The sequence below is a fragment of the Thermobia domestica genome, chromosome 1 (genome assembly GCF_964235325.1).
Source record: "Thermobia domestica chromosome 1, izTheDome1.hap1.1, whole genome shotgun sequence".
Lineage (NCBI taxonomy): Eukaryota > Metazoa > Arthropoda > Insecta > Zygentoma > Lepismatidae > Thermobia > Thermobia domestica.
In genome coordinates this window covers 313,686,985-313,759,073 of record NC_137454.1, presented here as the reverse complement: position 1 = coordinate 313,759,073, position 72,089 = coordinate 313,686,985, and the positions used below count along the sequence as shown (strand labels likewise).

General features: G+C 35.5%; 1 protein-coding gene across 3 annotated transcripts; it reads right to left on the bottom strand.

Moving 5' to 3' along the window:
* Positions 1-14,789: 14,789 nt before the first annotated feature.
* LOC145662347 (pyruvate dehydrogenase E1 component subunit alpha, mitochondrial-like) lies at positions 14,790-53,393 on the bottom strand. Of its 3 annotated transcripts, none has more exons than XM_081727854.1 (8): positions 53,222-53,393; positions 36,305-36,376; positions 32,181-32,249; positions 26,958-27,131; positions 25,353-25,571; positions 21,796-22,044; positions 18,083-18,331; positions 14,790-15,747 (listed from the first exon to the last, which is right to left on the bottom strand). In XM_081727854.1, exons 1-8 carry the CDS (start codon positions 53,273-53,275, stop codon positions 15,559-15,561), a joined length of 1,275 nt encoding a protein of 424 aa, XP_081583980.1. In that variant the 5' UTR covers positions 53,276-53,393; the 3' UTR covers positions 14,790-15,558. The 3 variants fall into 3 exon arrangements, with proteins under 3 accessions (XP_081583980.1, XP_081583989.1, XP_081583997.1); XM_081727863.1 differs by having other exon boundaries at positions 36,359-36,376; XM_081727871.1 differs by lacking the exon at positions 36,305-36,376.
* Positions 53,394-72,089: the final 18,696 nt, after the last annotated feature.

Here is a 72,089-nt window from a genome sequence, read left to right as displayed (position 1 = left end):
GAAGATATCATTACTGCTTTTGAATTTGGCGGAAATTTGATGTAATTAAAAATTACCAATAAATTTCTTATGGGAGTTTCGTGACATGTAATTGTCCATAACTACCCTAATATTGAAGTACTAACGAAACTGTTAGTATTTTCTAGAAGCACTAACGATTGCACTAGAAGAGATCATTAGTGCTCTTGAATTTGACGGAAATTTGATGCAATGTAAAATTTCCCATAAATTTATTATGTGAGTTTCGTAACGTGTAATTAGCCATAACTAAAGTAATAGTGAAGTACTAACTAAACTGTTAGTGTTTTCTAGAAGCCTAACAATGCACTAACGAATGGCACTAAGTTTTTAGTTAGTGCTTGAAGTGGGGGCGCTAAGTTCACTCTGGCCTCAAAATGTATTTTAATTGTAGCACCTATACTAATGAAGCACTAACCTTAGGTGTAGATGCACTAAGAAGCACTAACAATGGAGTAACGATTGCTCTAGAAGAAATCATTAGTGATTTTGAATTTGGCGGAAATTCGGTTCAATAAAAAAATTTGCCATAAATTTCTTGTGAGCCTAGTGATATGTAATTGGCCATAACTACACTAATGAAATTGTTAGTGCTTTATAGAAGCACTAACGAATGGCACTATTTTTCCGTTAGTGCTTAAGTGTGGGTGCGAAATTCACGCTGACTTCCCCAAAGATTTTTTTTACTTGTAACACCTACACTAATGAAGCACTAACGTTAGGTGTTTGTGCTCTAAGAAGCACTTACGATGCACTAACAATTGCACTAACAGAGGTAATTAGTGCTTTTGAATGCGATGGGAATTTGATGCAATGAATAATTCCCCATGTGTTTCTTATGGGAGTTTTGTGACTTATAATTGGCCGTATCCACCCTAATGGTGAAACACTATCGAAACTACTTGTATCTTCTAACGATACTAACAATGCACTAACGAATAAAACTAATGTATTCGTTAGTTCTTGTAGTAGGGGCTAAGTTCCCGCTAATTTCGAAAGTTTTCTTTGCTTGTAACATTAGTGCTTCCTATTGCACCAACACCTAAGTTTAGTGCCTCATTAGTGTAGGTGCTACAAGTAAAAAACCTTTGTGGACTTGGTTCCCACTTCTAGCACTAACGAAAAACAGGTCCATTCGTTAATGTATCGTTAGTGCTTCTGCAAAACACCCATAGTTCCGTTAATGCTTAACTCTTGATGTAGATATGGCCAATTATATGCCACAAAAATCCCATAAGAAATTCATGGGGTATTTTTCGTTGCGTCAAATTTCCGCCAAAATCAAAACCACTAATGACCTCTTCTACTGAAATCGTTAGTGCTTCATAGTGCACTAACACCTAACGTTAGTTCCTCATTAATGTAGGTCCTACAAGTAAAAAAAAAAAACCTTTGGAAGCCTTCATGAACTTGGCGCCCCCACTTCAACCAACAACGAAAAATTAAAGCGTTCGTTAGTGCATAGTTCGTGGTTCTAAAAATACTTTCAGTTTCGTTAGTGCTTCACTATTAGTGTAGTTATGACCAGTTACATCTCAGGAAACTCACATAAGAAATTTAAGGAGAGTTTTTCACTGTAATTTCTTCCAAATTAAAAAGCACTAATGATAACTTCTAGTACAATCCTCAGTGCATCGTTAGTGCTTCTTCGTGCACCAACCCCTAACGTTAGTGCTTAATTAGTGTAGGTGCTACAAGTAAAATATCTTTGGTGGTCAGCGTGAATTTGCGCCCACTTCAAGTACTAAAAAAAAAATTAGTGCATTCGTTAGTGCTTCCTGAAAATAGTGACACATTGTATGGAACTTGATATTTCTGAAGTTGGCCGCCCACCAAATATCTTGAATAAATTCCAAAATATGGTAGCATTAACGTTAGTGCTTAGTGCGTTTAAGTGCACTAACGATGTACTAACGATTGCCGTTAACCCTATGTTCCTATCTCTATTAGATAGAATTTAATATTACTGAAATTGCCCACCCCACCGAAAATCTAGAATAAATTCCAAAATATGGTAGCACTAACGATAGTGCTTAGTACGTATAAGTGCACTAACGATGCACTAACGATTGCCGTTAACTCTATGTTTCTACCTCTATTTGAATAGAATTTGATATTTCTGAAGTTGGCCCCCCACCAAAAATCTTGAATAAATCACAAAATATGGTAGCACTAACATTAGTGCTTAGTGCGTTTAGGTGCAATAACGATGCACTAACGATTGCCGTTAACCCTATGTTCCTATCTCTTTGATATTACTGAAGTTGCCCACCCCACCGAAAATCTAGAATAAATTACAAAATATCGTAGCACTAACGATAGTGCTTAGTACGTTAAGTGCACTAACGATGCAATAACGATTGCCGCTAACTCTATGTTTCTACCTCTATTTGTATAGAATTTGATATTTCTGAAGTTGGCCCCCCACCAAAAGTCTTGAATAAATCCCAAAATACGGTAGCACTAATGTTAGTGCTTAGTGCGTTTAGGTGCACTAACGATGCATTAACGATTGCCGTTAGCTCTATGTTTCTACCTCTATTTGAATAGAATTTGATATTTCTGAAGTTGGCCCCCGCACCAAAAATCTTGAATAAATCACAAAATATGGTAGCACTAACATTAGTGCTTAGTGCCTTTAAGTGCACTAACGATTGCCGTTAGCTCTATGTTTCTACCTCTATTTGAATAGAATTTGGTATTTCTGAAGTTGGCCCCCCCCACCAAAAATCTTGAATAAATCCCAAAATATGGTAGCACTAACGTTAGTGCTTAGTGTGTTTAAGTGCACTAACGATGCACTAACGATTGCCGCTAACCTCGTGTTTCTACCTCTATTTGTATAGAATTTGATATTTCTGAAGTTGGCCCCCCACCAAAAATCTTGAATAAATCCCAAAATATGATAGCACTAACGGTAGTGCTAAGTGTGTTTAAGTGTACTAACGATGCGCAAAGTTTTGTGAAAATATGTCTGCATAAAGATGGGTGGGGGGGCTAACTTCATATGAAGTTGGCCCCCCCACCAAAAATCTTCAATATTTCGTAAACGCTGATAGCACTAACGTTAGTTCTGAGTGCACTAACGTGCACTAACGATGTGCAATGTTTGGCGTAATTTGGGAGAGGTGGGGGGGCCAACTTCAGGCACGTCAAATTTTAGATACTTTAATTGAAAAAACTTGTATTGCTTTGATATGAGCAAATTCCTTTATCACATTCGCGTAGTCCAATATTTCAGCTAATTCGTGTTCCATTGATATCATCACTAGACCACTTAAGTGTGTTTCAGATATGGAAGAACGTAGACAGTTTTTAATAAGCTTAGAGTAAGTTTCGAAAAACTTCTTTCTCTACTTACCACTGTTACTGGTAAGGTACACAAAATCGTAAGTGCAACACTGGCATTGGGAGCAAAGTCATATTCCTTAATTAATTTTAGTCTCTTCTGTTGAACTTTTAGGCTTAATTATAGCCGATAATAGTTTCAGTTCGTATTTCAAATCACTGGGGTTAATATCTTTCGATTCTTCGAGTATTAAAATGCAGGCACTTTTCAGACAAAGTTTGGGTGGCATATCTTTCAGATTACTTATATCGTAAATAAAATCGAAATACTCGCTATGATGTTTAAGTTGCCCAAACCTTTCTCTTAGAGCTAACACAATGACGTCTAGAATTTTGTTATAAAAATCGATCTTGTATCTTGTTTGTGGATCTTTAATAGCTTCATCCTCTGCCTCGTACGAAACTCTCTTTTCTTCTTTCGACTTCGAGCTTGCACTGTATTACTTATCCGTGAATGATCCATATGTAATGCTGATGCCAACTCCATCGCATCAACTAAGTAAGGTTGAAACTTTGCATAATTTCTGCTTCTCTCAAAGTATTTAGATATATTTTGAAGAAACCCGACTGCATCCGAAATATGAGAATCAATGCTTTGGAGATTTTTGTTTACTATGTTTATGTGGAGTGAAAAGTCATACCAGATAACAGTGTTTCTTTCACATATGTTTTTTGGGGGCACTCCCCACCCCGGAGCTCTGAGAGTGCCCCCGGACGAAATAAAAATAATACGTCTATAATATAATAATACATAAAATAGTACCAGCAGTGTCCCCCGGGAACACTTTTTCTGAAAGAACGACTGCCAGATAATGAGTGAGTAAAGAAAGTAAAGCCACGCAGCTGGTTTGCTATACATAAAGAATCGCAGGCGACCATTCTGTCTGTTCTATTGTCATTACTTATTTGAAATAAGGCATCATAAACCTCTAATATTTGATATCTAAGTGGAGTTAGAGCATCAATTTGGCTCTCCCACCGTGTAGTGCTGAATATTTTTAAAGTGAGACTGCTAATATGTTCCGTTAGTATGGTCCAACGTTGAACTGACGCAGAAAAGAAGTCAAACTTCTTTTTTTAACTATACAAAAAAAAAAAAAAAAAAAAAAAAAGAAACGGAGGATTGAGGTGTTCTGGTTGTATCTTTAACGACAAAGTTTAGTAAAGGAACATAAAAGGTTTCAGAATTTACTTCTAATATTCTCTTCTGAATACCTGAATGTTTGTTTTTCATATTGGAACCATTGTCATATCTTTGGCCCTTCTTGTCTTCGATAGGAAGTTCATTTCCTTTAGCTGTTTAATTATTACTTCTGTCAGTCCTAGACCAGTGGTGTCTTGTCTGTTACTGTTACGAAACCAAGTGTTCGCAAATTTTTACAAGGCATTCTTCATTACTGTATGTAATTTGTACAAAATGATTATCATTTGCTCTGTACCAGAAATATCTGGTGTACAGTTTAGTATTATACTATAATATGTTGCAACTCTCAACATCTCAACAAAGACAGTATTTTACTTTCAATTTAATTACTAAGAATTGGAATAATTTCATTTTGGACATCTTTTCCTTAGTACCGTAATGGTGGCATTTATTTTGTCCTCCCATGGTTCTTTTAATGTGTTCGGCCATGACGCTGTCAAACTTATATTGCTTAAATATAAAAACAATTATATATAACGTGTTCTCTATAATATATATTGTTGATAAAATATGAACAATTTGTAAATTGGTTAAAAACTCGCTGCTAGAACCTAAATGTCTCTAGGTGTTGTAGGCTAGAACCGCCTGTCTCAAGTGGGATTGTACCTTTTGCATACTTGAAGTGGAGCGTTAGAATATTGCTGAATAGAAAAAAATATAAAAGACACTTGATGATCTTATCCGCCCTAGTTGAAAATATTATCTACGCCGCTGCAACGGAAATCTTGAACGAGATACCTGTGGCTAGTAGTTTGATCATTGAAAATGAGGGGAATGCTCTGAATTTCCTGAGTGAGTATTTTTCTAAATGTGAGTGAATTAAGTTTAATTACATTCTCAGGTGAACACAATTTTATTTTTCCATGTGGGCCTATTACGAACCATTATATTTTGATACTATTCTTTTCTTTTCCAAACTTTGCCGCCCACTAGACGTGCCGCCCTGAGCGGTGGCACGGCACGACTTCCCCCCTTGCGCCGGCCCTGAGAAGTATAATGTAAGACTTTTGTTATACGAGTATATGGCAGATTCGACAGTTCCCATGTTTAACTTACTTTAATACGTTTCTGTATCAGAAACATCAAATGAGTGAGCACTGTCACCATCATCAGATTCTGTAGGTGTAGAAGTGTCTGTTTCTTCTTCACACGTTGGGTCTATTCGTCCTTGAATCTGCTTTTTCCTTTTCTTCACTGAATATCCACTTGCTCCTGCTGTAGGCTCACTTTGGTTACGACTCAGACTCGGTCGACTCCTCTTACAAAGGGAAGATGGTTTTTCATCTCCAACATCTCTCTTTTTAAATAGTGATATGTACTTCAGGTTATGCTTGACAAAAGTCAGTTTAGCAGCACGTTCATTTGTAAAACGGTTGCGTTTCTTCATGTGGATGTTTCCATGTATGCTAAAGATCCATTCACAAGGAGCAGATGTGGCAGGAAGGTCAAGGACTTTCCTTGCAACTTTTGTGAGCTCACAAGAAGGGCATAGTTCATTCCACCAGTTAGAGGAGACACCTTTGATACAGTAAACCACAGATATTCTTTGGACCAGACATTTTATTTCATTCTGTATTGTGCAAATTGGGCCAGAACTTCTGTCTTATCAACATCTGAATAAAGCCTTGAAATCTGACTCAGATATTCTAGAGCGTCCGATTGTTCTTCGGTGGTCAAGTTCTTGCCTCTGTAACCTGTATCTAAAACATTCGATAACAAATGTACAGAACGCAGACAGATTTGCTTACGGCCCTTGAAGAACTGCATTATGTTTTGCTCTTCCTTTTTATGACCAGGAGCGCTTGAAACTGTGTTGTGGACTTTCTCCCATAGGTTGGAAAATATTTCATACACTTTGCTTCCTGAGGTTTTTTGATTTTAGTGATCTAGTCTGCTATTGGAACAATTAAACTATGAAAATTACTTATTTTGTCCTAGAAGACATCTTGGAGAATGAGGGTCTTGGTTGTTTTCGATAGTAGCTTTTCTGACTTTTTATCGATACACAGCCTTCTTAGTGCTGATTTGTTATGCAACAGACTGACCAAAAATAAATTTCTTGCAAACCCCATTGACTCTCAGCTGGTAGTTTCAGTGTAATTTTCTTCCTCATTTGTTTCTCCCTGAACATTGCATTCACTACTGCACTGTCATTGATTTCGTTTATCACACTTTTTGTTTGGCCAGTAAGGTGCTTCAGGTTGTCTATTTTCACAATGTCACGGATAAGCAAGTTCAGACCATGTGCCACACAACCATAAGTTGTGACATGTGAATACTTTTCTTCCACTTTACTGCATGCTGCTTTCATATTTGCTGCGTTATCAGTTACTATATGCCAATGCACTTTTCTGGCCCGACTTGTTCAATCACTTCAGTTATGGTTTTAGCAACGTATGGAGCACCATGTTTCACAATTTTAGTTGGAAGGGACTTATAGAAAACTTGCTCGGGTGTGGTTACAAGTTAATGGTACTTTTTCTCCTCATGTTTGTCTACCTATCAGACAGTCGAAGTGATGAAGCGCTTTCTATCTTACAAGTAAAGAGTCCAAATGGATGAATCGAGTTGCGGGATGAGACATAGTGCGCCTGATAGAGGATGTGAAAATGTGTGTATGTGCAAAGTTATAGTGGCTGAGTGCCATAAGAAACGGAGGGGGAGGGGTTCAAAGTTGGTGGGACAAGGGCTATGCTATGTTGTTGAAATACATCAAATAAACTGTTGAATCGTGAAAATAGTGAAAAATGGACAACGCAAAAGGGGGTCGTTTCACATATTGGTAAAAGAAGAATGGGCAGAGTAGATCACGAACCTCCACCGCCATCTTAAAATTCGCCAGTTTGAAATTATATTATATATATATATATATATATATATATATATTTGAAATGGAAAGGTAGTCATGTGATATATCAATTAGGGCCAGCATGTTCTCAAAAAGTCAATTATGAACTTTTGGACGATTTAGACCATCTTCATAGTTATTTACGAAAAGCTAGGAGACTGATACCTGTATGTTGAAAGTTTTCGATCCAACAATGAAATTTGATAATAATAATAATAATAATAATAATAATAATAATAATAATAATAATGTAAAAATATGCAAGTTGGATATCAAATTTCACTGTTAGTTTTCGTGGCTTGTGGATATGCTTAACTTACATGTGTTTTCGTGATAATCCAAACTTTTAACATACGGGTATCAGTCTCCTAGATTTTCGTAAATAACTATAAAGAATTAAATCTTCCAAGTAAGTATAAATAACGATTACTAAAGTTCATAATCGACTTTTCGAGAACATGCTGGCCCTAATTGGTATATCACATGACTACCTTTCTATTTTAAAAAAAATCACAATTTCAAAATTACGGATTTCAAGATGGCGGCGGAGGTTCGTGATATACTCTGCTCATTCTTCTTTTACCAATATGTAAAACGACCACCGTTTGCATTGTCTATTTTTCACTATTTTCACGATTCAACAGTTTTTATTTGATGTATTCCAATAACATAGCATAGCCTTTCTCCCACCAACTTTGATCCCCTCCCCTCAGTTTCTTATGGCGCTCAGCCGCTATAACTTTGCACATACACATATTTTCACACCCTCTATCTGGCGCACTATTCTCATCTCGCAACTTGATTTATCCATTTGGACTTCACTTGTTAGAATCACACTGTGACTTTATTAGATTATCCAGGAGTGAATTGACAGTGAAAATCGACTGGATATTTTTCATGTCGGTCGCAATTTTTGAAATATTTTATTTTGAAATTTTCAAAGTCTTGAATTATTTCATTTGAAATGTTTCAAATTGAAATATTTTATGCTCACAACTCAACCTACAAGTATACCAGGACACTTGTAGCACTCTTACAGCAAGTTTACAATGAAAGCCGGTATTAGTCGCAAGTGTGTTACACGTTCGATGCAAGTAATCACCAAATCCACAGTATGTTAATTTACTACTAAGTGGCGCATTTTGAGGTTCTTAGTACACATCAAACAACAGGTAATAGAATATCGTGTCAGTGGCGCTCTTGAAGGAGGAAACATCGGTAAAAATATTTTTTATTGCTACCAGCTAAGGTAAGAAAATTTAAGATACGTATTAGTACGTACAGTGAAATACACACTTCCGGGAAACTTGTATACAAAAATTGCTATACATTTTAAGCTTCCTTTGTTTGTTGCAATAAAACTTATACATATATTTACCAATGTGAGTGCTCTGAAGATCTGTTACTGTGAAATTATCCTTGTTGATAACATAGGTGCCTTCCATTTCAATTTAGGCAGAGCATGTACCATCACCATCTCAGATATTGTTGAAACTTTTTTTTTATAGCAACTAGACATGTTTTTAAGAGACCCATATTTTTTTGTTTTGTCGAAAAAAAATTTCCCGCCAAGTAATGGGCCATCAAAGTCGGGGAGTACAATTTATGAATTGTAGAAGACATGGAAAATGGTCAACTTTGGAGCCTCACCATTCGGCTATGGAGACAGGTAGAGTTATAATTCTTGTTGTGGTATGTACATAGGGATATAAATAAACTATATTTTATTATAGTTTGGTTTGCGCATGCGTATCTTTTTGTACATAAATTAACAAATGAACGTCAATTTATCTGAAAAGTCGAAGTTTGCGAATTTTTTCGAGCACTTCCGGTTCGAATTTTAAAATCAGCGGTTGGTAAGACCTGGTTACCAGCTTTCCGGAAAAAAAAAAAAAATGTATCGCTTGTGTGTGCAACCGTTTTTCGCAAAAAAATCGAGAAATTGTAAAATTTTCAAAAATCGCCATTTTTGGGCGCCATTTTCTCGAAAACACCATCTTTTAAAATTCTGAAATTTTGTCAGATGGTTCAACTTTACATGAATAATAAACACACAAAATACCATTCTCGACCAATGCTTCATGAATTGACTGCAGCCTTTTAAAGTTAGCGAAGTTTCGTTAACTTTGATGTCACAGTTAGCAACACTGGGAACAATAAAAGTGCAATGATTTGATGATGTTTGTGGTTCACATTCATTAAATGAAGAAAAAAAGGTTTTCTTGACTTTTTTTTATTATTTTGATCAAGAAGGCTCTCAAATAGTAAAATGAGCCTCCCCCTACTCCTCCGTTTTCTTAAATCGAAATAATGTGAGGTGGAAATTACGATTACGAAACACACAAATTTTAAGTTTACTTGAAATGGCCATCCAATAAATTCTGATGATCTACAAAAAGCCTGAACTATTACCTCAGTGATGATTTGGAATGCTCCAGACAAAGTCTCAATTAAGTGCGATGTCATTACAGTGATCGAAAAAGGACAAAAAGTTATATATATATAAAACCGAAACGTTTTCTTACGCGTTCCAAAGAAATTTACTGACTTTTTAAACAGAACAATCCCAACATAAGAATGGGTCACTCGGAATTTTACAGTATTCGACTAAAGTGGGTCAGTCCGCAACCTGCGAGGGAAGTGTGTGTGTATTGTGCAAATTTTAAGTTAGCTGCTACTGCGTTGCTACTACTGTCTTTTCAAGAATGTGGTGAATGTCCTGGAGTGGAAGGAATAAGCGTTGAGTCTTTAATTATTGATCCTGATGAAAATGAAAGTGTTACGTATGTCATATGGGAAAACAATAATCTCGTTAAAAAACTGTGCCACTTTCTGTTTTCGTATCGTACATTGCTGGTTTAACTGTAAGAATTGTAATTCATGACTACATGAAGAAAATCCAAAGAGAATTAATTGCTACCGAAAAGCACCGTATAAAATTTTAAGATACAAATTCTATTTTACTTCATGTGGACTTCGCTGAAAACTGGACTGTTATTCTGCAAAGTGAAATTCAGAGTTATCACCGGAATATGAAACAACTGACAGCTTTGTTGTAATATACGACGATAAAACACACGATTCGGCTCATGTACTCATAGCCATAGACAAGATTCTAAAAATACTCGAAGAAAAGCGAAAATATATTTTATAGAAAAAGGTTTGAATACGTGAAAATTAGTGTCTATAATTTCCCAAACCGTGTCAGTGATTTCTGATGGTGTTGCATCCCACTTTAAAAATCGCTTTCAGATGTTCGAGATGCAGACAGGTCCGATAAAGCAGTGGTTTTGCAGTGAAACTGGCCATGAAACCGGTTTCTGCGACGGTATTGAGGGGGGAGGTGTAAAGAATGTGGCAACGCGGCATAACCTTAAGCAAAAACAGATACACAGTATTAAAACCGCAGAAGAAGAAAAATGAAATGAAATCTAAGTTTTACGTCCCACGCTTATGCCGGTTAGGCTAAAGAAGACTGTGATTATGAGAAGTGAATGAAATGGTGGAATGCAGAAAGTGGGAGGAAACGGATAACCCCGAGAAAACCCACGAGCACAGTGTTTGTCCACCACAAAGCCACCGCGTCCCCACTAAAACCGCAGAAGAATTCGTGAGTATAGTGCAAGTACAAACTCCGGGTATTACTCTCGTTTTGTTGCCTGGAATTGAATTTGACAACTTTCGGAATAAAAAAAGGGAAAGTATGCGACCGGTAACTGGTATTCAACGAAGTCATCTTTGGCTTTCGGAAAATGGCGAAGTTTTTATGGCAGTAACGGGTCACCATGAACTAACTTCATGCTTCCCCCAAAATCGAACTTCTGCAATTCAAAATGTAGATTTAAGAAATCTGCAAAAAGGAACTTTTGTTACATACATATATGTATGATAACCAGTGGTGCGTAGCAGAAATATTATGAATAAATCATGAATTACGTGAAGTTGAAGTGCTGTTTATGATTCTACATGGACCTTCAGCATTTGTGACTATCGACAATGTGCTACGCAGGAGCGGATCCAGGACGGACTTCTGGAATGGGGGGGGGGGGTAATACTGCTACTTAGAGGTACTTTTAAGAGCTCCAAACTCTGAAATCGGTTTTATTTATATATAAAATAAAAAAAAGTTTCTTCCCTCTAGATCCACTCCTGGACAAGTTGTGAGTGAGCCAACACCTATTGGAGCACCTGGACGGTTACATGCTATTAGCGAAGACACCAACCAAGCAAATGATTGGTCCATGTAAAATAATAATAATAATAATAATAATAATAATAAAATCAGAGAAATTTTGTTTCCGAAGACCATTTTAAGTAAGTGAACTTGAAATTTGTGCGTTTCGTAATCGTAATTTCCACCTCACATTATTTCGGTTTAAGAAAACGAAGGAGTAGGGGGAGGCTCATTTTACTATTTCAGAGAGCATTCTTGATCAAAATAATAAAAAAAAAACAGTCAAGAAAACCTTTTATTCTTCATTTAATGAATGTGAACCACAAACATCATCAAATCATTGCACTTTTATTGTTCCCAGTGTTGCTAACTGTGACATCAAAGTTAACGAAACTTCGCTAACTTTAAAAGGCTGCAGTCAATTCATGAAGCATTGGTCGAGAATGGTATTTTGTGTGTTTATTATTCATGTAAAGTTGAACCATCTGACAAAATTTCAGAATTTTAAAAGATGGTGTTTTCGAGAAAATGGCGCCCAAAAATGGCGATTTTTGAAAATTTTACAATTTCTCGATTTTTTTTTGCGAAAAACGGTTGCACACACAAGCGATACAATTTTTTTTTTTTCGGAAAGCTGGTAACCAGGTCTTACCAACCGCTGATTTTAAAATTCGAACCGGAAGTGCTCGAAAAAAATTCGCAAACTTCGACTTTTCAGATAAATTGACGTTCATTTGTTAATTTATGTACAAAAAGATACGCATGCGCAAACCAAACTATAATAAAATATAGTTTATTTATATCCCTATGTACATACCACAACAAGAATTATAACTCTACCTGTCTCCATAGCCGAATGGTGAGGCTCCAAAGTTGACCATTTTCCATGTCTTCTACAATTCATAAATTGTACTCCCCGACTTTGATGGCCCATTACTTGGCGGGAAATTTTTTTTCGACAAAACAAAAAAATATGGGTCTCTTAAAAACATGTCTAGTTGCTATAAAAAAGTTTCAACAATATCTGAGATGGTGATGGTACAATTTTATATTTTTTTTGCCTGAGTTGAAATGGAAGGCACCCATATTAAAAATCAACCCATATACCTGGTAATGGTAAGCATCGTCAAGCGAGGATTTGATTGGACAACCGGACAAGACAAATACAAACGATCGCGAGAAAGGTTTCTACATATGGTGAAATACGTTTTATGGAAGCTCTGCCTCTAGAATTTATCTAAAATTATGAGACGACGGGAGACCGAGGTGAGGTTTGGCATAACCAAAGGCCATCTTCGACAAGATTCTGTCATCCGATAAAGGTGCAGTTCAAAAAAAGAAACAAAGAAAGTGACAAAAGAATATGAACTTATGCAGAACCAAATACGTGCTCTAACTTTTAGTCAATTCAACACCGAATTAAATACATTCGAGAGTACTTCACAATGGTGGACCGCAAAGTCTGTAACTCCGATACCCACACACCAAATCAGCACAGAACAGATATGTGTGATGCAACTCTAAAAGAGATCAATAAAAAGAGATCGATAGGAGAGGAAATAGCAGAGTTCCAAACCAGAAAATATTTTCACGATTGGTTTTGGAATGTCTGCTCTTTGCTTAATAGAATAGCTGCTTCATGTGGCATATCGACTGAATTTTTGTAAATGGCAGGTGCGAAAAGAAAAGCTAGTCGTCCTGAAGAGGAAAGAAAAACTACAACGGTCCATGAATGTCCAGTTTGGTCCCATCATAGATAAACCAAAGCAAGACGGCAGCGGTACCTCGAATGAAGGCAACACAACTCGACACTTCCTTCAGAATCCACATGCAGTTGCTGTAATAACAGGTCTCAATGACTAATTAATAGTAAAATGTGCCGTGGTACTACAGATCTTGTCTTGTGGGTTTCACATTAGTTCAGACAAATTACAAGCATATGAAAATAGCATCCTTTACCTATACCTCAAACATTATTCATGGTTCTACATACCTGCGTTCGTGCATAAAGTTCTGTTTCATGGGTCCTTAATTATCGGCCATTGTATTGGACAAATGTCGGAAGAAACCTAGGGGCGCAGTACAAACACATCAAGCAGTATCGGGAACACCATTCTAGAAAGTGTTCTATATAGAGATGAGACGATGACGGATCGTCACTAGAAATCAAAAAATCTCAATACAGAAAGCAGATGGCCCAAAAACAAAAAACGTCGTTTACATGTGTATTTCAGCTTCTAAAAGCGATAACTAAACTTGAGCCACAGTCTTATGCAGATATGTCAGGCTAATGTCTTAGAAACTGCTGACGTTCAGACACGTTCTCATCTATGATGTACATACATTTTTATAATTAAATTTCATTATTGATTCATTCCGTCTTTTTCTTTCCGTGGTTCGTGACAACGTTGAAGGTGTCAATACTGCTATTCCAACTTTTTTCCAGAGTGTCTATGTCGAAATGTAACTCCTACGCCTGTCTTCCTATGAATCTTGAAAATTTTTTATCATCTCCAGTTTATCAATGTTGTTTCCTTACCTTAGTCTTGACATTACTAAGCTTAGGCTTGACACAGCTGTCAGCAAAAACTCGACGTTTAACATGTCCATTTGAACTTAACTACAGGATACAGAAGAGTATCTTTTGACTTACTGATATACGTATTAGTCTGAAATCGTTATTGCTATTCTTGTTTCTTTAGAAGTATTTTCAATATAGTCTTTTACAGCGATATCATTCTCAGTAGAAAAAGACAGTAATTAATAAATATTAAGTAAACTTTATAAACGTGGAAAAGTTGAAGGACCTTTTTAAATATTAATATCACGATATAGAACGTATTTTCCAGACTTAAACGCTCCTACTATATTCTCATTTCTAAAGTTTGTGCGTACACATTTTTCCTTAAAGATCACAGCACTAGAAACACAAAATAAATTATCTTATAGCATAACTAATTTCATATCACATTAATTACAAACTACTTTTTGACTTAATACAAATTATTAACACAAGGCTTACTTTCAACTATTTCTCAGCAGAGAACTGCATTCTCGACCAGAAATTTGAAGGGCATATTCACGAAATAAGAACAAATGCATTAACATATTTGATGGAAACGGAACATAACCTTCTTAACATCAAACTCTTCAATTTATGGATACCGGCTGAAACACAGCAATAATTTACTACAATATATTTTTTCTTAACCCGCCTATTTATTTTTCAGTTTACACTGCAGTGTACATTTTGCTATTGTCACGCAATTGAATGCATTGCAAAACTGAAAAATTACTCCTTTGAGCAATCACTACATGATCACACATTCAACATGGTTGGTTCTCTCCTAAGAAAATTAAATTACATTAAATTATCATTTATTTCAACTTTGTAAATGCGTTTGAAGCCACTTTTAATTGGTACGAAGCCAATGCCTGTGTTAACTTTTCCAATCACTTAAGCAAATAATTTGTAATACTCACTCAATTACATTGTTATGAATTATAAAAAGTACGTAATCTCGAGTACTTCCTTCAGTTATGTTCTGATTTCAAATGACAGAACTGGTAAGAGTAGAGGGATTAATAATAATAATAATAATAATAATAATAATAATAATAATAATAATAATAATAATAATAATAATCACTGTAGAAGTTCTTCCAATCTAAATTCTATAGCAAATACGATGGATGAAATGACACTATTAAACAATTACTACCACATTTGGCTGAAACAAAATGAATAATGAAAACACTGTAGTCATATCAATTTTTATATAATCCATAGCAACTGAATTACGTAAGTATTATTAGTTATCTTCCAATCAACTTAGGAGATAAATTTTGACTCCTTAGAACAAGGCAACATATCCTTTTCTTTAGTTCAAAAATCATCCACAAAGAAAGAGAGACGGAGACCACATCGTTGAACACATGTTACAAGTCTTGCGTTCGAATTGTCTTTCACTTTAAGTTGACTGCCTCACCAAGTCGCTTGTGTTCTACAAAATCCCATGGGGTCACACCTCGAATAAGAGTTTCTAATGGCTGTGCATATACATCTGCTCCAAGTTCATCCAATGGCAACTCTTTATCTGCTTTTGATTTCTTTACAGCTTCATCTACTGTTTGGCGAATTTCTTGATCAATTTTCTAAAACGATACAAGAAATTACAATTGCATAGCACATTTTATACTAAAAAAGTCACAAGTTTTTCTTTTCTGATTACAATAGAAATAATGTATTAACATAACACTCAGTCCTAGAAGAAAGAAAAAGACTTTGCTTCTTGTGTTTGTTAATTCTTTAGCCTTTGTTTCTTTTACTTACGAATATTCCTGTACATTTCGCGGAAGGAGTCAAAGACCTCAGAACTGACATTCAATGACATCCTAAAGGTGTTGAGTTGGGTTAGGATCGTGCTTATTACAGCAATTGAAATTCACCACTGCGCTCCTCGAACAACTGCTGCACTTGTGACAAGGAGCGCTGTCCTGCTGAAAGATGCCAATCCCAGCTGGAAAAATGGCCGATCAGCAATGACCTCCCGATAGCTAGGAGTCATCAATTGTGCCTTCCATACGCTGATGGATGACCATTTAAAGGTCTCCCAAATTATACTAAAGCTACCACCGGTCTGTCGTTATCGTACTGTGCACGTTTCGGGCAGTTATCATCTTGGAAGACGATGGATTCTGACCCGACCATCGATGTGATGACAGCGGTATAGTGATTCATAAGACCATGCCACGGTTCGCCATTGTTCTACGGTCCAATGACGATGGAGACATGTCTATTCCAATCGTTATTGATAATATGAACAGCCGACAAGTCGTACTATTTTCGAGATGTTTGTTCCCAGCCATCTAGTCATCACAATCTAGCCCCTATCAAGCTCTGAGTTGAGTTGATTTTGAGTTTAACGTTCCTTTCAGCAGCGAGGCTATATGAGACGGGACCTACTGATTAACGTGGAACCCAAACCACACGAGCTCCCGCCGGTTATCGAACCCGGGTCTCCCACGCCAAAGGCGCGTGCGCTAACCGTTTACCCACGAAGGAGCTCCTTATCAAGCTCTGATATATCGCCATCTTTCCCCATTCTACGCCCAAGCACCACACTGACTAATCGTGTGAGATTCTTCTGTCACTGTCTGGCGAGCAGTTGTGCTGTGCCCCGTGTCCCTTTCATCAGTCCAACGACTTCGTTCAAAAAGTAGTGGTGGCCATAATAATAATAATAATAATAATAATAATAATAATAATAATAATAATAATAATAATAATAAAAACATAAAATATAGTTGAACGTGGATGTGAAACAAATATACTTCAATTGAAAATTAAACTGTGATACAATTATATAAAAAACATTCATCTTTCTTCTAAAACACATTTATTTAGTCAGATGTGCACGTTCATATGCCAACTTTTGCTACGATCCTACCAAGTACAAGGGCGCAGAGCTTCTAAGAGACGTGATACTTTCAAAAATATGACTACATGAGGTTGTATCAATGAAAGATGTCTGGATAAATACATGAATAGCTGTTGTTCAACTGTAGCACACAAGCATTAAACATGACACATTTTAAACATTGAACGGTCATTAAATGTTTCGTGAAGAAGGGTATGAAGGCAACAGATGTGCACACTGATATAACAAATACTCTCGAGGACTCGATTCATTATCACCGTCTCACCGTTACGATGAAACATAGGCACACTACTTCACTCCAGAAACAAAACTGCAGTCAAACTAATGGGAATATCATGAATTGTCAACCTCCAAAGGACACATGTATTAAGTCACGGTTTGTTTTTTCTTTTTTTTAAATGCAAAGATAGCTTTTTAATTAACTATCTTCGACCTGATATAAACCATAACTGTTGAATACTGTGCTACGTTTTTGGAACAACTACAAGAATAATGCCCGAAAAAAGCTTGGTCTCTCAAAGAAGAAACCCATTTTCCATCAGGGCAATGGTCGCCCCATATTGATGTCGTCGCAATGCCCAAAATAAATGAATTGGGGTTAAATTTGCTGCCACATTCACCTTATTCACTAGATTTGGCTTCACGAAACTTTTTCGTGAAAGCTGGAAAAAATAACTTGATCAATTTCATCAGCAATAGTAAAGAATTTTTTGCAAACCTAGAGGAATCCGGTTTCAACGAGGGCATGAAAACTTTAGAACACTGCTGGAGCAAGTGTGTTAGTGTCAACGTAGAATGTGTCGAAAAATAAATAATCCTTTTAAGAAGTACATCAACATTTTGTACATTATTTTGAAAGCATTCAAATAATAATAATAAAGGAATGATGCCAATTGTACAGGTAATTTGTCCTGATATAAAAATTTATTGTTTGGCATTTTTAAGAGCTTGTTTGCTTTTGAAAACACTTCAAACTCTCATCTTATTACCCAGAATCTTAAAATATCAACATCTGCTTTCATTATTAATTGTTTACTTTGCGTACTTACCTTTAATTCATCGGCAGTGGCCAGTTCGGCACTGAGGATACGCTCACGGAAAGATGTGATAGGGTCTCTCGTTTGCCTTACTTCTTGAATTTCTTCGCGTGTACGGTAACTCGTTCCAGGATCAGACATTGAATGTCCATGATATCGGTAAGTTTGCGTCTCCAAAACCAATGGTCCCTTTCCTGATGCACAATAGTCAACTGCAAATTTCGAGGCTTCACGTACAGCAAGTACATCCATTCCGTCAATCTGCAGAATATAAATGATTGCTTTGTATCATTAAAATATATAAAAGTTAAAGAACGTTAAATGGAATGGAACTTCTACTTAAAGATTCATAACTCTTATTACTCTTTATTAATGATTAAAGACTCTTTAACAATGCTCAAGCTCTTATGACTAGTCTAGTGCTAGAGCCTACGTCTTTGGTGAACGTGGTCTCACATTCTATCCCAGTGAAACAGCATTCAACACATTACGGGGAGTCGGACTCCATCTTAAATTGTAATATCTTAAAGTGGATGTATTGTATAGTGTCGGCAAGTTTGACGTGTAAAATGTTAATAAAATATCAGTCATGAAGGTAATTTCAATTCACACATGACAGGTTCCTAATATGGACCTATGGATAACTAGCACTGAAACTATTCTTGTAGTTCCTGAACAAGAATTTTAAGGATTAAAAACAAAAAGGCAAAAGATTGTGATCTTGGCCCATAATTAGTTTTTGGATCAAGGCCCACAAAAGTTTTGAACAGTCCCTAAATCGAGTTTTCGTATCGTTTATGGAATAAGCACATCATACTGAGTTAAGTGATAGTTTGAGTTTGGCTACAATATACGTAGTTTTACAGATACAAGGCGTACAAGAAAATTTTTGACTGAAATATATTGGATCTTCTGATGCATTTTTGGATCAGGGACCACAAAATTTTTGAACAGCCTTTAAATCGAGTTTTTGTATTTTTTACGGAATAAGCACATCATACTAAGTGATAGTTTGGGTTTGGCTATACAATATGTAGTTTTACAGACACAAGGCGTACAAGAACATTTTTGCCTGAAATATGTTGGATCTTTTGATTTAAAAAAGGGGAAAAAGCTCCGTTAAATTTATCTAGCCTCTTTCTAACCACATAATTAATCACCTTCATTGATGTGAACTTCAAATTTCAGAACGGATATCTCAGGAGTGATATATGCATGTCAAAGCTACCAACAATATGCTACACCTCCACTTCAAGGGCACCCATATCTCACAGCACTTTATAATCAGGATATCCCTTTCAACTTCATTTGCAAACAATTCTACCTTTAAAAATTAAAAACTCTATTTTCCAAATATGTTCACTCATTAGTGATTCCATATTCATCAAAAAAAGTGTTCCCGATGCGACTCAAAAATGTGTTTGCCGAAGGTTTTTCAAACCTCAAACCGGTCCTTGATATACCGAGGACACTCAATGAACAAATGTCGGAAACCTAAATATAAAATTTGTCTTACAATTAATATCAGCTTCCTTCTTAAACATCCTATCACAAAAGTGACACACACACTCCACTATTCCTGCACATGAGATTTATCCAACCTTACTTATACTTAAATGCACCCACTATCCAGCCTTGTACGTTGGTGAAACCCTTAACTACACTTCTGGTCCGCATTAAGAATCACTGATATTCCTGTGGCATCAAAATACTCTATCTACCTGTGCAATAACACACAATAAAAACAGCACATTCGACCACACCTTCTGCGTAAGCACACTCAAAATCCGTTCTTTAGACTCCTCCATATCTCCCAAAAAGAGATAGGATGACAGTTACATTCACTCTCCTATCCAGCTCCCCCCTCCCCTTTCTATTTAAACCCTGATCTTAAAAGTCTATAATATTCACCTCATTTCAGTCAAATCTGTTTTTAACAAATCTTTACCAATTTCGTTTTTTGCTTTCATTTAAGATGCTTTCTCTCTCAATATTTCTTTCATTTTTGTCATAAATGTTTCCTTGTTATATTTTATCCTTTCCAATTTAAAAAAAAAAAAAAAAAATACACCCACCACATATATATATTTCTTTCCTCATTAAAATTATTCTCTCTTTTCAGTACGTCTTATCGACCATTCTCTCCGACGAGTTTTTTTTTATCTTATTGACCTGAAACATTTTATTTTTAACTGTTGCCCTATGGGCACTTTGCAGCCTTTCCCGCTGGTCTAGTGGCTAGTGCGTATGCCTACATCCGTTGTTCTTCAGTCTAAAGGCCATAACCATGGGACATTAATAAAAAACACTTTAGAGATTTTGTTTATATTTATTTCCTTCCTTACCTGATGAGGTGCTTAGCGAAAGCTTATAGTCTTTCTTATTGTTTTCAATATGTTTTGGTAAGCAGAACTTTGTACTGAAAAGCCGCACACATCAAGGAAATGTATTATTATAAACTGAATTGCAGTTGTAATAAGTTTATCCTTTATCGCTAGACGACATTATAAGACTGCTAACAACGAGCATACACACCAGCATTGCTCGAAGCATGTGGTTTTCTTAAGAGCAAACCATTTTTATTGTTGTTCATTATTTTGTTCGTGTGTTATAGATGACTTCAGGTAGAGACAGCCCGCTGCGGTAGTGCCTGACAATTCGACAATATCAAAATTAATCGCTCATTTTCGGGAATAAGGTTCAATCACACACAAAAGAAGATCTAGGAAATAGAATAATTTGGCTGAGGAGCAACTGGCAGAAGTTAAGGGAAAGATGCAGCATTCGCCTTCAAAAAGCCTAAAGAGACTATCAGCACATAGAAAAATGTCATAAGCGCTCAGAAAGTGACGAAGTTACGCCTTCGTTCATACCATGCTTGCTGTGCAACAACTGGAACTGGTTAAAGAAAAACTCTTACCGTGCAGTACATCGTTCCAGTCATTTTGTTGACAATCATGGAACCGCAGAGTTTGATCAAGTTTTCTTTACTGATAAAGCGTAGTTCCACTTTAGTGACTACATAAACAGTTGGGTTTAGTTATCTGAAAATCAATGTGTGTTACGTGAAATATCCTGTATTGTCAGAAAATAAAGAGTGTGGTGTGTTAAATAATGGTCCCCAATTTCTTTGAAAGTACAATAAAGTGTACCAAGAGATCATTACACAGTTTAGTCTTCCTGAAATCCATGAACGTGACTGTTGGTTTCATATGTCACATGTAAAAAGTAAGAATTAACCCTTGCCCGGGTTCTATATTTAACACAACTCTTGCCCGGGTTTTTCAGTAACAGCAACATTTCGAAAGAATACTTCCCCCTCCCGTTCATAGTGTTTGTCGCGCAGAGCTTTTTCTTTGGAGGCGCCTGAAAGGAAAGGTCAATACAAAGAATCCGCATATGATGGAGGACCTGAAAAAGACATTACAACCGACCAAGGTTAACAATATCGGTGGTGTACAGGTGCTCCACAAAGTAGCCTCAAACATGATTACAAAACTCGTTAATGAATTACTGAACAGGACAGCCATTTCGAGCTTATGTTGTAAATACATTCTGCATTTCTACTTACTATATAACATACTAAACATTATTAAGACATAATGTACGTCTTGTAATTTGTGCTTAATTTAGTTGTTTGCTTTGATGTGTGCGACTTTTTGACCACTCTATACACAATGACGACTTTCATTGATTGACGACTTGCGGCTGAAAAGGGAACTTACCCAAATTCCTGGAATAAAATCTCCTCTCGTATAGTAAGAAGTACTTGCTGCAGCTCTTTCTACACTTGTGCCCATTCCATAACAGTTATTTTCACAAACAAATATACAAGGGACGTCCCATAATTTTGCCATATTGTAGGCTTCGAATATTTGTCCCTGATTAGCCGCGCCGTCTCCGTACAAAGTGAAACATACTCCATCTCCACCGGAGTACTTGGCTGCAAAGGCGATGCCAGCTCCTAACGGAACCTGAAAAAGGGGGAAATAATTTACGTCTTGTAGTATTTATGGAGAACACAATTAATTCTTTTATACGCGATGGCTGTATGACAAAAATGATAAGTATTCATTATTCTGAAAAAAAAAAATGAAAAAAAAAAAAAACTACTAAATTCTAACTTACATATCGGAAAAACATATACGACGTAAATTACATATGTCAGCATTTGTGAGGACAACTTTTATTAATAAGAATGTTCTATGGACCATTGCTCTTCCCCTCTTAAAAAAAAAATAATAAATAAATAAATCTTTCAAGAATATGTAAACTAATTAATACCTTATACGAGGGGCGTTCAAGTCACCATAAGACTTTTTTCTTTTACAGTTTAAAATCGAATCCCGGGGTGGAGGTAATGTATGTAGTAAGAACTGGCAATTGCGTCTTGTTACTGGTAGGTGCCACTCATTTCGCGTGCTAGTCCGGAGAACGTTGTTCACAGTGGCAGACAACAGTTTGAACGTGTACATGGAACAGCGTGTGGTGATGGAAGTTTCTTCGTGAAAGAAGGCATAAAACCAACTGAAATTTAATACAGTGAGAAGACAGTCACAGTAAGACATTTAGATGGTGCAAGCGCTTCAAAAATGACCGTACATTTGTCATTGACGATCTAATCTGCACTGAATTGAAGAACCGTTATGACCTTCCTTGTACTACGTGATTTCCATCTGTTTGGACCCCTAAAAGAATTATTCGGTCAAAATTTCCACAGTGATAACAAAGTGAAGCAGGCTGACCCAGAATGGTATTAATGTATTTTTCTATGCCAGAGCCTTCCAGATATTAGTTAAAGGTTCAGAAAAATGTGTAACTGTGGAAAGGGATTAAGTAGAAAAATAAATGAAATGTTCTTGAATTCTTCTTGAATTTTGTTTTCTTCAACAAAAGGTCTCAGATTGACTTAAACATCTTACGGTTCTATAAGAATATATATATATATATATATATATATATATATATATATATATATATAAGAATTCTGTACGAATTAATAAGGATATATATATATATATATATATATATATATATATATATATATATATATATATATATATATATATATATATATATATATATATATATTAATATTTGAAGGATATCAAAAATATTTTATAGAGCAGATTGGGTAATAAATTTAATAGAATTCTACTCTACAGAAGAAAGTGAAAGATGCTTGCTCATGTTATTTCTCCACCTCAGTTTTCAACTATAGTGTGTGTGAGACGAAATTAATTTGAACTTTCATTTTTTGACTATTACTATTCAATCTACGAGGATCATAAAAGTAGACCTCGATGACCACTTGTGGTCCACTGACCTAGTTTGAGAAACACTGACATATACTACATAATTAAGTTGCTTATTGCTGAAGAAGCTCGTCTTTCACTTATTTTTAAAGTAATTTTTTAACACAAGTACACATTGCATTTACGACATAGCTAATCAGTCTTTTCATCATTTAGTTTACTGAAATTAGCATTTAATAATATTTTGTTCCACATACTTTTGTCCTAATAACAAGAACTTTGCAATCCAAACCCCAGCTTAGATTACCCACAGCTCAGGAATAAAGAGCTGCACCCCCAAGGTCTACCCTCATGCCAAATTTGGTCAATATCAGATGAGTTTCATCGACCACCTACGATATTCAAATGAAAGAGGAAAACACAATATATATATATATATATATATATATATATATATATATATATATATATATATATATATATATATATAAACAAACAGAAAAAAATTACTCTCGTTTTCTTTTGAAATCTGGGCAGTGTGCTTCTTCATAAGAAAATGTGTGACACACACAAGCACTTTTGTTTTTTGCTTATTTTAAGACTTTATTAAATCTGTACGAGGATAGCAAAATTGATATGTCGCTTATAGATCATTTTTTTTTTTTTTTTTTTATTTTCGCTCTGATACTTGGTCAGGGAAATCTCCTCAGGTTGCAGGTTTTTAGCTGCGGACTGTACATTTGAACAAACAAATTACAGCCTTATGAATTAAATTTACAATACTTTTTGATAGTTCTTCGAACTGAAAAATAATTTCAGCCCATAGTTCTTGCTTTAGTTGGGCAAATATATATATATATATATATATATATAAAAGACATTTCATGTCTTCATTCCTTTCTAGGAATGCTTACTTATTTAGCAGTGCTTAATACGGCATCGAGTAATTTAAACACACTCACTCTATATTTATGACTTGAATACTTACTAAGAAGAGAAGCTTATTGAGGAATATTTGCTAATGAACGATATCTGATACACATCTGTAACTGGATAACAGGAACTCACCTTGATCCAAAATAATTATTTTTTATTTATACCATTTCGACCCTCTCTGGGACCTTCCAAAAATAACGTAACCTATATCTGTTCCCCTTTTCTTACATATTCATCCTGATATTTGAAGCCAGGATCATCCGGAAACCCATTAAATTTTTATGGATCACTTGTAGGTCCTCACACTTCCTTACTTACAGATTTTCTTATTTGAAAATTGAATTTTTAAATGCCACTGGCAGGATTTAGAAAAATATTTACAAATGTCTGAACAAATAGGTTTTCTCGTCCCAGCGACGCGTCACGAGAATTTCTATTTACAAAATGCAAACACTTTTTCACCTTTCCACATTTATCTTGTCGAACTGAGCAATAAAACAACTTCTTTTCCTATGGAATTGCTAGTAAATTTTACGTTGTTAATTTCGAAAATTGAAATCTTTACTTATTTTCTTGATTAAAATAATGAATGCCAATTATTCTGTTTTATTTCCGTAGCCTGTGCTATGAAAAGAAAAGCAGCCCGTTGCTTCCCGAATCAATTCAACTTTGAGCAGAATGAACGAACAGAATTTATATACTAGAATTGAAAAATATTACAAAATTTAAAATAGAATTAAAACAATCTCTGAGCAAAATACGATTTACTAAAATAATTAATGTAACAGTTTCGCAACTATCTATAAATATTGACTTCAACAGACACAGTCTTACAAAATTTAATGGTTTTTACGTAACCCTGGCTTCTTTAGATATATGAAGAATATTCTCTTCGAGGATGACTGTGTAACGAAAGAAGAACAGGCAGAGGTAACGTTAATTAGGAAGGCCAAAATAATATAAAGAAGAAATAATTTTGGATACGAATTGAATGCCTGCTGTTTAACTATTTCAGAGTACCAGTACAACATTCCTAAAACGACGCCTTAATAAATAATATCCCTTCATATTTAAATGAAAGTAAAACTTACCTGCGCTCCAACAATTCCATTTCCACCATAAAAGTTTTTACAGTACATATGCATGGAACCTCCTTTTCCTTTCGCACAGCCTGATTGTCTGCCTGTTAACTCTGCAAGTACACCTACGTGAGAAACTCCCATCAGCCATGTCCACCCATGAACACGATATGCAGAAATTATACTGTCCTGAGGACGCATTGCAGCATTCATTCCAACTGCACACGCTTCCTGTGAGAAACAAGGAACTCATAAACCTTACGAAGTAATCAAATTCAGTGCAACTTAATATGCAAGGAAGTGCAATAGAATCTCGACTATTCGGCCTAGTTAAGAAACACCTCCGTAATAAAATTAGGAATACCCTTTCTTGAATTATTTAATCGACTTTTAACTCCTTCAGAAAGACGTGGTTTTGCGAAGGAAATAGAGAACGTCTTCAAACACTAAAAGCCTAGCTTTTGACTTTTTTCTCAGGCCTATTTTTTCACACTTGTATAATTATCAATGAATAGTAAAATTTTTAATTTTCAAAAATTTACTTTAAGAATTAAGCCTACATCTTATATTAATGTTTTGTTTATTTTAGAATTGTATGTATATCATTTTGTCTCCTGTAATTAAGTTACACTTTAATCTTGGAATGTGTACAATATTTTTATTTAATCTTGTACTTCTTTTTTTGGTTTTTAAAACGTACAGTTACAGAACATAACAAATGTTTACAAATTAAATAAAGGTAAAATGGGAAAAACCTTGTCCGGTAAGCTTCCAATATTAAAACGACCACTATTAAAATACTTCATATCAAGTCTGATGATTTCCCACATAGTCATGTATATTTTTCTCTGGGAAACATAAAAAAGAGCTTAAAAGCAGATTTTAAAAAAAAAGCGCTGAAAAAGTACTATTATCAACTAAAAAAAAGTCTTTGCCAAGTCAAACAAAATAATGCCTAACTTAGGTTAATAAAAAGGAATATAATGTTATAACTGATTATTGAGTGTATAAAACACATTATATTAGTAACTAAAAGTAATCTGAATAATATTCCTTTCACGTGGTTTTTAGCCTGTATTTCAAGTGCTTCCCGCGGGCACTCTTCATCGCAAAGTCTAAACCCCGACAAACAGTGTCCACGGGAAGCACTTGAAATATAGGCTAAAAAACACATGAAAGAAACATTATTCAGGTTAGTTTCATCTATGAATATAATCTTCTTTGTGATCGGATAATGACCGAATGGCTAAACCAATTGACGTGAAATTCTGAAGATAGTGCCAGTAATGGTATTCAAACTGCAGAATCGCCAAACTTCGAAGTTAAGGTACAACTCATATTTTTGTTCAACAACTTGATTCTTTTCAGAAATTGTGTGACTCGCCAAGTCTATCGCGTCAATATAAAACCGACGTTGTTACTTACCAGAAAATAGTGAAGAAAATTATGTGGAGTAAGAACTCTTTCGCTAAAAAGTTTATTAGATAGGAAGGGGAAAAGTACAGAGGAAAGAAAAATCAAAGAACAGAAAAAACCTGAGAAGTGCTCAGCTGGACCTTTGTATCTTTCTCTCTATACGCACAATGCCTTGATTGAAAAAAAAAATGAAACTTTTACCTGTCCTGAGTAAAGATGGCAGAATCCTCTAATTATTTTTTCCTTATATAAGTTACCAGACGCAGTTTCCATTCTTCTGATGGTCTGCATTTTGGTGTATAAATCCAGGGCATCATCTCGGGTGACTGTGGTTTGTTCAGATGGCCCTTGCTCTAATCTGTGAAGTTTAAATGGCTGAAAATGAGATGGAGTCATATGCATTAGTCAAAATGAAAGGCTTAACACGTTAGCAAGTCACATTGTTACAAATTAAATTGAATTAATCGAATTATCCTTGTACTTAACACGTATGTACAGTATTTCTGCGAACAATGTTGTTTCGAATCTACATTTCGTTGGAGAAAGAGGAACCTAAGTTCAAAGGAAAATCAGAATGAATTTGATCCATGTAATTGTAATTCTACTCAAGTAAACTGCCTCATAAATTTCGTGCTCTTACTGCTTATTTGGAACTGCGACATTACTTGACTTCAAAGTTGATAGCATGCCTCTTATATTCCGAAAACATTCGGGATGAGTGCTGCCAACTCTGAAGGCTGATATCATCATAAAATAAACTGCTACAAGACTACGGCACACGCACAATACTTTTTCTTTTTTAATTCCTTCCTAAAAATGAATGGGACACAAGTCAACGGCGTTTTTTCATATCTCGCAAGTACACAATTTATGGGTGTTGGAGAATTAAGTTGTGAGTTTAGGTTGGCGGACGAGTACCTAAGTTTTGGGGCCATAAGCTTGAATACTAAAAAAATAGTTATATCCCACATCTGAATGATCTGAATTTAAGCCATCTCTCACGCCAATTTCCACGAGTTGAGAAAACTTTATGATAAAATATTGATACTGTTTATTCTGGAATGAAGCTCCCAATTCAAGACATCTTAGTGAAATTAGTTTTCCCTGATTAAACGCCAACTATCACGAATAGAAAAAAAGTTTCCAATAAAACTTACTTATTTCTTTCCGTAGAATCCGATTTTAATTCTAAAGGCGGTCCCCTTTTAAGATTTCAAATTTGTCCCCACCCAAGAAGAGGAAGCAAGTGGGCTAATTTAATATAAGTGAATTTACCCCTCCAAAATATTAATTTTTCATTTCAGACATTTTTTTTCGTCCGATGCTTATTTCTCCAGATATTTTGCAGTCTCAAATTACGAAAACTCACCCTATATACAACGATTTTGGGAGCCTGTAAATCGTTCATCAGTGCAAATCACAAAATGAAATCTACATTTTCTATTCAGAACTGTCTAAGTATCTACGGACAAAATTACCGATTTTCGAAAATTGGCACGTAGAACTTTCAAATCCAGCTATATATATATTTTTTTTTTCATTTCTGAAAACTCTTCTAAACATTGTTCTTGAGCAGAAAATCTCATCCTGTAGGTTCAACTACTTTTCATTAATAGGCTTCCGAAATTGGCAAAATTTTGTAATTTTGATAGTTGTATTCGAGATCTTGAAAATTCCTTTTACCAAAACAACCTGACTTTATATGTCTTTCATGAAAGAGCAATATTCCTGCTTTAAGGTAGTACACCCCGCAACTTTTTATCTTTCGTAGTAACCGTGCAGCAGCCTATTTTCCACGCCACTACAAACCCTTATTTGCACGCGTGGCAGTGAAGAAATGTGAGTAAATTTAAGACGGCAGCAGATGAAAATATTTGGTAATCTTTCTCTGCACGTCATTAGTAAGATTTGGTGAAAATATCAGAAAAGTACCTGATGTTCGAGCAACTCCTCATTGGTGATTTGACATAGAATGACCTACTTTTTAATTGTAGTAGTAGTAATCCATATCACATTAATGGGTAAATTTACCGCTCACTTTTGACTTATTTTAATCCTAAGCACAGAATATTACAGAAAAAGAGTCAAAGAAAATATACGTAACATTTTATCCAAACCAAATGAGTTTTTAATAATATAATTTATCACGGAACTCTAATAAATAATAATAATAAAACAAAAAAAATCGGAGGGAGGGAGGAAGGTTAATACCACTAATTTATTTTTCACTGATTTCAACTCCAGCTCTATAAATTATTTAATCCTTGTAGCCCTACAGGAAGTGTCCAATAATTTTGGGGTGTAAAAGGTGTTCCATATAAATAATATGGGAAAGATTTTTCAGTCCTCATTTTTATTTTTACTTATTTATTTAGGTAATGCTAACAAAAACGTACAAGCATACGAATTTCAAGTTTTTATTCTAATTCCAAGTACCTAAAAACATGAGATTATATGTAAAAACTATTTAAATAACATGGGGAAATTCTTCTTCTCCCCTTTAGACCCCCTTAAACTTAAAAATATTCACTTTTGGTAATTTTCCTGTCGGTTAGTCCTGGAAAGCTACAATCATGTCAAATTTCAACTTTCTACGTCAACCAGAAGCGCCTCTTTAATTTATGTCAGTTCATGTAGTTTTATATATAGTTAGGATTGTGAAGCTTTAAAGAAAATGCACGACATATACCAAAATTTAACAGTTGTAACTGAAATTATTGTGCAACATATTTTTTTATATTGGGGATGGGGAGTAATCCATACCATATGAGAGGGATGAATTCTCTGCTCATTCTTGATTGCTTTTAATCCCAAGCACTTGGTATGACGGGAAACAGTAAGAGAAAATCTGCTTTATCAAACCCGAATGAATTTTTTTTTTTTTTCTTAAATAATGTGCAGCTCTAGAATAAACTGAGAAAGCGGGAAGACGGGGAATAAGAGAACAAATCCACTCCTTTGTTCTTTACTGATTCTAACTCTCAGCAGAGGGGATGATTGAAAGCCTCAAAGAACATGTGCTACATGTTAAAATAAAATCGATTTTTTAAAAAACGAAAATTATCATGGAACTTATTTTGAAATTGAAGAAAGGTGAGGATAAATTCACACTTACATTCTTGGGAGATTTTAACTGTAAAATCTAGAGATATTCCTAATATCACACAGAAAATTTACATTAAGTTTTGTCATAATCGATTTTTTTTTTCAATTTTAGATTTAAACAATAAAATTTTCTAAAATTAACTCGGTTTTGACATAATATAACGTAAATCTTCTTTTACTCTCCTCCGTAATCTCCAGTGCTGGGGATTAAAATCAATCAAGAATGAGTGTGAATTCAGTCCTCTCATATGGTATGGATTACTCCCCCCTCCCCAATTGGTATCAAAACGAGTGAATATGTTATTGGAAACGGGAGTCAATCATGATACAAGTATCTCAAAAGAAACAAACTAAATTTACAAGATTTGTAAAAATTTCTGAATTAGTCTCTCACTAGGTTTATACAAAGAAATAGGGTCATACACTGATTAAAATTTTGCTTCTAAACGTATCCTGGAATAACATTATGCAACGACCATTTCAAGGGTTAACCTACTTTCTTCTTCACATCAATATGCAGAGACAGAGCTGTCCTTACAGCTTAACATACACTATAATTGTGGAAGAAAATTTCTAGGAATTATTAATTAACACTGATGAAAATGGTAGCAACTAAACGGTATACACACATTTCAGTTTGAATTAACAGCGACTTCGTGTGCACAATTTTCTAAATAGTTTTAAATGCAATCCAAGTGAAATATGAAGTGGAAACGTCTATCTTTGCATTCATATTTATCAGAAGAAAAGGACAGGGTAGCCCATGAAATGAATGTTGCACATCTGCACTATACGGACGGAATTAAAGATGAGGTTTTAGTAAATATAATGTATCTACTGAACTCTATTTCTAAAGTCAAATACAGAGTTTGTATGGCATGGCAGGTGGACAGCTAGTTCGTTGTACACGTCAGCTACGGCACTGAGATACACATTATGACGCTTATATACCTAAATCCTTAAAGGGACTAAAATTAAAAAATAAAATTAATAGTTATAATCAAGAAGGAACTAACAATCATAATACGGAACACGGACTTGTTTAATAAATATTTCAGATATGAAAAACTACCTTTAATTAATTTAAACACAAGCCTTACTTCAATTGTATCACCTGTTAAAAAAGGAGTTATTATTTTTCTTTCTTTAATAAATAAGATATATTCAATAGATTGAGAAAAGCAATAATAAATGTTGTTTTCCTTTCATTTGGTTTTGAGCTTAACGTCCTTTTCAGGACCAAGGCTGAGACGTGGCCCTACAACTTAATGTGAAATCAAAACCACATGAGATTCCGTCGGGAAAAGAACCCTGGTCTCCCGTAACGAGAGCCATTCAACCACAAAAGAGCTCGTCTTCACACTGAAAGAACTCGTCTCATCCTGTAACAGCTTATCCGGATCCAAAGTCATGTAAAGGCAGAAGACAAAAAATAAATCCTTCTCCGAAGAAATCTACATCAAAGTCTCTACGACAAATTCAACTTTAAAGGTGAAAATAATGTTATGTTATACCCGGAAGCCTGTGAAGTGCTTGTTTTAGCGGAGTTCGTATGCCGCTAGAGGTATCGACGAAGTAAAGAATTGTTAATTAGATGTGTATCCAGTAAAAAAGACATTAATCGAGAGTTATAACAATATGTTGAAAAAATTTACGGGGAAAAAGCGTTGATTTTGTATGTTATAGATAAGAACATGTTAAATCAGATTGTAAACCATTCACATTAATTTTGTCGCAGACTGTGTAAGTTCTCGCTACACTGGCAGAAGCTTTAAGCCTAGTAGCCCATATTTAGAAAATGAATACTCACAAACCTTTTTTAATAATACACTGAACATCTGTTGTTAATGCATTGATTTTGGTGTTTATTGTCGAAAGAATTTGATCTTTGATCGCGATTCCTCTAAGTTTAATGGAGCAACTTACTCCAGACGGTGTTGATGCACTATTTCAGAGGAGTGATATTATGTATTCTCACTACACAATAATACAGCAGAGATATCATCAAATGAATGGTATTTTGCATTATCTATATTAATTTATATAGCACGATCTTGGACAGTCAAGTTACATAAAATGCAATTTATGATCGAAATTACAAACATTAGACATGTAAAGATTTATTATTATTATTATTATTATTATTAATAATAATAATAATAATAATAATAATAATAATAATAATAATAATAATAATAATAATAATAATAATAATAATAAAAGGTACAACCTACTATCACTTTCTGCAAAACATTTTCTTTCCAAGTTAAGATAAGGAATGAACTAGTAACTTTTTCTCTAGTGAAAAATATCTTATACCTTTGTTTCAAAACTTGCTTCTGTTGCGTACCCACTTTTGGCTGAAGTGAAGAACGAGGAAAGCGCTTTCTGCAATGAAAAGAAATGTATATTAATAAATAACTTATTACTGTTACTACTGAATTACTCAACTTAACTTCTTACTACACCAATTCGTAACTAAAAATTCCATTAATTAAAAGAATTCAAGAGACAGAAAAATAACCATTTTTAAAAGAATTCATAGATAAACATTACTCTCCTTGATTTGGTGCCTATTACAAATCCTTATTCATTAAATCTTGTCGAATAGTGAATTGGATAGAAAAAAAACTCATGCACAGTGTCACACTACGCACAGATTGCTTCACTTCCATCTGTACAATTTTGAAATACACATCGCGGCAGAAGTAGATCACAGAATGATATCATTAGTGGTGTTTAATACACCGAAGGCAAATAAATTCTGGCAAGTTCACTGCGTCATGCAACGTTTTATTATTTCAGCATAGTCTAACAGCGCCAAAAGCACGGATATCATTTCAGATGGTGCAAACAGAAAGAAACTGTGAGACGATATGTTTGGAAAGCCTGCACCTATTCTACAACAGCAACCAGAAACCGAAAGGCCCTCCAGTGAAACTAATGAAACTCGTGTTCAATGGAATCAGCTGACTACTTTTGAGAATCCACTGCTATAACAAGCTCTGACCAAATGGTTCAATGTGTCTCAATAAACTATCAACAGTTTCATTTACAAGAAGTTATATGTGCAGGTGTTACACAAAACAATGTTCACGCTTTAAAAGCAGTCGTGACATTTAACGGAAAACAACTGAAGGGCTGTATACAGGCACCGGGAGGGAAATAGGCAGAAATTTATGGATACAATAGGTAAAACTTGGATTTACCTAATTGACTGTGCAAAGGTTCGGGCTATAACATACAAAAGTGAGATGACATAAAAGGTAGTAACAATGTCACGTGCCAACGCATTTGAAAGTTTTGTGATTGGTGCGGAATTTTGTACAGCGAGAAATTAAAGATACATCGTATAGGAAGAAACGTTGCATTCCTGCAATATTATCAGAAATATGTATTGACAGATATTTACCTGAAAGAAATTTCTATAGTGAATGGATAAGATACTAAACATCAAGACAAAGATACGTGCAATTAACAGCTAAAACAACACCTGAAAAGATGGAGTTCCTTTCAATGAACTCATTCAAGAGTCACGAAGCCAGTCCAATTAACTACTGTTTTTCTTCATGTGAATTGTGTACCCTAACCGGCCTTTGGAAAGTATGCCAACGGGAAGGGAATACAATTCCCTTGGTATAGCTGGAAAGAAGTTTTCTACAATGGTAAGTGATGTCTGGCATTAATCTAGAGTGATATTAAATACAACTGATGGATGGAGGTGGATCTAGTTAGTCGTAATTTACTCATAGCGAACCCAGAAATACACCAATTTTATGGAATTCTAAATGCTAGCTAAGCTTTCTTTCACGTAGTTTATTTAATGTTTTAGAAGTAATCAAACATATGAGAGACAAATATATGCTAGGTTAGCATAGTACGAGACAAGAATTCTTACAATACATATTACCTACTATTAAATATCGAAAATTCACGGCTAGGATTAGACTGAAGACAACATAACTTCCTGGTTATCTAAGAAACGTTTTGCAGTGTTGTGAAGTGATGACATGCTAATAAATTCTGCCAGTTAAGAGATGTCACACCCACAAATACAATTTCACTTTATACAAAGAGCACAGGAAAGTATAGGACCAAATAATATAAAAGAAACCAAGAAAGTTCTGTCGCTTTTTCACCCGTCGCCTTCGAATATCGATATGTCACCTAAGATGTACCTGGAAGACCATCAGCCTCGACGACCTTCTGCCAACGTTCTCGAAGGATATGGATTCCATCACGGTAGAATTTGGTGGGCCGTGAAGCGAGGGCGGTATCAAGTGCATTCTGCACTTCTACTAGGTATTTGCACTGGCGTCTTCTAAGGTGATTGTCCAAGGAATGGAACAGGTAATAATCGGACAGTGCAATGTTCGGGGAGTATGGCAGATGCAATAGTATTTCCCATCCAAGGTGTAGAATGGTGTCCCGGATTATCCTAGTCACGTGGGGCTTAACGTTGTCCTGTAACAGGAGGACCCCTTTACAGGACAGATTCAGAAGTGCTGACTCCAGAGTTTTGAGTTTTTCTTGAACACGACCAACTGCTGACAGTACACAGCTGCATTGATGCTCTGATCAGCTGGGGGCAGTTCTCGATACACGATGCTGCGTGCAGTCCACCAAACACACAGGTTAACCTTCTGGTGCAGTGCTGGTTTCGGCTCTTTTGGAACCGGTTCATGGGATGGTAATCAACGATGACGGAGCCGTGGATATTCGTACAGGATCCACTTCTCATCACATGTCAACACCCTCTCCAGAAATAGCTCCTTCCTCAGACGAAATAGCAAAGAAACACAGGTGTCTGCTGGCTTTGCCTTCTGGCCTGAAGTCAAATCTGTGGGACCCATGGACCCAACTTGTAGTGCTTCCCAAGTTGATGAAGGTGCTGCCAAATGGTTTCTCCACTCACACTGAATTGTAGTTCCAGTTCTTCACATGTCTGGCCACTGTTCGCATCTTCATTTTGCACGCATTGGTCTTCCAGCACGTGGTGCGTCTTTGAGTGTTTCGTCACCGTCCTTAAACTTGTTAACCGCCGCTGCACTGTCCGCGTAGTCACGACGCCCTCACCAAAGGCCTGGCATATCTTCCGCCTCGCTGCAGTAGCGTTTGACCCCAGTTTGAAATGAAATGATATCGTTGAGTTTTACGTCCCACGTTTATGCCGGCAAGGCTAAAGGAGACGGTGATGGTGAGAAATGAATGAAATGGTGGAATAAAGAAAGTGGGAGAACCCCGAGAAAACCCACGCACACGGTGTTTGTCCACCACGAAGTTTACTTGGCGAGAGCAGGGTTTGAACCCGGAACCCCATGCACAAGAGGTGAACGCTCTACCACTGAGCCATTGACCCCAGTTTGAACTCTTACAGCATACACGCGCTTATGACGCTGTGTCGAAGTCCCATGTTCACTCTGTCCTTACGCAAGTTCATGGTGTAACTAAACTGCTACAACCAGGTAGTATGTTAGATATACCCACACCAACAACTGACCTAAGCTTTATCTCCATTCGCATTCAACTCATGGTGTGAAGGCCAATTGAACACAGACCTCCACAAAAAGCGACTGAACTTTCTTGATTACCTTTATAACTTACAGTGAAGGATTAAGTTCACCTAAATTTTGTTTTCTCCACAATACCCCCTCATGAACTCTCGCATAGCTGTATGGCTACGTGCCTTCCGCGCGGGATACCAGAGTTTGACTTCCGATGGGAGCTCATTTGGTTCGGATTCTACTTTAAGCTATAGGTCTAGGTCTCACATAACTTCGGTGCCGAACGGGATGCTAAACTCCAGATCATCTAACCAATACTTTCTCACTCTGCCTCGTTTCAGTCTTTGGTAGCATAATCAAACAATATTCTAAGGGAGCTCATTTGTTTCCCAACAGTTATATTATTATTATTATTATTTTCAAATAACAATTTTGTGTGGTAGTTCAATTTCAGCGTTAGAAAAACGACACTATTCGGAATCTGAAAGTTATTTCATGAATCACTTTTCAATAACTGCTTATTTCCTTTACTTGAATAGAATTTTTATGACTATGGAAACTGTAATTCTACTTGTGCTGGTAAAATATCATCGAGTAATTTTTCTTCCGTTATTCGAATATACGAACATTAGAACAATTGTTCGAATAAATATTCATTATCCGAATATTATTCGAATTTTAATAGCACTAAATTGTACACAATAAGTGATAAAATACATTCAATAAATTGCCGAAATAATCTAGGGAATAGTTCACAAAAACAATTATAAGTAAACTAAACTAAATAAGTACAGTAGGAAGCAAGAAGCGATATTTCAATTCCTGCTCATTTTTTTCTTCTCTCATTCCTATGTAACGAACAGCCACAACCATGCTTCACATAAGCATACACACAAAATAAAAGGTTCAGATTACTGTTGGATTGTGCTTTCTAATTACCATTGAAATATCTATAAAGTCAGGAAACATCTTAGTTGCTACATCTTTACTCACGTGGTACCAAGTTGCGAGCTGTTTGCAATGAAAGAGAAAAACACAATACGTAAGTCACTGTCATTACACTAACTACCAAAGATGAAGTTTCTATAATTTAGGCCGACGAAAAGAAAACTAATAGCTGACGCTACCCTTACACTAGTGTCATACTAAGGTGTATAACAAAGTAGGTTTTCAAATCTTTGAAAACAGCTCAACACCAAAACAAGTGTGTCTACATATTTAATGGCTAATAGCAACGAAGCAGTATTAGAAAATGAAATTTGCAGTATTAGAAAAAAAAAAAAAAAAAAAAAAAAAAAAGAAGTGAGTTTTTGTTTCACATTGTGATACTAATACTTCCATACTATAGGAAATCCCTATTGAAACTGGAATATCAACTATCTATGGATACAATAGTGGGATATGGACGATTGACCAACTAGTGTTCTAATGGAGTCTCTTATACCTTGTACATGTACCTTATATTATAAAAAGAAATAGGCATCGAAGGACTACATATACTTGGTTGTTTATAATAGATTATTATACATTTAATGCTTCGTTAAATGATTCACTTACGAAGCTCAGTGGATGACCATTCTATGAACTGACACCACAATACTAAACATACGACTTATTAATGAATCATTTTAGGGTACAAGCACTGGATGCAGAATAATTCCACCGAATTTAAACATCGTTTGGAGATTTATATTTTTTGTGGAATATACACGCAGAATGTATAAGAATTGTAGTGCTGGAAATCGATGTTCATTAAAAAATGCATTTTGTCAATAAAACCAACTGCCAACCAACTGTAAATTTCCCCACCGAAATTAAAATGTAAGTAACTTTTCACTCTCAATAAAAAGGTTCTCCTTTTACCTCGAAGGATATTTTTCTTCCATTACAAAGGATCTACATTTAAACTAAATAATCGAATTCACAGTTCAATATTTTTAACTTTACGGTCAGAGAATTTACGAAAACAACCTTTATTATCCGCACAATGACAATAAAATCCACCCGATGTGAGACTGAAGCGTGGGAGGGACCCAAGGCGCGGAACGGCAGTCGGTACGTTGCCGCAACAAGTTCTTTGCTGATAAGATTTTTCTATTAATTCGAAAATTTTCGACATTTTCAAGGTCCGATGAAATTCACGGTTTATTCAGTTTTTACGAATGGATAGGCACCCTGTTGCAATGTCAATACTTGTCATTTTTAACACTGCATAGATTGGAGTGGACAACTCGATTAGACAGAAGCTGTAACTAACTACAAATACTCATAAAGAAATAATTGGCAACATATAATCAGGTAAGAATGCTGCAATTATATTCTTTGAAATATTTGATTACTAATTTTTTTTTATTATTTTTTTTTTATCTTGTGGGAGCTCATATGGGTCAAATTCCAGGTTAATTTGAGTGTAGTTTTCTTCATACGTAAAGCTAACCCTAACTTCCGGTTCGACATCTGTCTACTAATGCTTTTCTGTAGGTATATTTGGTAATTGTTTTTTCATATTGGTTCACAAAGCCTCGGTGCTGACAGGGATGTTAAATTACAAATGAACTAGCATTTCTTAGCTACTGGAAATAACAGAAACAGGTCATAAAGCGATAACTAGCTGGTACAATCAGCGACAAAAGTTCTCTCCGTTTGGTAAAATTTATTTTGGAAATAACAGTGGTATGGTTGGAACGTACAGAAAATTACATTCATTTTGTTATGGATAAATTCAGTGTGTAGCTGTAAACATTATATATACAGCGTTAAAAGAAAAAAAGAAGAAACAGTTCCTTTTGTGCAGTGCACTTTGCATGTTTTGTAAAGATCTACTCAAAATACAATACGTTATTTAAAATCTATTTTAAGTGTTTTTCAAGTGCTCGAAACCCATTTAGCATACATAATTTTGGGTATATATATATATATAAACATGGTAGCCGTCACTGATTAGGAAGTCTTGTAATATATGCGGGAACGCTTTCTTGAAGGGGACTTGGGATTAGAACACATCAGTGGGAAAGAACAGGTAGCCGATCTCTTAACTAAAGTTCTGGAAAAACCTCAATTTGAGGCAATGTTCGAAGTGGAAAAAAAAGTAGAGGTGGTATGTTTTATTACGATTTTGACTCGACACAACGGCTATCTAAATGTTGAAATACAGCGATGATATGTTGCCTAAGAGATTGCACTCTAATTTACATAATGACTGAAAACCACTGAAAGCCTCTCTTTAGTTACGGAGCATGAAGACGCTTTGATTTCTCGCCAACAACTTTCTGGAAAAAAATTAAAAATATCCCGTTGTCGTATTATAGAGAATTATACACGAAAATGCTCAAAAACTGAGTTTTTATATTAACAATTTCCTGCGGGAAAGCTCCCGGATGCTCCACTCGACTGAGGGATATTCCAAACCCCCGGAAGAATCGTCCCCATAGCAGACAACCTCTAAATCGGCTCGTGATCAAAACACGACATTCATATGAATTAAGACAAAAAGACACGCAGATATATACGAAAGAAACAATTCAATATGGCACATCAAAATATAAACTAGATGAACTTCTTTGAAGACATCTCATTTTAAAAACAAAAGGCAGGAAAAAGATAAAAAATGTCGGGGTTTTCAACTTAGAAATTTTTCTACTAAGAAATAAAACCTTTTTACTTGCAAATCTATTCGTCAATTACTGTGTATAAAAATGGATAAAGGTATTTAGCATTTACTCTCTCGTGATGGTATGTCTTGATCACTAAAAAATCAGAGGCGGTATGCCTTCATCAATGAAAAACCATAGGTGGTATGGCATACCACCGCATTCCGTCTCACTTGGATCACTAATTTGAGATCCTGAGAAATTAACTTCGTGTTAGTGTTGAAACACATCGAGTTTAGGAGGAAGTGTTGTGAATAAACTCAGTGTAGCCAGCCGTCAACACTAAAAAGATATAGACAGCGCCAAAAGGAGGAAGAAGAAATCGTTCCTTTTGTGTAGTGCACTTTGCATGTTTGTAAAGATCTACTCAAAATATAATACGTCACTTAAAATCTATTATAAATGTTTTTCAAGTGCTCGAAACCCATTTAGCATACGTAATTTTGGTTTTGAAAATAATAATAATAATAATAATAATAATAATAATAATAATAATAATAATAATAATAATAATAATAATAATAATAATAATAATAATGAAAATTGTACTCAAATTGTCTTTCCATTTTGAATTTATTTACGAAACTAATTTCATCATACGGAAAGAACTTTTGTCGCTGACTATACAATGAGAAGCATATGTATTAACAGTAAATAAAAAATTCTCACGGATTAGAACATCCAAAAGCACAAAATGTGAGAATGATTTAGAGGCACTCTTCACCTCCTCAGAGTATCTAAAGATTTTTTTTCTTTATAGAATCTTATAGGATAAAAGTGATGAGACAAGTTTGTAATTCGATTGTAAAGGATGACCAAGCAGAGAATTTTGTGTATCATGTCTTTCATGTGTTAAGAAATTTTCTTCAGATTCACTGAGGAAGAAGAGTAGAGTACCTCAAAATCGTTCTTAGAATTTGTGCTTTTGGATATTTTAACGTTTGCGAATTATTTACTGTTAGGTTAAAGTGATTTTCTAACATTCTGAAGTTTAATATATATTGTATTACAATTTCGAATTATTTTTTCTGAAGTTTAATATATATTGTATTAAAATTTCGAATTACTTTTAATACTACGATATATAATTAATTGCTTCGTAAAATTTCATACAAAATTCATTTTAAATCTATGATACCACTACCACTAAGAAAAGACTTCTTAGTATATACCACTAAGAAAAGACTTCTTGCAATACCAAAGACGGAACTCTCGTTGCAGTTTCTATAATACAAACAAAACAAAACAAAAAGATGGTGTACTTAATATATTGAACACATGAGACTATTAGTCATAGCCTCCGGTTGATCCAGTACAAAAACTTGGTGGTTTCTATCGGCGGCTAAGATTCAGATAGCAAACTTTCTGTATCCAAAGAAATACACTACACGTAAGTAAAACAACTGAGCCATTCCATTTTAAATCAACACAATTTTAGAACAAATTCTACATTACCTCTCTAGATTTAGATGAAATTTGGCACAGTTCTTGATACTACTGGAAAATAACGAACCATGAAATTTCAGGTTGATGTGTGAACTGATTTCGAAATTACAGGTTCTCGAAGTTATCAGAACTTACCAAATATTAATAGCGTGAGTGACATTTATTCGATTGGTATTTGCGGTTGACCTAGGGGATCTAAGATTTTGGTTAAAGCGTCATTTTAAAGCGTATGTAAAGCGTATTTTGTCATTAAGACGAAATATAACATACAGAATTCTTATACTTTTTTATAATTTCAATAATAATAATAATAATAATCGGACTGTTAACAATGTATCCTAAAGTTTTATTTGCTACAAGAGTTTCCACTTCCAAACGCGAAGCTGAAAATTGCGTTAATTAAAAAAACAGATTCTTCATAAAAAGATAACATGAAAGTAATACGAATATATTAAAATCAAATTAACAACATACCACAGTGTCAAAAAAGAAAAGAAAAATTACTGACCAGGGTTTTGTCCACATTTGGAAATCCCCCCCCCCCTTCTTTTTTTTTTCTGGATACTGCTTACAACTTAGCTTGAACTGGATTTCATAGGCTTTTTCGGTTATGATTACATCCTTGTCAGGTAAGGTCTCTAGTCATCCTGTTGGGGTCACAAGGTTGACCTTACACAGAACATCCATTTAGAGTGACCATAAAATTTTCAGGTGAAAACGGGACAGGTTCCGGCTTTTCAAAAATCATGAGAAATGAGAAACAAGTGAGTGCATAAATTAGTTTCTGTTTACCTAAATAAACAAACAAACAAGCAACTGCTAAAACCTCTGCTGCCTTTCGACCAGTACTGCAAACTATAGATCATGTTTAATGTAGGGAATTTCAGTTCAATTCTTGCCTCTTTGTTATTATTAATACCTTTACAAGGAATAAGGGGTTTGTTATTTACTTTTTCATTTGCATAAAACGGGACATATACTATTTTTTCCATCTATTGACGGGATAGTCGGGACACGCCCCTAAAACGGGACGTATGGTTGACCTACATCCACTGCACGAATCCAGAGGAACATCTGGCTTTCCAGAGCTTGTTGTTCACTATGAGTTTTCAGACAACTACTCATTAATGGTAAAGGATAAAGCACAAAGCTATTCATTCATTTGTAGTGCACTATAAAGGGAAAACAAGACCGGAGCATGTCTGTTTGATTTGTAAATTTGAAGTGTCTCAAACACAACACTATGACTATGTGATATTTCGAACAGAAACTTATTGTGGCTACTAAACTGCGCTCATGTAGTTACTCAAAATCTCACCTTAGAGGCTGTGGTGGCTCAGTGGTAAAACGTTCACCTCTGGTACATGGGGTCCCTAGTTTGATCCTAGCTCGCGCCAAGTGAACTTTGTGGTGGACAAACATCGTGTGCATGGATTTCCTCGGGGTTCTTCCGTTTCCTCCCACTTTCTTCATTCCATCATTTCCTTCATTTCTCATCATCACCGTCTCCTTTAGCCTAGCCGCACAGTCGTGGGACGTAAAACTTAAAGATTTCATTTCATTTCAAAATCTCACATTCTATTCCTAACTCCTATTAGGGAAGTTAGAGGTAAAAGCTAAGGTTTTGAGTTAGAAATTCATCATGTTCTGGAGAAAACAGTTTAGACCGAAAAAGATATACTTTTCTGATGGATCTTGTGTTCAGGACAAGAACAGAAAGACATAAAACTGATTTTGGCATTAAGGCTCAATGGCATTTTGCTATAACAGCCTTGTGATAGGGTTGGTGGCGCAACCAAGAGGTTGGCAGCCAGAACAAGTCTGCAGCATCCATTTGATAATACAGTTCTTGCACCTCGACAGCTTTCCGACTCGGCAGTGGCAAACGCTACCGGAATGCTTTTACATTTGTCAGTCAAAAAAGGTTCACCGAATCAACACATTTCTACAAGATCACTTTAACAAAGCACAAATAATCCTTTGGATACAGAAATTTCACACGTTCATTCCTGCAGCTTCAAATACTCTTAACTTTTTGTTTTGTATTTCCAGAGTCCACTGGAACAGACATTCACCAAATTCGACGACAAGCTGGTCGTGTTAGACATAGGTGGCTATATAACTGCAATTTATAACAGGAAGTGGTTGGGATGTTTTGGGGAAAGATTAAGTGAAAGTGACGTTTCTCTATCCAGTTAATCAACATCTATTTTTGCATATTCTGAGAAGCCAGATGTTCCCTAAATTCGTGCAGTGGATGTACCATGTAAGGTGAACTATGTGACCAACCTGATAAGAGGAAGTCGTAAGAGTTCACTCAAAAACTAAATTGTAAGAACAGTATTCAAAGAAGAAAAACATCCAACATGGACAAAAACTAAGTCAATGATTTTTATTTTTTTGATACTATAGTAAGTTATTAATTTGATTTGATTGCACACATTATATAAACCTAAATTTAAGTAATTTTCAACTGTATGTTTGGAAGCGAAAACTTCCGTAACAAATGATTTCATGCTGATACCAAAACAAAAGTTTGGGGATACATTCATAACAATCCGATTATTTTATGAAAATTTTCAAAATGTGACCTTTTGAGAAAACCACATTGAATTTTTTTTTCAGAAAAAAAGTAAAAAAAGAAAAAAATCTACCATAACTAACGTCTCAGGTCCTTTAGATCGGCCGGAAATGCCAATCGAGCAAATGTCACACACATACTTTTTGTTAAATTTTGAGCACCTGCAATTTGGAAACCAGTTCACAAATCGACTTAGAGTTTTCCACTTGTTCTACACATTTTCGATAGTGGTCAGAATATAAAATCTCCCTACAATCTGTAAGGAGTGATCTGAAATCTTGTGTTGATTTCACGTGGAATGGCTTCAATTTTAAATAGCCAACAACAAATAATGAATCACATATATTCCGTAAGTAATTTGGTTCTATGAGTATATATTGATTTTGACTGACCATTTTGCTAATAATGTGCGTTATGAGTAACTGTGAAATAGAAAGATACTTACGTAGTAATCTCAGGATAAAGGAAAAAAGAATTTCGAAATTAAGCAAGTACCACTTCTTTTCAAGAAATAAATACAGTTTGTAAGAAAACAAGCTAAAAAAAAAAAAAAAAAAAAAAAAAAAAAAAAAACTAACAAGGAAAAAAAGGAAGTCTACTTTGTTGTAAGAAATTTACTACATCTTTTTCAAATAATGAGACGTTTCTATAATTCGTTAATTATATTCAATACTTTTTTCTCCCAAACCAATGACAAAGAACAGCACATTTAGCACATACTTTTCAGAGGTAAAATGAAACGACAGAGTCCGTTTAGTGAAAATCAAAGAAGTGTATCGATTTTAAATTAAACTGTTGTTGCTCTCAGTACTCTTGTGACAAGTATGGAACTGAACAGTAAACATAAGCAACATCTGAGATTAACTAAATGATGTAACTACCTAAAGTGCCAAGATATTTATTCCAGAAATATGATTTCGAGAGCCGTTCCTGCTTTCTTCCTTAGTTGCCAGTTGTACAAAGAACAACAGAATCATGGTTATTGAGTGTATGGAACACATTGTAATAACAATTAAAACTAACCTGAATAATGTTCCTTTTTCATGTGATATTTTTAGTCTATATTTCAAATGCTTTTTGCATGTAATCTTCGTCGGGGCTTAGGCTTATGACTTTGTTTTATGTAGTTCTTTATATAATATTTTTCTAGCAACAGTGGTGTGTGTGTGTATACAATTTGTTTTTGCAATATAGTATAATTTTGTCAGTGCACTAACACCTAAATCAAATCTGACTCTATATTTTTTGAAACCTAGTCTGCATTTGTCTTCCTGTATGTATAATGTTGCAAAATTAAATACTGTTGCCAATTAACGTCCAAATTCAACCCTTAGTCTGTACTTATTTTGTATGGCCTAAAGTATGTATAATGAAGAATTAACAGTCTTAAATTTTGTTTTTATTAGTGTAGTTGGTAATGACCATGTTACAGTTCTTCTCAAAGTTTCCTTTTTCAGTATTCAAATGCGGATTTTTTGTGCTAATATAATAAGCTTGAAATACGTTCCTTTCAATATTAGTAATTTATTTGGCAGTTGATTAGACAATAAGCATACATTCAGGAGTAGATTGACTTTCTAATGTATAGTTGGTACCGAAACAAGCATCACAAAAAGCATAAGATAGGGAAGGAAAAGAAATTTCATTCCGATCATTAGTTTTGTTCAGTTTTATTATACTCATTTATTTATTTTAGGTTTTTGGCATCGGATTTTCAGAATCACTATCTTCTTCATTATTAATAACACCCATATTAACTTTTAAACAGATTGGTGTTAGCTTCGTTTTGAATTCGGATTGCATTGCAGGTTCTATTTTTGTACAGGGGGTAGAAATGTTGGAATAGAAAAGGGGCACAAAGTGCTCGTAAAATGGATACTGGCTGTTGCTTTTTTTCAAAGTAGGTGATATTATGTGCAAACATCACGGAAGATAAGATTTAGTAGTGACAGATGGATTGGATTTCTATTTCTAGATTTGGATTTGAGTTGCACATGCAGAGATTGAGACTTTATTGTGATTTGATAAGTAATGATTAACGGATTTTATATTTTAAGGAGTGAAGTGAATTGTAACAGTGTATATAAAGAATAAAGTGGCTAAATAAGATACACGGTTTTTTGGTGTTAAGAAGTACTGGGTTACCCTTGGTTTAGGATCCTTGAGAAAAGGGTAACAATTTGTAGTGGACCAATGTAACACTACTACCTTTTGAAGTCAATTTTTGTAGTTTGCAAATATTTTGACAATCTTGAGACAGCTTCTTTATCTTCGCGAGACTCTCCTCAAATGTGTTCCTTTCACCTACTGATAATGTTTCCTTTGGTCATTCCAATATACGAAAGGTCATAAGAGCAGAAAACCTAATATATGCCACTTAGGTTACTTTTATGCACGAAATAATTTTTATAATGACCTATAAAATAATTTTTATAAGTTCTTTCCATGTTTCTATGGGGTTTGAAATTACCTTAAAGGTTGTCTCTCTTATCTGAAAGCCTTAATAAACACGTTAATCCACTATATTGGTCCTTCTCTGGCAAGAGAGTCATGAAGTTCTCTTTAGAAAATATCATTTACTAAAGGTTTTCTGCATATTTTGGATTAAAATTTATTGAACTTCTGTAAAATGTAACGTCAAAAAATTTATGGAGTTGTTGCTTTTCTCTTCGATCGAAAACTATAATTGTATCAATATTCTCTAATTTCCTAGAAGAAAATTTAACTTTGACACACCACAAGTGTATCATCTGCGAAACGAAAATACTTCATGTATTTTAATTTAGGGTTATCTAAAGTGTGCTTCGAGACGGTTTAACACTATATTGGCCAATACCGGCGATAAGGGACTTCCCATGACAAGGGCATCGTTTTGCCAATAGATTAAACCCTCAAATAAAAAATAATTTAAAAAAAAGTAAACATACATCCAGCATTGTTGCTAACTCAAAAATCTCTAAGTCATTCAGTTTATTCATTCACTTTATTAAATCTAAGTCATTTTCGAAAACAACGGTAACTAAATTTATAGGTATGGATATAAGTATCAACAATGCTTCTTGATGCTAGTTTTAATTAATCCGCATTGACTACAGAACATACTTCATTCTTAACCTCTAAACTATTATTAACTACATATTTGAATTTTGCTTTATTTTGTAACAAATATTGGCCTGTGCATTGAGCCAGTTTGTATGCTGGATGAAACCCTTCTGAGATGATGAGCTGTATGGGTATATCCTTTTTTGTATAACTTACACATTTTATAAATAAATGGTAAATATTTTTTTTTTTTTTTTGGACATGTTGTCGTCTAAAGGCCATCAGAAATCGTGTTATTGACGTTCCTAATTGCGTCTGGTAAAGGATCGGCACTCAGTTTAATATAATTTTTATTGTTTGTGTAATGTGAGAACTACTTGAAATACAGGCTAAGAAAAAACACATGAAAAAGAAACATTATTCAGCTTAGTTTTAATTATTATTGTTTAGAACATTATATGTGGCTTTTATTTTGCTAATAGCGGTTTGGATGTTCCCACCCGGCACATAAGGAAAGGTTAATTAGTGCTTGTTAACAAATATGTGCCAGACTCAGAAGTGAGTTATTCATTATAGGCACAAAAGGAATAATGAGAAGTTTAAAATTACTGTACACAGGCCCGTATTTATATATTGTGCGCCCCTATACTCTAAATAATTTGCTTTCCCACTGAAAACGACCAATATTAGAGTTGAATTCATAGTTTTTGGGGTCATTGAGATGAATAGGGGCAGTTTTAATCCAATTCAACTTGAAGGTGATACTCCACTTCACAGGGAGGAGGAAGGGGGTGGGGGGAGAGGACGAATTTTAAAAAATAATCAGATAAGCTAGTTAACTACAGTGAAACCTGTCTATGTTGGCCACCATCGGTTCCATTGAAAAGTGGCTAACTTACAGAAAATAAGTGTGACTGATGTATTTTTAGAATAGGATTTCTAGTATTACTTGATTGTAAAATTTTCATAAGCAATGGTATGACAGCTACTTTTAAATAATGTATATAGAATAATCATAACAAATTTAATCATGGTGGTTCATTCTAGACCTATTTCTTGTATTCTTTTTGGAACATATGCACAGTCTAATTTTGTAGTTAACTACTACCTCTTGTTAATGAGCTACAAGTATTTTCCTTGGAGCAAAAGATGTTTTAAGAAAATCTTAAGAGAATTCATATCTGAAAACCTCCGCTACTTTTCAAAAAGCCGTCAGGTGACAATAGTTAACAATTGAGATGGTTAGCTTTAATCTTGAGAATTTTCCGGAATTACTAAAGCAACCCCACTGATTAAAAAAGCCGATATAGCTAATAGTTTTACCAAAACAGACAGGGTTAACAAATACGTACAACCATTTCCTGAATTCCTGTACCTGCTTTTCTTATTCACATCTTCCTTCACCACGCCTTAATCAGGGTATTTCTGGCCATTGACCACCAAGAACAAATCCTGGGAATTCACGCTTCTTTGTCTCCAGTCACAAATACGGAACATCTGCCTTTCATATGGAAATACGAAAGAGTTAAAAAAAATAACAAAACGGTATTTTGCGTGGCCAGGTACGTAGGTAAATTTATCATTATTATCATAGGATAAACATTGCTTCAATGCGGCCAACTTCCAAGATAGACAGGTGGCCAACTAACAGAGTAATAAGCAACGCATGTCTTAAGGAAAAACGCAGCTTCAAGACGAACCAGAAAAAGATGAGCAGGTGGCAAAGTTGACAGGTTTTACTGTAGTAACTATTGTAATTAGAGCAAATTAAACACATTAACTTATCTTCTCGCGCTTGCGCGATACTCTAAAGGTGCTAATTTTAAATATTATTTATTGTAAATCTTAAAAAGGATTCCAAAATTAACGGCGCCTAAATTCTGCCGTCCTCTGCTCGAGCACAGAATAGCACTTACCTAAATACGAGCCTGATTATACAGATGTCTAAGAGGAAATGTTGTTTCAACTGTATCTGAAATGAGGGAAACAACTGATCTTTCCGAAACCTATTTTGAGATTTCCATATATCAGAAGGTTTCCATGAAACTACTGAACATCATTGAATACATTAATTACGTAGTATTGTTGGTGTGCCTTGTGCATACACAAATGTAAAAAAAAAAAAAAAAAATAAATAAATAAAATAAAAAAAAAAAATAAAATAAAAATTCAATGTAATTTTCTTTTTTAATATGTTCTGGCTAACTGTTGTCCAGTGTTTAGATTTCTCGGCAATGTCATCATAGTACACTAGCTTATGAACGAATGAAATATCTTGTTAATTGATCTTCACGCTACAGGGACGGATGATTATGAAATAACTGGCGGAATGAGAATGAGGAAGGAAAAGGACTCTGAAAAGACTTACGGACACAATGCTATCCACCACACTGACATGAATAGAAATCGAACCAGGAATCCCTCGTACTAGACGACACACGCGCTCTACCATTGAGCCAGCGTGTCTCCATAAAGTGAAACTTGTAGTTTTACGTTTCACGATTATGCTCTACGGGCTGAAGAAGACAGATTACAGGTTAATGAAAAGAAATGGTTGATAAAGAACTGGTAGAATGAGAAAACGGACCCCCGAGAAAACCACGGACACGATATTGTTCACCAAAAACTCACACGACCAAGAATTGAACCAGGATTCCTCGTATCATAGATCAGCACTCCACCATTGAGCACCGTGCCCCTTCCCCCTCCAGCTTATATAAAACTACAAACTAACAGTAAATATTGTAAATTTAAAATGGTATCTAGCCTTGATCACCTTTGATTGGTAATTAAAGTATGTCTATGCTAGGCCATCTGTTTGAGTTATAATGATATATTTAAAAATCCTGCAACAAAGCGACTGGATTCCATGTACTGACCACATACTTCTCATATTAAAACTGCAGATTGGCAGGCTTAAGTCTTTTTAAGTTTAATGACAGGGATCATAACTTAATCACAATTACATTTGCATAAAAACATTATCCATGGCTTTGGATTGGATTTTGTAGAATGTGTCTGATGAAGGATATTGTAGATACCCGAAACTGTAACACATTGTAGTTTAAAATACAGTGTGTGTTTGAAGCTTTGGTCAGTATTTCTTTTGTTACACTTACATGAGCTACAGATATCATTGAAGGAATTGTGAAGTTTAAAATTGAGTAAATTGCATACAATGAATAAATAGGCAAGTTCTTACTTTGGTCATTTCTTGATTATTATGCGATTCAGTGATTTGATTCTTTTGGTTTTGGCTTAGAGAATGTATCTGTTCTACTAAGTTAGTTACCGTTATGTCTATAGATGTGCAGTCACACGCTGTCATACTGCTGTAATAGTGTTCTCTACACGTCTGGACTTGATGCTGCTGATGCTTTTCGCGCAGATTGTTTTCCACTCTGTTTTCCTGGCAGCACATGTCTAATTAGGTGTATTTACTTTTGAATTTATAGTCATGAACATTAAGTGTGTGACCATGAACTGTAATAGATTTTACTGTTGGTATCGGTTTATGGGAACGTATATGAAAACAAGTTGCAATGTATGTGAAAATATGTGTAAGTTATGTGCAGTCGGAAGTGATCGTGTATAACACAAAATGTTTAACATACTTATTCTTAAAGCGATTATCCGTTACGAATGGAAACTTCGTCAGCAAACACAGAATGCAGATATGAGAAATTATTCAGTTCTGTTGTATGACAATATATGAAAACATTTTCACGTGTTACTCAGTGCTTCATGATGTCAAACTATGTTCATCAAATTAAAATTTTATTAATTTTCTTTCCCATTTTTTTCTCTTGATTTTAAGCTATATAATAGCTAGGAAGGGGGCTTGTGCCTTCAAGTATGAACTACTCAAATTGGAAGTTTCATGTAGTTTTAAAAATTTGTTCGGGGAAGGACTTGCTTCCCCTCCCTCTCACGTGTATAATTCAGGGTTGGCAAAACCATGGTTTTTATTAAAAAAACCAAAAAAAAACCGGGTTTTTTGGTTTAAACCAGGTTTTTTTGGTTCAAACCAGGTTTTTATGGTTTAAATAATTTGCTCTATATATTCATATCATATATGGACAGAAATAAGTTTGTTTCGCCTTAATGTTATTATGCAACAACTGGGTTATGCTGGAAGGGGTCACATAAGCTTAAAGCGGAATAAAAACCGCTTCTCGAGTTACATCCGAGAAAAATTGTCCTCCATTTGAACTCGAACCAGGACTAATTGGTCACAAATGCGATACGTCTGCCAACTAACTCACGAAGGAATCCTGATAAAAATACGTTGTACTGATCTTTACATGCTTTTTAATATAACTGTCAAGAGTCATTTCAGAAGGACAAAAAGATAAACATTTGCACAAGTGAAACTATTACACAGAATTACATATGAACAATTTCAAAGTACTACGGAGTACAGAAGAACTAATTTAGTTTAAGTTAGTTAACAACGACTTTTATTGGTCCAAATTAAAGAAATACACCGACTTAATCTGCATATCAATAAGAAAAGTGAATAAAGATAGGAATTATTTGAGTTCACTTTGGCTCAGACTCATTTATACATAAATATAGATACCAAAGATACTTATTTCACTAAATGCCTCTCGTGGGGTCTGTATGACCCCCCCCACACACACACACAAAAAGTACGGCATTTTCGATGTATTTTATCAATAGTAAACATTGAAACGAAACAATATTTAGAATTTTTCTTCGATTGCAATTACATAACAATAATAACTACAAAAAATCACAAAATAAACATTTATAAACTTTTTTTAAAAAAGTTGCTTTTGTAGTATAATCTTTTTGAGTAATGAATGGGGAATTTAGGTCTGAATATAATACGAATAATATACGGAAGTGAAACGTGATAACCCACAAATGTGTGTTCATCAAGATTTTACAAACACTTACACTTTTGTGAACATTTTTTGTTTTTTGGTTTAAACCAGTTGTTTTTTTTTTTTTTGAAAAAAACAGCTGGTTTAAACCATGGTTTAAACCACCTTGGTTTAAACCAGCCAACCCTGGTATAATTTAAAGTGATTTCGATTTTTCATTTGTTATCTTTCGTGTGTTTCTCTACTTTGGCCTTAATAAGTTGCTTCTATTTTCTTATTGTTAGTGTGTGCCTTTTTTCAGTCGGGAAATGTAGTGGTTCTTGCTGTATATTTTTCTAATGTATTTTATACATTGCATATTTGAACTTTAGAGAAATTTAGAACTGTGTTACGATAGATTCTAAATTCACCAACATCTGAAATATACGATGCTTAAAATAATTATAGAAACATTACAGTAGTACCATGATTTCTAAGCGATTCGACTCCTGTGGAGCTAACTTGTGCTGATATTTAATGTACTGTTCCGAGAAACCAGTTCCTTAGGAATCGATTCATTAAATGGAATGACTAAAACAAAACCTTGCCTTATAATAAATACAGTCCTAAAAAAAGGCTATTAACTCCTTCAACTGTGTTTCAACAAAGCAAAACACTTAAGAAATAACGGGAAAGGAAAAAATGAAATGAAATCTTGGAAATTTACGTCCCACGATTATGCCGGTTAGGCTAAAGGGGACGATGATTATGAGAATTGAATGAAATGGTGGAATGAAGAAAGTGGGAGAACTCCGAGCACGGTGTTTGTCCACCACAAAGTCTACAGCTGAGATGAACGCTCTACCAGAGCTACCGCTCCCCCGTATAACGGGAAAGAAATTTTCAAAACGCCTCATTTAATACGGGTACAAACATACTACTCTAGGCACTGGTGTAGTTTTGGCACACCACATTTTGGAAGATTTAAGGTAAAATTCAATACTTTGCCAAAAATGGGACAAATTTCCGCACCTGAGAGAATTAAACACATATACATCTTTATTTTCGGTTTACAAGTAGGGTTATTAGTGTAAAATCATTACAAGTGCTTTAAGACTGATCAAATAAGTGAGTGAATATGAAAGATGTCCTATTAGATGCTATTTTACACAGGTGGTATATTTCTACATAGTGTACAGAACCTGCATTATATGTTCACAAGTGGAGCGTTACTGGTATGAAAACATGACAAGTGCTATTGAAACTCGTATCAATGCCAAAAGCCACTTCTTCTCACTACCCTAGCTTACATGCGTACCCACCAGCTTCGTCATGTCCTGTCAGATAGCATTAGTGCTTTCTAGTAGTCACCTAACACAGGTTGGTTTGTGTTTTTGTACTGCGGTTTTTATGTCACACATTCGGAAGCCGTATATATACGCAAATCGTAAAAGAACTATATATTTTCAACAATCCTTCTGGTGGCCCTCTTAAATTCTATTTATGCCAAGTGATATAATTTGATGTTATCCAGTGGAAACCTTTCAGGGAACAATAAGAAGGGAATCAGTGAAAGAATTATAATGTTTCAACTATTCCTTCTCGGGGTTTGCCAAAACTAAACCACTACGCTATCCTTTGCATAAAATCGATTAACCATATCCCTGAATACTTTAATTTTACTGGCGACCTTCTATCTTTACTACCATACCGGCTAATAAAAAATGCCGGTTATCAGCATATAATGAATACAAATGGACTCCAGCCCGTTAAGGTTAATGACTTAGAAAAAGCTTCTCATATTTACATTGTGTGTCTTCACGGGGTGGGGATCACTGATCTTTTTCTTATTCCACTACGGACTGTAGGAGACGTAGTCAGCGGAGGCTCTCGAATGGCAGTATACATTACAGCACCGTGGAGCAATGTCTTGTGATATTTGCCGACAATGTCACTCACACTACAGTACATTGGCGAAAGTAACCTGTTCAAATGTGTATAACATACGTCGTATTACTCTCACAAATAAGATAGTAATAGTTACATTATATAGATTGTTAGCCATTTCTGATTTACATAGTATTCGTTGAATAAATAAACTCCTGAAACGTCTTTCTCCGTGAAGTACCAACTTTTATAAATCCCGAAAAAATGTACATCTATTCTCAATTTCCCGAATGGAAATCAATAGTAGGCTCTCGTCGATTACTTTAATCATAGACACTGCAATATATTATACAATCAAAAGTCAAGCATCTGGGTAAGTGCAAGTACCCATACACTCCATTCTTTACCACAGAAAACTTACCTTTCGTTGAGAAGATTGTCGTGGGAAAATATGCTTTATCGTATTCGCAAACATTTTTATGTGATTTGAATAAATAACTATTAAAGAGAAAATTATTCGAAGGACTTCGTGGTCTACTGTAGAGTAGACACCACAGCAGACATAATTCGTCCTCTGAAGGACCTTCCTTATCACATTTGCCAGGTAATGTGATTTAAAAAATTTTCATTTCAAATTATACTTTCTAGGGATATGGCAAGTGCTTACGCTTCCCACAACTTTAATTGTTAATTGATTATTCTGTAGATGATTAGCTACTTGCCAATAAATTTAATTCAGCTCCGCCCAGTAGTTATCCAAAAATAAAATACCACATACAAGCCAAGCCACCTGTTTTTGGCCGAGTTCGGCTACTAAATGTAACTATCTTTATTTCAGATGATGGGCTACTTGTCCACAAAATTTCATTTAGATAGGGCAATAATTACGGAGAAGTAGTGAAACGAATTCTTCCGCTGAAAGGTGAAATTACGGAGTCACCCAAACGCAGAAGTGTCACGAACCCAGGCCCTCTCTCGTAAGGGCCTGTTCGGAGTAGTTTCTTCTAAGCTTCAATTACCTCGGGGGAAATAAGCTCCGACTGTTAGAATCATACTATGAGACATGTGTTAGATATGATAAAGTTTATTACATGAATGTAGTGAACAAAAACAAAAAAAATACAGTATAATAACATGAGAATTGTGTAACAGGTAGAGAAAACACTATACAAGAAAAATATTAGATATTACCATATAAAGAGATTTAGTTCCTTTTTTTTTTGGTTTAGTACAAAGATTTGCAAACAATGTTTGAATTCGAAATAACACTTGAAAGCAATTGTCTATGCAATCTATGCAACACATTTATTTAACTTTAAGTGTGCACGCATTTCCCAAGCGAGTTTGTATCGAGAAATTTTGTAGTACATTTTTCAAAAAAAAGAAAAAAGAAGTATTCTTTACTCAAGATCTTAAAGTTTAACGTCTAGGGGAAATGAATTTTAAGTCTCATAGCAACGATAATGATTTAAAGGAAAATCATAGTTACCTCCTGCAGTAGAGCACTTCGGAGTCTAAAAGGATGCCTGGGCCCTCTTCTGAAATGTTTTTATGTCCAATAACAAGGCGTTGGCCGGAACACATAGTCACACAATGTTAATTGACGCAAATTGTAAGAAAAGGGGGGATCGAATAGTATGATTAGGCGGAGTTGATGGTGATCCCTTGACGTGTTTATTCGTGATTGGTTATGAACTTGAGTATCAGGACTTGAGTAGGATGGCTCAGCAACGTAGAGATATGAAGAATATCCGTTTTCCGGATTTCATTATTTTCTTACTACCTGTGATGACAAACCTTCTGTGGTCGATACAACCACATTTTCCGTACAATATGTTTCCCGTAGGAAACCACAATCATCACTATTTAGAATGACAAAACCATTGTGGTTTGTCTTAGTGGAAACCTGTTTCCCGTAGAAACCCACAACCATCCTGTTATTCTTGAAGCGTGAACACACATTAAGTCCAAAACCAATCAAGAATAATACAAGTCAATGACTTAAAAATACTTATAATGTCCTTATATTTATAATCATATAATTAATAATTTTGTTTTGAGCTTGTTAATTTATTAGGTCCATTTTGGAAATTAAACGGCACAGAGAGGCAACCCTTTCAGTCTCCCGGACTTTAATGGTGGGAGTCCCATCCCACCGAAGACAATCAATTTTTGAACGAAAAATGAGGCAAACAAAAAAAAAAAAAAATAAGAAAATAAAATAAAATTGGTAAAATAAAAATAAAATAAAATATACTAGAACAAAGTCGCTTGGGAAAAGAAGGTCGTGCAGTACCATTTGATCGCACCCTATATATGTTACATCATTTCCAAACAACATTAAACCATAAGGGCATATGACTGATGTGCGATCCGGTAGTATTGCTTGGCAAACATACAATTAATTAAACGACAACAAGGATGAATCATTAACTATTAGGATGATTCATATCATTTTCAATTGAGTACATCTATTAAGCATAGTAAATATTACGAGTGAATAATTATATCCTTGATAAGAACAGTCTAGTGATATAATGCGAAAAATGATATAATGAAAAAAAAACTGTGTGCACACATGGCCGGCAATCTCTCTCTCTTTCTATTGTTTTTTTTTTTTTTTTTGCAAGTCTTAATATTATTAAATATACCAAGTGGTTATTTACTTGTCTATGATTGATTATATGTACTAAAATTATGATTCGATTATGATCCCATTGATTATGATTCGACAATAATATACTTACACCTATATATTAAATTGCATAATTACATATAAATGGCTCATTGCTTAGCACAGATTTCCCGAATATATATATATATGTCATGATAATTATTTAATTCTGACATTACACTTTAGGAGGTGATTACATTTAGAAGGTCAATGCCTTTTTATTACAAATCAAATTATTGCTCTGAGAATATGGAAATATATATTTTTCAAAGACTCCAATAGCTCGTGGATAGGCGTAGAGCGTTGAAGAGTTGTATAATACGCATCTCGTGGTCTGCGAAGCAGAGAGAAAGAAAAAGATTAATACACAATCATAATCAACCCAAGGCTGTTTTGGTTCATTTTATTATAATCGCATGGTACTTTTTCCTTCTTGCTTTTGCCAAACTGGTTATCTTTTTGGAAGCTGAACGCCCACCAGTTACTTCCGGTGTTCTTTGTCTCCTTCCTGGGGAGACGACTTGTATCAGAGACAAACGGAATCTGTCATCTCCGTAAGAGACGGAAGTAGGTTCGTTTATCATTAGTGCAGTGGGTGTAACAAGGCGATGAGATTGTACATTGTGCAATTACAATATTTATAGTAACATTAATTAATGCAAAATTAAAACTACGCCTTTCTTGTGCAGCTTCATTTGAGTCCCCACAGCCATTATTCAGTATTCACGACACAACCGAGGTGTGCGGGTTCGTGTGCGTGTGTTTTGTAAACTTAGTGACTGTTCCAGTTTGGAGCAAGGGGAATAAGGTAAGTCCATGCGGAGTGTCATAGGTTTATTATTGTTATGTTTTATTGATTACTAAAAGAATTTAATTGTCAATTTTCAATAAAAAGTAAAACACTTTCTAAATTAACTGCTTATATTCTGTATTGTTTTAAGTGAATTCTCATTAAATTTTTATTTACAAACAACTAAATTATCGCAAATTTCAATTTACATTAAAACAAAAACTATTGATTAAAATAAAATAGAATGCTTATATTCAGTGCAAACTCATTTAATCTTATTTGCTAAAACTAAAATATCGAAATACATATACAAGCTATATACCTATGACACTACGTTAAATAATTGTATATTAATGTTATGGGAGGAGGAGGACATATCGATGCGTATTAACTAGGCTTCGATACGCCCTTCTTTGTGACGGAGATATAACAACATGGGCATCTCCAAGGTGAACGATTTGGAGCATCTTAAGAATACTCGAGCAAGAATGCTCCTTTCAATACCATACCTTATTGTTGTATTCGCATATTAGTATTTTTTTTTTTTTCGATCTCGATAGAGAAGAAGTTCCTTCATCTCTCACCAACATTGCTCTCATTTTAATTGTGTCCTTGGCTCTGGAAGATAGTTATTGATTAGAATACATGAACATAATACAGATATGACACTATACCAGAAATCGTATCAATCGGGATAGCGTAACTCAACGAAACTAATCATTCATTTGGTGGATGAGGAAGGGGTTTAGTATATTTCGTACTTTACTAAAGTTAAACCAACATGGCTTACTTTTATGCTCAGTTTTCTTTTGGTTCCTTCTTTTTGTGCTGAGTGTGTGTGGTTGTTTTTTTTTTTTTTTTTTTTTTTTTGTTTTTACATTCATTTTAATTTCTGATAAATGATAATTGTAGAATGTACGTGAGCTTCGTCCGGGGCTCCCCGTAATGTTTAGGAGTATGACTGCATGATGGCCTTGTACTATCTAAAGGATTGTTTGGTGCATGTTGTTATTAATATAGATACATATCTCTAGTAATTGCATGACAATTGGTCTTGAATTAATATGAGGATATTTGCTTAAGGTTAACTTGGTAGGAAGAATAGCAAAAATACATGATAAAAGAATAGCTTTATCGATACTAGACCTAAGCTAAGAAATCCTCTTCAGTATCGACGCTTTTGGTGGTTTGTGGACTTCTGGCCCTGGCCCTCTTTTCACAAGGGGACCTTATGTGAGTGTATTAGAAATCTCACATTTGGCCTCTTGCGTTTATAGTAGCCTGTGGCATGCAGCATGGATTTTGTGAATGCAGTTTCAATCACGCCCACAAGGGCGACACACGAGGAGTGTTGGCGTTTCTGTATCCTTTTTAATGGTGTTATTTACTTTATCATTATTACTGTATTATTTTTGTGTTAGTTTTTGTGTTGATTTTTTTTTTATTGGAGTCCATCTTTTTTTTTTTTTTTTTTTTTTTTAAGTAGTGGATCAAGGGAAAACTGAGCATATTGCAACAGCATTTATATATATAATTTGCTATCAATCTATCAATACAAGCAAAAAACACAAAATAAAAATTAAAATAAAATTTAATTAATACACACATTAATATAACTATAATGGAACTGACATAGAAATAAACTAAAATAAAAAAAAACAAGCAAAAACAAAAACAAAGAGATACAAGTCAACAGTAACTAGCAAGCTACATATTGAACTGAAAATTCGTGACCACGACTAGCAGTACACTCAACTACAGCTATATCGCGCTGTTTAAGTTAGTTTTTTTTTTTTTTTTTTTGTTTTTGATTAAATGGAATGGTACACGTAAGCTTAACAACACTACGTAAGCTAACAACGTAAGCTGAAAAAAAAAAGGTGAAGATTGTCAACACAATATTTTCTGTTATGTTTTCTTTCTTGTTTTTATATCACGTCACAGTAAATAGGATCAGGTTGCCTAGGAGAACGTAACTCTCTTTTTCTCTTAGTTATATACAGTATGCTTGTTATTGACAAGATGATAATAAAATTAAGAACTCCAACTAACAGGCTTATTATAGCTAATATATTATTCTGTATAATCGGAGACTCTTGTCTTGCTGTTTGTAATTGATATTTTGAGATTTCTCCTGGGACTTTCGAGGGGTAGCTATCTAACCAGCTGACTGGTATCATATGATAGACACTAGCGTGTTTGGTTGTGATACTGAGACAGGGGAATTTTGGCTTCAAACTTACATTGCGGAACATAACTTCGCAAGCGCAAGACATATCGACGTATAACAGTCCCACCGAAGGGGCAGAAAGAAGGGGAAGATTAACTATTGGGCATGTCACTCGCAAATAATCGCTATGATCAGTTAATAAGGTTACTGCTGTAAAATTTACATACTGGTAAGGCAATACATCTTCTAAAGGCAAACAAGTCCATTTGCAGTGTCTTATGATATCAATGCTTTTTCCTGAAAGTTGTGCACGGATGCAATGTAACTGATCTACATCTTCCAGTTGAATTCTTTGTATTAGGCAAAAATAGTCCTTTAATATGTCACAGTTACTGGTAAATAGTCGCGTACCGTTTGTTTGTTTGATAATTAATTGTGGCCGACTCAAAATATAGCAAGCATTACTTTCCCGTCGAAACAATAATGGGGAAAGCATTATTGTTTGATAAGAGACTGTCTGTGAAACTACAGGAATTTTAAGGCCTACTAGAGAGAAATTTCTACCTATTAAACATTCCATAAGAGGAAAGTTATATATGGCCGCTGGGTCAGAGAGACCGAGCGCAATACGTTTTTCTAGACCCTTCAACTGCATGTTTAATTTGTATGTAATATTATCTATTTCTCCGAATCCAATTAATTCATTATATAAGGTTTTTGTCTGACAGGCCTGAATAAAATTTTGAAACTCAAATTGGGTTTGTAACCATCTATCAGTAGCCCTCAACATCCATGGTTCGTTAATGAAATAAAATACTCTTTGTACAATATGTTCCAAATTGCTTACAAATAGGCGTTTGGTATGCTGGCGTTCTATGATGTGAAAATAGGACCCGGTAAGTGGGGAGTCAGCTGTAATTGTATTTTCCTTATTATGTTTTGGTAAATTGGCCCAATCAATATGCCTGGTATGGTTCGGATCGTAATGTACTAAAAATAAAATTGGTACAGCCGTCTCATAAAGTAATGAACTATGGTGAGGAGTTACTATCAAACCTGGATGTGCTATTGTCTGTACGTCTAGGGATTGGGCTATTACTGCGTTGCTCAAGAGGGTGATCACAGCGCATAGTCATAATTGGGTGGATTCATTTGTTTGACTAGTTGCTAAGTTACGTCGAGTCGGCATGGGCGTAGGCGGGGGGGGACGATAAGTTGACTGTTTGAGTTTCATCTGGATTGCTCATGCTTGCATTAAGCATATTTTGAAAAAAACGGTTGCATCTCTTACAGCATAATATATAGAGAAAGTAAAGTAAAAGTCCTGTAAGACATAAACTGAGTGCAATATAGCTTGCGAATTCTGTCTCTTCGTGAAGGAATTGTGCCCTCGCCGGTGGAATCATACATAACGGAACACATATTATAGTTTGCAATTTACACAACATCCAGATTAAAAGGACTGATATTATGGTGTTCCATATATAAAGAATAGATATATAGGGGCGTTTTGGATTAGTGATACCTGGCATGAAAAAAGGTTGTACGGGTTCATTTTTCTGCGTCTGTCTATCTATCTTCAAATAAGGGGTTTTAAAGGTCCATGTTTCGTCTAAACACTGATTTAAATGTTGAAATTCTGTATTTTCCGAAAAACTATTTGCAATTGTTAAACTAGGAATAAGGGTCCAGGAAGCCGGTATTATCCGTTTTATGATAACGTTTGTCTCAGCTACTGCTGGGCAGGGAAACAATGACGGAATTTCATGATACTTGGTTAAAATTGCCCTGCATTCGCAAGGAAGATATAACTGGACTGCGCCCGGTGAGTTCGAATTTAATTTTATTACTTTCTCGAATTTTGGACATTTCACTCGAATGACTTCGGGGGGATTGGTTATAGCATAAAGGTTTGCTTGAAGCTGGGTTATGAGAAGACCATTTCCTTCTTCACATTTGAAGATGCAATACTGGCTAATTCGTTCTACCGTAGCCCCTTCGAATAAAATACGGGGACAACCTGGTGAGGCCACGGAGTCACCTAAAAAGGGGGGTAGATAGCAAAGCGGTGGATTCTTCCTCGGGTCACATGCTCGCATTTCATTATTTCCCAATATTGAAATAGTTTTATTCCTCTTGATTAACATGGTAGCTTGATGAGAAATGAGACAAGTATGGTTTTGGAATTTAAACGGGATAGTAATTAGCTCGTAAGCATCTGCGGATGGCAAGGTTCTCTGTATAGGGATCTTAAATACAACTTGTACTTTATGTCCTGAATAGTGACAGCTTATAGTAGGAATAGTATAATATTTTAACAAATCTGCAATAGGAATGGCAAGCTGATAGTTAAACCGTTTAATCTTCCTTGTCAATGATACCAGATCGTCCCGTAACAACTCGACCGGTCGTATTAGTGGAGTTAACCGTTTTACAGCACATGCTAACGTAAGCTCTCTTTCAATCTGATTTTTAGTCAATGAAAGTAATGACGTTAAGATTCGTACCGTATACAACAATTGATGCGTGGATTTTTCTGACAAATGCTCGAAAGTTATTGAATTTACGAATTTTTGTGTTAGTTTCACTTGATCTTCCACTGTCTTAAGAGCTGCGTTAAGACGGACATTGAATTCATGAGTACCGTCCGAAATAGTAATTAATTTCTGATGGTCCTCGTGGATTTCATGTTGTAGTTCGGTAATAAATTTCGCCAATTCGTCCTGTCGTAAGCTGACTTTATCGACTAAATCTTGGGTTGCCAAATTGCAGCACCACCGTCCTGCCAATCCTAGAAACGCCAGCCCCCTTTTGTTACGCGACAAGGAGCTTATCTGGGTGTCAGGGGTATCATAATGTAATCCAGTATGCCTATGAGAAGAGAGGATAGTTATTAGTTCATCGGCATGGTTTATGAGGGAACAAAAAAAATTCTTGCTGTTGTTTCCATTGCATTCAGTACCTCTAAGCACATTACTGATATTTTTATATACCTCGTCTGTTGTGGTGGCGGGCTTCAGGTCAATTTCATAAAGAACAGGAATGGAAGCATCATACGTAATCAGGTCCGGTAACTTTGCCCAATAAACTCCGGGTGTGACCAATACGGAGAGGTTGTATGCCAATGAAAAACTGCAAACTCCAATTAATACTGCCAATGTTGCCACTATCACTGGGAGAGACGCCATCTCTGCAAGAGGAGAAGGGAATACAGTTAAGGGTTGTTCCTATCCTTCCGCGACAAATTCTCTCCAGGTGACATCACGTGCTAAAACATAAACGCGAAATTTGTTAGTGTCTTCTGTAGTGGGACCGCAAATTCGCCATTTCTTTTTGCGAATTAATATTCTTTTTTTTTCATTTTTAAAAACCTGCAACAGAATTCGTATTCATTTACTTCTTTAAAATACAAATTCGTGTTGAGTGTTCTTTTTTTTCCCTAGCTGGAAACCAGACATTCTGTCTGCCTTCACGAGTTCCCCCTGTCTGACCTGTAGGTCAACAGCAGTTAAGATAAACATTCTCCCCTTCTGGTTCGATACAGAAGCTTGGTTCTTTTTCTATATTGATGTAGTCTTTTAACAAGTTAGATTATTATTATTATTATTATTATTATTAGTGGTAGAATACTGTTAAGGAAACCCATATAGATTGTGTATCTTTTTAAATGTCATTTTTGCTTCTAAAAGGAAGATTCTTTTTCGTTCTTCGAAGCATTAAATATATATGTATGTCTTTGGTCTAAAACAAGTAAGATAAACTGTCGAAGGGTCTTGAGTTCATTATGTATAAAACCTTTCAAGTTTATTACTTGAAATCTTTTATGTTTTATTATATGTTTATAGTATAAGATACTATTTGTACAATTCTCTGTAATATCTCGATGTAACCTCATTCTTCCAGAGAAAGGGGCTCACACACATAAATTCAAGGACTACACATCACATGCACACGCATGCGCACACACACAATCTTATCTTTGGCCTGGCTCCGCCCAAGGCACCTTGTTCTAGCCAATCTAGATGTTAATGGCATGGCTCGTTCCAATAGCTAGCGTCTCCGCCCCTCAGAGTGGAACTCTTCCGAGCTCCTTGTGCACCCGAACCGTGTGCAAAGCCAATAATCTTTCTTTTCAGGATACGGGTCCCCTTCGGGCTCCGCCCTAGGTACTTTTTAGATCTCCACGCATGCTCAACCTCTGACCTTACGGTCCTAGTGCAACGTTTGCTCACGTTACTATTTTGCACACAGACCGTAAATTGGTGCCGCTTGCACCTCCGACCGAGGCCCTTAAAAACGCGTGTTTTGGCCTCTCTCGTCGGACAACGTCCCTCTCCTGAACCCCTCAGAGACGTGCAGACTACGAGGAGTACGCAATTCGTTAGGCACGTTTCAGTTCAGGAACTTATCACGAAGAAGTCTCTAGTTGTCCATCCTTCTGCCTTCCAACCTCTCTGCCTCTACGGAGGCCTGCCTACTCAATCTCTTGGTTACCTACCTCACTACCTTGGTTTACCCAGTACTTGGCAATCTGTTTCCGAAAGCTCGATGGCTCAGCCAGGGTTCTCCCATAATTGCTGGTCGGCTTAGGAAACTGACGGTCGAAGTACTACCCTACCTAATCCTCACGGTAACTTGGCAATCTGTTTCTGAAAGCAAGACGGTTCAGCCAGGGTTCTCCCATAATTGCTGGTCTGCTTAGGAAACTGACGGCTAAAGTTACCTCCTTCCGAACTTGGCAATCTACTTCCGAAAGCTTCGCTTCAGCCCGGACTCGCTCCAGAAACTGCTGGCAAGCTTAGGAAAGTTGACGGCTAAAGTTCTGTCGCACCCCTATTTGATGTGTGTTTTGACAGACTCTAAGTTCATTGCTTAGCTGGCCTAAAACGCACCGGTAGATCAAATAGTTACTCCCTGTTTGATGTCTGTTCGCAGACCGGTAGATCAAACGGTAAACCCTTACACCTTCCTTGTTTGATGTCTGTTCGCAGACCGGTAGATCAAACGGTAACCTTAATTCCTTCTGGTAACCAACTTTGTTCAGACGGTAACCTTTACACCTACCCTGTTTGATGTCTGTTCGCAGACCGGTAGATCAAACGGTAACCTGTTCCTAACCTCTGGTAGCCTACCCTATTTGATGTCTGTTCGCAGACCGGTAGATCAAATAGTATACCTCTTACCTACCTACCCACTAGGACTGATTCGTGCCCTCCCAGTCTAGTGCAGTTTTGTTTTATTTTGTGAAAAGTGCTACAGTCAAGTTTGTGTTTATCAGTGACATTTAGTGAGTTATATTTACTACCTATTGGAACGTCGCCACGTAAGTTAAAACTCTTTTATATAAATAGACACAGTACTTACACTACCGCCCCGGCTCTGGTTCTTGTAATTTGTTTAGAGCCAATAAACTGCAGGCTTACTGCAAGGAACATATTTCTCGAGTTTTGTTTCAAGAGATATCCCAAAGGATTGTTTGGTTATCAAACCTTAATCAGGATAACGATTCCATTGTTTCCATTAGAAGTTAAGTCTTGGCCACGGCCAACGCTACCGTGTAATACTAAGATTCTTCAGACTGTTTTTGTTAGCTGAGTTCCTGTTTCCAGTATAACTTTGCCGCTCGAGTTATAGTTGGTGTTTTGCAGAAACTTTGGTTGACTAAATAGAAGTATTTTGGTAAATTACAAAACTCTCTTGTGTGGGTGCCGGTCTACGCAAACGCATACCGCCGGCCCGCCACATAATTTGGTGGCAGCGGTGGGATCTGTAACCAAAATTTGGTGTCAGCTTTGTGGGATATCTTGAACAACCTAGGATATCTTGAACAACCTAGGATATCTTGAACAACCTAGGATATCTTGAACAACCTAGGATATCTTGAACAACCTAGGATATCTTGAACAACCTAGGATATCTTGAACATCTCTAGGATATCTTGAACAACCTAGGATATCGTGAACTTTTGCACAGCCTTAGGATATCAGGAATAATCGTGACATCGTAAACTTCGATACCAGTTTAAGTTATTTAAGTGAACTGTGTTTTGTGCATGTGCATTTTGCATGTGTGATATTTATTGTGTGCTGAAAGTTTTTTTTTCATCTGTTTAACTTTCATTCCATCCTCCTTGGCGGAAGCGAAAAAGGGAAAAGGACGCTTTTGTTGTTTGACTGGCCATCAATCAGCAAAACATCCTGCTCACTGTATCGTGACGCCAAACGCACATTAGTGATTTCAGTTCATTAGTGTTTGAATAAGTGCAGTGCATTTTAGTGTTGAAATTAGGCATTTAAAGCCCCATACAGGTGATAAACTCATCGTGAATTTAGATTTAGTTAGGTTAAGTGAGAAATTCCTCTCAGAAACCGTTATTGCTCAAACCTTCGAGTTTTCGCAAATCTAAGAGGTTCATTTATTTAATTTGTTGTTTCCACATAGAAACGTAATTTGAATTTTTAATCATGGCAGAAGCTGACGGAAGTAACGTACAGCCAGAATATGTTAAAGTTTCTCAGGCAATTCAGGTTATTGCAGAACCATTTACAGGAGATCGTTCTAAGTTAAGGCAATTTATTGATAGTTGTGAAATTGCTCAAGGGTTAGTTAACCCCCGTGATAAACCTGTATTATTGAAGTTTATTAAGTCGAAAATTTTAGGAGAACCTAGAAATCGTATTTTAGTTAGATTGAACGTAGATACTTGGGAAGCAGTCAAGACAATTTTAGAAGAGAATTATGCTACACATAGATCTATTGATTATTATGCTTGTTTATTGTTTTCTGCCAGGCAAGGCAAAAATGAGGGTATTAGCTCATGGGCTAGCAAATTAGATACAATTCGAGCTGATCTGAAAGCTGCTGCTTCGAAAATATGTCGTGAAACTGAAAGAGCTGGTGCTCATTCACTTATTGATCATTTGACAAAAGCATCTTTTGTCCAGGGAATTAGCGATCCCCGCATTCAAACAGTAATTCGTGGTAAAAGTACAGAAGATGATAGTTTCGCTCAATTAGTAGATTTCGCTCTAGTTGAAGAATCGCACATATTGTCTCAGAGACGAAAGCCATTAGATTCCAAGAATGAAGATAGGGCAAATTCTTCAAATCATAACCATAAGTCAGAGAAGAAAGGAAATAGGAAATTTTCCCAGAAAAAGCATTCTGAAAGTAAATCTAGAGATTCTCATAACTCTTCTCATTCCCGTAAGGATAGTAGAAATTTTAGGAAAAAGGTTCATTGTTTAGAAGATTGCGATCATTCAGTAGACTCGCATGAAGAACCGCATGATAAACATTGTAGTGAAAATAGTGACAAATTTGAGGATTCCAATTCTTGTTGTGTTTTACGTTGTACACACTCCTATCATTGTCGTGCAAAGCGTAACCATACTTGTGCGAAGAAGCGTATCCATGTTTGTACCCGGCAGAACCGTAGTTCTCCGCATCGCCGAACGCGAAGTCGCTCCCCGCGCTGTTCTCATCACCGTCAAACGCGCAGTCCTTCTCCGCGTAGTTCTCGTTGCCGCAAAACGCGAAGCCGTTCTCCGCGTCGCATTCAGCGTCGCCCAGCGCGAGATCCTTCTCCGCGCCGTTCTCAGTGTCATCGCCCAGCGTGTACTCATTCTCCGCGTCGCACTCAGCGTCGCCGATCGCATAGTCATTCTCCGCGTCGCACTCAGCATCGCCCAGCGCGTAGTCCTTCTCCGCGTCGCCCAGTGTATGTGTGTCCCCAGCGCCGTACACCGCGCAAACTTTCTCCGCGACCAAAACCGAATAATGTCTCACCGCGTCGTCATCCCGTCGTTGACACGCATGATTGTGAATTGAAAGAGAAATGCCGTGCTGACCACAGCACCAAGCCAAAATCTTGTAGCAAGAATAAGTCTTTATGTTGTTTATCGAAACACAACTCCTCAAAAGTTAAATTAGAGAAACGTGTTGATAGTAATAGAAATCAGAATGATAATGTTAAGAAGATTTTCCTTTGTTCCACTGAACAAACGAGTAATAATTGTACGAAGGTGTCCCCACCTCAGAAACCTGATCGAAATTCTGTTAAGTCTGATACAATTGGACGTTACGCCCAATTATGCGAATGTTCCACTAAGAGTATAATAGATGAAAAGGGTAAAATTAAAGTTCGAATGATGGATTTAAATAAGAATCACGAAATGTTATTAGATTCAGGCTCAGATCTATCGCTTATTAAGTATAGCCATTTACGTGAGTCAATGTTGAGAAAGATACATAGATGTGACTCCACTCCAGTGCATGGATTCAATAATTTTCATGCCCATACTTTAGGTACATTAGATCTTAGATTAGAAATAGGCAAGAATAGAGTGACTCATACTTTTCATGTAATGCGTAGTGATTTATTACCTCCTAATGTAGCAGGTATAATAGGCAGAGATTTTCTTCTTGAACATCATTGTGTAATTTCGTATGACGGACAAGCTGAATTGAAAATTGATGTAGGAACTAAAGTAAAGATCCCAGCACGTACCGAAAAACTAATTGAAGTTAAGACTGAAAATAATGGGATAGGATTTTTGTCCAAACGTACGTTGGCAGACGGTGTATTCCTGCCAGACGCTATAGTTAAAGCATCCGATAACAAATGTGTAACTAGCATTTTGAATTTGACTGAAAATGAGGTAGACGTACAAATTCCTCCAATCTCTTTAGATTTTGAACCACTCCTTGATATGACAAAATCTCATAGTGTTTGTGCATTGAGCAAATCTGACAATGCAAGTCAAACTAAAGGATTAAAATCGCGTTTAGAATTACTTAGGCAGAACTTGCGATTAGACCATTTGAATCCAGAAGAGAAAGCGTTAATACTGTCGCATTGTGAAGAATATCATGATTTATTTTATTTAGAGGGAGACAAACTCTCCTATACTGATGTGATTGAACATAACATCCCCATTCATCCCGACAAACGAGGTACAGTCGTGACTCAGAAACCGTACCGTATTCCCGAGGTACATAAGGCAGAAGTACAAAATCAAATCGATAAGATGTTAGATGAAGGTATAATTTCCCCAAGCAAGAGTCCTTGGAATTTTCCGATATTAATAGTGCAAAAAAAGATGGACGCATCAGGCAAACCTAAGATTCGTATATGTTTAGATTTTCGTAGGCTTAATCAGATTACTATTGGAGATAGCTTTCCTTTACCGAATATTACAGAAATACTAGATCAGTTAGGGCAATCGAAATACTTTACGACCTTGGATTTAGCCAGTTCGTACCAACAGATTAGAATTAAACCTGAAGACCGTAGTAAGACCGCCTTCAGTACACCATATGGTCATTATGAGTATAATCGCATGAGCTTTGGATTATGCGGTGCCCCCGCAACATTTCAGAGAATGATGAATATTGTTCTATCCGGATTGCAAGGATTAAAGTGTTTTTCGTATTTAGACGATTGTTGTATTTATAGTAGAGACTTAAAGGACCATATGTCAAGATTGAAACTTGTATTTGATAGGTTTCGAACCTACAACCTCAAACTTCAGCCTGATAAGTGTGAATTTCTTAGAAAAGAAGTAACATATTTAGGACATCAAATAACAGATCAAGGTCTGAAGCCAGACCCTCGCTTAATTGAGAAAGTGTTACATTTTCCGCATCCGAAAAATGTCAAGCAATTGCGTGGATTTTTAGGATTAAGTTCTTATTACCGTAGATTTATTGAAGGCTATAGCAATATAGCCAAACCTCTCACTCTTTTGTTAAAGAAAGATGTTCCATTCAAGTGGGAAACTAAACAAGAACTAGCGTTCCAGACTTTGAAGGAAAAATTGACATCACCACCTCTCCTTCAATATCCTGACATGAGCCGTCCCTTTATTATTACCTGTGACGCCTCAGAAGTCGCAATTGGAGCTATCTTGTCTCAGGGCCGAATTGGTCAAGACAAACCAATCGCTTACGCTAGTCGTACACTTAATAATGCTGAAAAAAATTACTCCACAACCGAACGTGAATTACTTGCGATAGTTTGGGCTGCCAAACTATTCCGCCCATACATCTTTGGAAAGGAAACCACCTTTGTGACTGACCATAAACCTTTGCTTTGGGTGTTTAGTGTAAAAGATCCTAGTAGTAGACTTTTAAGATGGAGAATTAAGTTAGAAGAATATAATTATAAGATTGTTTACAAAGCAGGTGTCCGTAATACCAATGCTGATGCATTGAGTCGTATTGCATATTTAGATCCCGATCCAGAAGGTCAACCTTCTACCCTTGACGAAGAAACAAAGAGTAGGATTCTGAAAGAGTTTCACAACCTTCCTACCGGTGGACACCAAGGAATTCATCGAACTATAGCTAAAATCAAATCGTACTTAGAATTGAACAATATCGATCCGAAATCTTGGAAAAGACTAAACACCGATGTCGAAGAATACATAAAGAAATGTGAGTCGTGTCAAAAGAACAAACTCACCCAACCTAATGTCAAACTTCCCATGGTTTTGACCACCACTCCTGAAGTAGTATTTGAGAAATGTGCTTTAGATCTTGTAGGGCCGTTTCCTGAGAGTTCTCTCGGAAACAAATACATCTTAACATGCCAAGATGAATTATCGAAATATCTAGTGACCATTCCCCTACAGCAACAAGATGCAGAAACCGTAGCTCAAGCCTTTGTGACTAAATTTGTTTGTGTTTTCGGTATACCTCAAACCATTTTAACCGATCAAGGTACTAATTTTATGAGCGATACCTTTAAGAAGATGTGTCGCATGTTCCAGATTAGGAAACTACATACTAGTGCATTCCACCCTCAGACTAACTTCGTTGAAAGAGTTCATAGATCTCTTGCTGAGTATCTGAGGCATTATGTGTCTGAAAATCAACTGGACTGGGACGTCTGGTTGCCATACGCTGCTTTTGCTTACAATACAACTCCGCATTCAGTAACTAACTATACTCCACACGAGTTGATGTTTGGCCGGATGGCTAACATCCCTGGTATATTACAGAAACAAAGTACCGACATTAATTACGCGTATGATGATTACATCAAAACCCTAAAGCAGAAGCTTCAGAACAGTTACGAGTTAGCTAGATCAAAATTGAAACAATCTAAGATTAAAAACAAAGAACAATATGATAAGACCGCCTCTCATAAAGAACAATTGTTTAAAGTAGGCGATCAAGTGTTACTTAAAGATGAATCTGTTCGAAGAGGACGATCCAAGAAATTGGGTTCACAGTGGATCGGTCCATACAAAGTAGTTAAAATTAAAGGTGTTAATTGTACTATTGCTAATCGAAGAAGAACATTTGTAGTTCATGCTAATAGGTTAAAGTTATATTATTAGTAGATAATATTAGTAGGTAGTGTAGTTTCCGTTCTTGTTCGCAGCCATCATGAGACATCCTCTCTCCTTGTCTGCTTGCTTGATTATATATATATAAAAACTTTTGGTTATATGTTCTGTTTATTCTCATCTAGAACTTTAAATAAGTGTAATCACCCGAAAACTCCACAAGGTTGAGCAAATTAAAAAATACATACATGGTGAAAAACCAAAGAGGAATATTTAATTAACTTCATAAATTTAATTTGGTTGTTTGAAATCTAAAAATTCTAATTTTGGTATTTCAGATGTTAATTATCAATGACTCTTATTTAATTATTTACGATAATTAAATCAGATGTCATTTCATATGTTAATTATTATCAAATAGTCTTTTGAAAACTATTCATGACACTGTGTTGTCTATTAAACGTAGTCAATACTTGTAGTCAGACATATATGAATTTGCATGTTATACATTAATAAAATTATCTTGGTCCATTATTATCATCAATCAGAAAATTCTTGGTTATGTTATTAGTTTACCTTTGACTGATGATTTAAGATTTAATATGTATAAATTAATTCCATTTTAAAGACAATAAGTATTTCTTTATACGTCCGTATTTTATTATTGAAGTATTAAAGCAATCTTACCATAATATTGTAAAATTGATGAACATATGTTTAATATTTGTAAGAAATTAACTTTAGATAAAAACTGTAAAGCTTATGGTCCAAATTCCTTAATCAGTTCTCAGGAAATATATGTAAGTAACAGTACAAGTAAAGATTTGCTTCCACTACTAAATGATAGCATTGATTGTTGTATATTCTCAAACTCAAAGATCAATATTAAGAATATGGAATTTACTTTACCGTTAAATCATATCATACACAAAGTAACAGATTTACAATATGCCAGCCATCGTGTTGAGGATGTTGAAAAATTAATTAATGAACAAGAATGGCAGATAAGACAAAGTAATCATGTATTTTCTTATTCTATTTTGACTTATATAATCATGTTTAGCATTTTGATATTTCTTTGTGTGTATTGTAGTTTTAAGTTTAATTGTTGTAGACATAGGAATAAATGGTGTAATTCAGACTGTATCAGAACCATATGTTTTAAGCCAACAATCATTGCAGGTGTACAATCAAATAGTCCAGCTCTTAATGCTACTTATCGAGCTGCATCTGGTGAAATAACTTTTAACGAGGAATCACAAGATGATGATTCACCTCATCTCAATCAGAGAGTTACTAGGTCTAGGAACTATCGTAAAATTTAATTTTGGAATTTTTTTTCTTTTTCTCTCAAATTTTGATTGTGGTTAGTACGAAAAATTTTTGCCTTACAGTTAAAACTTAAATTTTTGCCTTCCAGTTAAAATTTTTCTTTCCCTAGGAGGAAGGACTGTAGTGGGACCGCAAATTCGCCATTTCTTTTTGCGAATTAATATTCTTTTTTTTTCATTTTTAAAAACCTGCAACAGAATTCGTATTCATTTACTTCTTTAAAATACAAATTCGTGTTGAGTGTTCTTTTTTTTCCCTAGCTGGAAACCAGACATTCTGTCTGCCTTCACGAGTTCCCCCTGTCTGACCTGTAGGTCAACAGCAGTTAAGATAAACATTCTCCCCTTCTGGTTCGATACAGAAGCTTGGTTCTTTTTCTATATTGATGTAGTCTTTTAACAAGTTAGATTATTATTATTATTATTATTATTATTAGTGGTAGAATACTGTTAAGGAAACCCATATAGATTGTGTATCTTTTTAAATGTCATTTTTGCTTCTAAAAGGAAGATTCTTTTTCGTTCTTCGAAGCATTAAATATATATGTATGTCTTTGGTCTAAAACAAGTAAGATAAACTGTCGAAGGGTCTTGAGTTCATTATGTATAAAACCTTTCAAGTTTATTACTTGAAATCTTTTATGTTTTATTATATGTTTATAGTATAAGATACTATTTGTACAATTCTCTGTAATATCTCGATGTAACCTCATTCTTCCAGAGAAAGGGGCTCACACACATAAATTCAAGGACTACACATCACATGCACACGCATGCGCACACACACAATCTTATCTTTGGCCTGGCTCCGCCCAAGGCACCTTGTTCTAGCCAATCTAGATGTTAATGGCATGGCTCGTTCCAATAGCTAGCGTCTCCGCCCCTCAGAGTGGAACTCTTCCGAGCTCCTTGTGCACCCGAACCGTGTGCAAAGCCAATAATCTTTCTTTTCAGGATACGGGTCCCCTTCGGGCTCCGCCCTAGGTACTTTTTAGATCTCCACGCATGCTCAACCTCTGACCTTACGGTC

What these genes read in the sequence shown, in the direction of transcription:
- LOC145662347 (XM_081727854.1), bottom strand. Translation starts at nt 53,275, where the DNA reads ATGTTTGCGAATACGATAAAGCATATTTTCCCACGACAATCTTCTCAA. An exon ending in ACTTTATAGATATTTCAATG is followed by an intron (nt 32,250 to 36,304) that starts GTAATTAGAAAG and finishes TTTTCATTGCAG; the next exon opens with AAAGCGCTTTCCTCGTTCTT. An exon ending in AAGCAAGTTTTGAAACAAAG is followed by an intron (nt 27,132 to 32,180) that starts GTATAAGATATT and finishes TCTCATTTTCAG; the next exon opens with CCATTTAAACTTCACAGATT.